The following is a 72089-nucleotide window of genomic DNA, read 5'->3' as shown; positions in this document are numbered from 1 at the left end:
GTGGTCTGATTCCACGCCCGGGAACTGAACCCAGGCTGTCGAAGGGGAGCACACTGAACTTTAACCACTAGACCATCAGGGCTGGCTCTCCTTCTTTCTTTCTTTGTTTTTTTCTTTCTTTCTTTTTTTTTTTTACAGTTGTCTCATCCACACCTCATTTATCTGAATATTTTTAGCTAGTTATCTTTCAGTTTTTCAAAAGCATTCCACAAAATTTTCACAGAAAAAACTGTTTACCTTCTTAGTTCATCAATTTACATAATTTTTTTCAGTTACATAATTGCAATAACAAGTACAACTAGAATTAACAGGCTTAAGAACAAACACATAATCTCTTAAAATATACAATTCCACTCACAGGAGCAAAAATGTATGTTGCACTAGAGTAGCTTGCCACCTGTAAGCAGTTAGAGATTCCGCATACCAACGACAGCAGTGTGTTTTAGAGATGGCATGGGGAGAGTCGGTCATTCATTCTAAGGAGTTATAGTGGATTTAAGATTAAATGGAGCTCAGTTGTGTTTACACTCAGAAAGGACAAGATTCTCCTCTCCTTCTCCCCAGCCCTTGTGTTTGTATGTGTGTACTGGGGCGGGGGGGGCGGCGATGGTAGAGAAATGTATTTTTGCTCTTTTGTTCTTGTCAACGTTAGACAGATCTGATCTTATCATTTCCCTGCTCCCAAACCACCATCAGTCCCCACTGCCTTCAAGACAAATAAAAACTCCTTAAAAGTGGTGTATAAGGCCCTTCACCACCTCAGACTCCCTATCTTTTCAGTCATATATCTACCTCGTGCCATTTCCCCCACCAACCCTCCTGTCATGCCGAACCAGAGGAGATCATGCTCTTTCACTTACCCATGACCTTGCCTCTCAGACTAGAATGAATTTTTCCTTCTTTTTAGGGTGACTACATAATTTGCTATCCAAACTGGTACACATTTGAGAATGAAAGGGGACACTAACCAGATGGGACAATGGGAAAACAGATACAAACTGGGGTAGTTCTGTGTAAACAGGCCTATGGTCACCGTGCTCATTGTAGGCCCATTGATTTCCTCATTTCTGTGATCTCAGTGCCTAACACTCAGTGGGTGCTCCAAAAATCTTAGTTGAAATTGATCACATATTCTACGACCTTCCCCTATTGTTGTTGTTATTTTCCTCTCCAACCTTGGTCACCACTAATACATATAGAAACTTTGTGTGAATTACAATATGTGCCCTTTCTTCCTAGCAGACTACACAGCCAGTGGACACAAGCTGGGTTTCAGCCACCACTTTTCCTCACATGGGCATTTTTGTGTAGTGAGAAAAGTACTCAATGTGTCTCCAACTATTTATCCTGTATAAAAATTAAGTGGTTGTGGAAGATACTGAAGCACTCTACTAAAATATATGTCAGATGACATTTGAAATCTGGATGAGAAAAGATGCCAAACGAATTTGTAGTAAGAAGAGCAAAGTATCAAACATTTATCTGGAATTTTATGCAGAGTGAACATAAGAGGACTGTGAAAATCTATTCGGGAGTAATAAATTTGCTTCACATTGAAACAGGGAAATATTTTACAAGTGGAACACAGGGCCATAATATTATTCAGAGAAAGCGTACTATCAATATCAATCTAAGAAAAAGAAAAAATGATATTCTTATCACTTGGAAATGGGCTATGATAACCTTATGTATAAAATGTCTATTTTATTTTAAGAAACCTATCTTAAAAAACAAGCATCCAGTACTTTTTTGGTTGTTCAATACTTTCATAGTACCTACATTTAAAGATACTAGCCATTAGGCACTTAAAACAACAAAAACAACTTCAAACGTCTTGTCCTTTAAGAACCTGCCTTTCCTTTTAAATCTATCTATGTATCCCACTCCTCTATTACCATTCTTTACATCTAGAACACCACATATTTTAATTTTTAAGTTGCTTGTATTAAAACAGTAATTAAAGAAATAATTTTTTAAAATGGACTCAATTTAAAATTCTAATCTCCATTAGGTTCGTTTTGAAAAAGTCTAAATAATTAAAGTTCATTAAGAAATCAAATAGTTTTGAAAGGCTAACAGTTAAAAAGTCCTGTGCCTTGTCTCTCTTCTCGCCATCTCTCTTCTCTCCATCTCTGGTCCCTGTTTCCCAGAGGCAAACACTTTTCAGCTATGAAAGCTGTTTCTTCTGTCAGCAAGCTCCATCTTTCTAAATAATATATATTTACAGCTATTTCCTCATTTACATATTTTAGATAATATTTCTTGACTTGCTAAGAGAGAGTAGGATTTTGTCAGGATGTCTCAACTTCTAGTAATCCCAGTCCCACCTGGTTTAAGAAGGATGAACTGCACTGATTTCCACAATCAGAAGCCTCGAGTTTCTGATGAACTTGAGTCAGCTTCATTCAGTGGCTCTAGCTTCATTTCTCTGTGGTTCCCTCAGTTCTAGTTTCCTCTGTGTGGTGTCCCCATCTTTAGACTGCTTCTCTCGTGGGGGCAAATGAGCTGTAATAGTTCCTGGTTTTACAATGACACACTCAACATCCAGAAGAAAGAAGTTCATTCTCCGCTCTTTCACATTAGAATAAGGGAATCTCTTTTTCTGAATTCCTAGACAAACCTCTTGTAGCTCGTTATTAGAAACTGGGTCACATGCTCATTCTTGGACCATCCCCTATGGCCTAGGGAATGCCATGAATTTATTGGCTTAGACCTGCCCATCCATAAATTTATTAGAGTGGTAAGGAGAATAGGATTACACTAATCAACTTAGATTAATCAGGCCAGCCTCTAAAGCTGGTCTGCATGGCCACTGCCCAACGGGGGAAAGGTGGAATGGATGTTGGATTGACGATGCCAGCTTCCACTAGGGGCATTTAGCACTCACATACCACCTCCACCTCTACCACTCCAATAGAATTACATCACCGTATCTATTTAAATCACTAACAGTGTAAACTACATGATGACCATGAAAAAGATGGCAATAGCGGGGCCGGCTCCGTGGCATAGCGGTTAAGTGCGCATGCTCTGCTGCTGGCGGCCCAGGTTCAGATCCCGGGTGCGCACTGATATACTGCTTGTCAGGCCATGCTGTGGCGGCGTCCCATATAAAGTGGAGGAGGATGGGCACGGATGCTCGCCCAGGGCCAGTCTTCCTCAACAAAAAGAGGAGGATTGGCATGGATGTTAACTCAGGGCTGATCTTCCTCACAAAAAGAAAAAAAAAAGGTGGCAATAGGGTATTATGATTTTACTTCCTTTCTGTAGAACGTTTATGCTTTACCTGTAATTTTTAATTGTTTAAAAAAAAATCCTGCAAAATTTACTTTTAACATATCCTTAACTTTTCCAAATGTTTCATCACATCAGTTTATTGGGGAGCTTACTTTCTAGTAGGGGAGAAGACAATAGATAGATAACACGAGTAAAATGAGGTAACAGTAAACCATGGTCATTACTATGAAGAACAAGGTAACTAGAAAAAGTAACTGAGGAAGGCCTCATTAGAGAATGTCGTTTAGAAGGCCTCTCTCAGGAAGTGACATCCGGCCTGAGACCTAAAGGATGACAAATAGCCTGCATGAGAAGAGCTGAGAGAAGCATTCCAGGCCTAGAAGCGACCAGAGCAAAAGCCTGTGAGTGGAAAAGAATTTGGCAGGCTTGAGGACAGAGATGAGGCCAAGTGGCTGGGACATAATGAGCAGGGGAGCCTGACGGGGATAAGACTTTGGAGAGCTGGACTGAAGTGAGGCCATACAGGCTCTTGGAAGACCATGGAAAGGAGGCTGGGTTTTTCTGAAAGGGTGTTAACAGTGGAGCAACATGATTTGTTTCATGTTTTTAAAGACCCCTTCTGGTTTCTACGTTGAGCATGGACTTGGGGTGGGGGAGATAGGGCAGAAATGGAGTTATGAAAAACAGGCAGGATGCTACTGCCACTCTCTTCCTTGTAGCAATTCTACTGGACTGTACTTTTTGTCCTATAAAGATAGTTTTTAAAAAGAAGTTCATTTGAACAGTTTTGAAAATGTCTAATCAGCTTTATCTATTAATGTATTATCACTTAAAATGAGGTGTTAATTTAGCTATGAAGACCCATAGGACATCAAACTTAGACAAAGTACTTGCATTTATTTTTCCTTCCCCTCAAGTATGTCTATTTGTCTTGGCTAATTATTTCAGAGGAATCATGTAGGCTCACCTCCATCTGCTGTGAAAGTTTTGTTCATGACACACATGGAATGATAGTTTCATGTAATGTTTACTTACATTTCTCTAACTAAAGTGATATTAACTAGTCAGAGGAAAAAATAGGTGATCCACAGTAACAAATAATATTAAGAAATCATAAAATCAAATTGATTTTTAATTTTTTTTTTAAATAAAGCATTTATGCCTCACAATCACTGCTATACCAAGTCTCCAAATACTTTACACATCAGATTGAAAAATTAAGATCTATGGAGAGTTTAAAATAGGAAAACAGATAGAGAAGCTTCTAGCTAAAGGAGCATTCTTACTTTCTCAAATTAGAGTTAATACAAAGATTAGGATAAATAAATAAATATTTAATTAAAAAAATTAGAACGCGAGTGCTCACTCTACTGAAGTCCCATTAGATTCCCTCCTGTTCCACAAACATAAGCACACTCTGGTCTTAGGGTTTTTGTCCTCACTCTTCCATCTAGTGGAATGCTCCTGCCCCTGCTAAATGTCTGCAAGTCTCTCTTCACTTTACTCAGGTGTTAGCTTGCATGTCTATTACCTTATCAGAGAAGCTTTATGTGACCTGGTTTCAAATGCCTTCCCCATCACCCTCCATCCTTCTCAGTATATATATTTTTTTCTTCATAGCACCTACCACTACCAGATACAACACATTTATTTTCTGGCTCCCCTCAGAGGAATATAAGTTCCAAAAAATGCAGGGACTTTCTTTTTTTGTTGATTACTTTCTCTCAAACACCTAAAACAAATGAGATGATACACAAATGCTCAACATATAGTTGTTGAATAAAATGTGTCCTTATCAAATTAAGAGCAATATTCTTAGCATTTACTGAGTCTAGGCTGTCTTTAATAATGATTCAACTATACCCTGTTCAAGTGAAGACTTTCTTTTCTCCTATATTATCAATCTCAGGGTCAGGATCTAGGGCCAGTATCCTCCTTGTCTCCAAGAACATAAATTCCTTTGAAGCTAATTTCATCGGCTCCACTAGTGGTCAGTCCTCTATAGCCGTCCAATTACAGTCACTCTCTTATTTACTGCCAACTTTGGTTTCTAGTTTAATATAATATTTTCCCTTTTCAAGACTATACATAGTCATTCTCAGCGACTTTCAAAATATATGTAGATGGCCCATACAGTTGCACAGTCTCAATTCTTTTCTGTTAGGGTGTTTTTTTCCCTCATCTCTCGCATTTCTTTTTGATTCTTTCTTAGGATTTCTCTCTCTCTGCTTTTGCTGCTCCTCTGTTCTTGCATGCTATCTATTTTATCCATTAGAGCCCTTAGTATATTAACCACAGTTGTTTTAAATTCCATCTGATCAGAATTCCAACATCTCTGCCATGTCTGGTTCTGATGCTTGTTTTGTCTCTTCAGGTTGTGCCTTTTTGCCTCTTGATATGCCTGGTGATTTTTTCTTGATAGCTGGACATGATGTACTGGGTAAAAGGAACTGCTGTAAACAGGCCTTTAGTGATGTAGTGGTGAGGTGTGGGGGAGGGGAAGCATTCTATAGTCCTATGATTAGGTCTTAGTGAGCCTATGCCTCTGGACTGTGAATTTCATGACTGTTTCTCAGTTTTTTTCCTGCCCCCTTAAGGCCGAACAGGATGGCAAGAATGGGCTGGAGTTGGGTATTTCCCTTCCCCTAGGTCAATCAGGCTCTGATAATACACCAACAGGTTAAACTCTGGTTACCTACATTCCCCTCAGGACAGGCCTTGTTTAGAACAGAGCACTCCGACATATTTCCAAATGGTCCCCCCACTCTTCACCCCCCCACCCTGGAAGCACAAGGGGATTTTTCTCAGATATTTACTGCGGAACCTAGTCAAGCTCCTGGAGGTAAATCTCACAATATTGTAGGGACTCCCCTCTGACTGGGTCTCCCCTCTGACTGGGTCTCCCGAAGTTTTCAACTCTCAGAGTTGTCCACTCTGAGCCTCCAGCAATCCGTCGATTACAGATCAGGACTTCCTACCCTGGCACTGGTTCTGGAGGTGGTTTCCTCTCATGAGGCGGTGTCCTCTCTAATCTTGGGGGCAGCAGTTTGCCCTGTGTCCTCCTCTCTTTTATGGATCCAAGAAGAGTTGTTGATTTTTCAGTCTGTTAGGATAGAGTGGTGACTTCCAAGCTCCTTACACTCAGAACTGGAAAAGACTTAATTCTTTAACTTCATCACCTCCAGAGACTATTACTCAGTCTCAATTCACACTCTGGACTAACTCTGGACCATGTAAGCACCGATAGCTGTACTACCTGTGAAATATCAACTCTGAACATCCTATTCAGCTCACCACCTCCGATCCATCAAGCTCACTTGAGCTTGGCAATAAGGCTTTAGCCTCTTAGAGACTACCAGTACATTGCCCACTCCCCCACCACACACACTACTTTTTAATTATCTGTATTTACTCCCACGTGTACCCAGCTTGGATTTCATGATTCATCATTATAGTCATTCCTTTTCAAGCACAATCAACCACCTTGGCTCCCATCTCTCTCTGTTAAATTCACTTAACAAAATCCCAAACCTGCTTGAACTCAATTATGGTTCTTTGTGCAGAGACCTAAGCAACTTAATAAAGAAATAATACAATTAGCTGACTGATTTCTCTTTAAATTCATGATCACAGACCACAAACGAATGTTCAAGCCAACCTGGCAATCCTACTATGCTTCCCTAGGAAGTTCATCTTTACATTCTCTGAGGTAAAAATGCCATATTTTTTCCCTGTGATCTCAAACTCCTCACTCTATCCATTTTCAGTGGAAGATCCTACTCTATAATTCACTGAGAATACAGAAACTATCAGAGAGGATTTACTTCATTTTCATTCCAACAAATATTCAAATCTCTCTGCATCTGCACTCACTTCTCAGCCTCCTCTGTTAAAACTGAAAGTGTCATTTTTCCTATTACGGGCAATTCTAATTTTTGACACCTATATTTTCGCTGCTTCTCAATATTTTGCTTCTTCAGTTATTCCATTTGTCCACTACGCATCATCAAATTTTTATTCTCTGCTTATTATTCATGCCAGTCTACCAACATACATTAGTATTTTCTACTTAAAAAAAAAATCCTTCTTTGACTTCCTCCATCTACCACCACACACCTCTCTAATCTTTTCACAGCAAACACTACATATACATACACACATTTACACATACACATACAATTTTTATAAGAAAATGGTATTGAATATTTATAACAAAAAACAGCATGGTCTTCTCCCACCCCTCTCCACTCCCAACTACCTTCAACATTTCTAGCTCTTTATTTTGATATTAATTTCCACACTTCCAAATAATATGCTTGTATTGCTATTTATCGATTAACATAATGTAATGGTAAATGTATGGTAATGTATGGTAAATGAGGACCTCAACTCAACTGTTGTTACTTTTACATCCCAAATTTATCCTGATTCCATCTTCTCTACATCTCCAAAGTTACTCTTCTAATCCTAACAGCCATTATGTACTAGAATAGCTTAGTGGAGAGCCACTTCCACTCTTGCTATTATTATCCATTTTCTACAGAGCAGCTAGAACAATCTTGTAGAAAGTAAATCAGATTACACTATTCTGTGATGCAAAAACCTTCAATGGCATTCTCTTGTGTTTAGAATTAAACCCCAAATGCTTTCCATAGTCCACAAGGCTCTGGCATCAAAGGAGGTTCCTCGATTGTCTCTTTGAACTAATATCAACTTAACTTATCACTCACTATGTTTCAGCTATACTTGCCTCCTTCAGTTCTTCACGTGTAGCAAACCCTTTCTTACCTTAGGATCTTTGCAATTGTTCTCCTTGCTGCTCTTCTCTTGCTGGTTCTTCTTACAATAGGCTCCACTTCAGCTCAAAGAAGCCTTCTCTAACCACCCTACTGCTCTTTCCATTTAAGTATGTTTCTCTTTACTCTCTCTGACATTATCCTATCTTTCCTTTACAGAACCCATCCCAAATTGTAACCTTATTTCTCTATTCATCTGTCTCTCTTCTCCCCCTCCCCTAAACTACAATGTCAACTCCAAGTGAGAAAAATCTTTGTCCATCTTTACAGTTTTCCATGTACCTAGCCTGACAGTAGGCATATAAAGAGCATCCAAGAAATAATTGAATTAATTCTGCAACCTGTGGACTAAATATAGATTTAACCAGCTCAACTACAAGTATATGTTGTATCCAGCAGGAGTGGGATAGTAAATAATAGGCTCTTGAAATCTTATAAGGCATGAGTTAACTGATCCACTTCCCAGTAAGTCACTAGAAAACTTGGCTGCACCCAATTTGGATTCATTTCTAGAGACCTCCAGGGCCACTCTTGACAGGGGATACTAAGGTTCTTCATTTGGGGCAAGGGTATCCCTTTCTGGCTGGTTCAGATTCTTCTGGACTGGAGAACAGGAGGTGCTCAAGGAATTGAGATAGTCTGTGGTCTGAGTCTACTGCAGACTTTAGGGTTTTATGGCATGCAACTGCTCCACTGTGGAGGATTGCCTGCCAATTTTCTTTTAGGGAGATTCCTTTTGTATTTAGCTAATGCTGAAGACCTTAGTGGGTCAGGTTTCTTCTTAAGTTGTCAATTCTTCTGGACTTCTGTTTCTTAGCAACAGCTGGGACTCTCTCCATCCTCATTGTTCTCTGCTTTAGCCTCAAAGCAAACAAGAGAAAAAGTGGGCATGGCAGCCTGCAGTTTGCCATTTAGTAATATTCCCAGACACATAGTGCATTCCAATCCTAGTGGATATTGACAGACAATGTGAAGGATCGTCACACTTTTGTGAGGCATGGAAGGGGATGGGCAGTGGAAAATTTTTTGGAGGGAGCTGAGGAATTAGAGTTCCTTAATATCATTTGCTCCTCCTTGTGAGTCCCATTCTTATGACTAAAATTTCACTTTCTGGCATTCAATGTAAAAACTCTGGTATTAGACACAAGGTGGCAAAAAAAAAATTATGTCGCAATGCAGTGGGCTTCCTCAGTAACTTCCTGATCTGGTTCTATATTCTCAGACCAAAGGCAAATTGGCTTCCAATAATTGTCAAATTTGCTCCAATCTACTTTCATCTGAGAACTTTGTTTAGAATTCCTCTCTTTTCTAATGTAGTTTCCAAAACTCCATGTACAGTAACTGCCACACTTGACATTTTTTATATTTCCCTACCAAGTTCTCTAAAGCCCTACCTCAGTGACTATATAGTTGGAGTTCTAAGACACTATTGGAGAAAGCCTGTGTAAATGATTTACTATTGCATAACACACACAAACAAGTTCCCATTTTAGGGCAGGAAAGTCTTTATTGCCTGCTACCCCACCTTGATTCAGCCAGTTTCACTTTCTCTGAGGTTTGTTATTTCCAACCCCATTCACAGTCAAACTGGAGCAGGACTCTTCCAGTTGTAATTGGCTGAAATTCACTTAAACCAGTTTAAGCAAAGACATGACATTGTATTATAAGGATAAATTATGATAAATAATTCAAAGATAGGGAGCAGACTCGACCTTCTCAAAGGACTGAGATCAGGAACGGTAAAACTATCAGGAACAAAGGCAGCTATTAGATCCGTGTCTGATACGTCAGCACTGCTCCATGAAAGCACAGACTCTGGAGTCACACTGCCTGAGTTTTATTTTAGCTTTAGCCCTTACTTAATTTAGTCAAGCTTCTCAGTTTCCTTACCTATAAAGTAGGGATAACAGTACCAACCTCGCACAGTTACAACACTTAGAACACGGAGTGACGAGGTAAGTGATCTGAGAGTATTCTTGTTCTACAACACACCTCTCAATCTCCACATGCTGCTACCAAACATGGCAGCCCTAGCCTAAATTGATAGGTTTCTTAGAACAGATCAGCTGTCTGATAAACTTTCTCAATCAAATTTAAATTCTCAGGACAATCTGACTGGTCCAGATAGGGTTCAGGGTTTCATCCTTGCTAAAGCCAGAGGCGTTAAGTCACCTAACACTTATACACCTGCTGAGGCCCACCCCTAAACGTCTGTGGATATTTCTCAGTGGTGGGGGATCACAAATCAAAGCTAAAATCCCCCCCTCCAAAAACAAAAGAAAAGGATTTTTCAGTACTTCTCTCAACTCACTGCTATTCTGTTCTTCCATAGTCACAAAAAGTCCTGATATGAGTAACCTGCTCAATATCATATAGCTAATAATGAAGCTGTGGTTCAAAACTAGGTCTGACTCCAAATCCAAAATTTATTTTCACTAAACAATGCATTAGAGTTGTTTATATTTATTGAGACCATACTACGTAGCTGACCCTGTATTTAACCAAACATTTGAGATGCAAGACTTCGAGTACTTCAAAATTAGGTTTCCTGGGTTTTTTTCCTAATTTTTAATTTTCAAAAATTGGGGTATAGCATATGCACAGTAAAGTTCACAAAATTAAAATGTTCGACTTGATGAGCTTTCTCATACATATACACTCATATCCACCCAGATCAAGATATGGAACATTCCCATCATTTTATAAGGCTTCCTTATGCCCCTTCCAAGTCAATACCCATGCCCAGAAAGGTAACTGCTATCCTGACTTCTATCATTATAAACTAGTTTTGTTTGTTCTTGATTTCATATAAATGGAATTATATAATATGAATGCTTTTGTGTCTATTTCACTCAACATAAATTATTGTTTGTAGCAATTTATTCTTTTTTATTGCTGGATAATATTCCATTGTATGAATATACTTCACTTTATTCCAGTTTGAGGCCAAAATGAATCAAACTGCTAGGAAGATTCTTATACAATGCTTTTAGGAGACACCTGCATTCATCTCTCTTGGATATACACTCAGGAGTGAAACTGCTGAATTATAGGATAGGCATAAGTTTAGCTACAATGTACACTGCCTGTGAATTTTCCAAAGTGGCTGTAACCAATTTACACCCCCACCAGCAATAATACTTTCAGTTGCACTACAGTCTTTTTTTAAACAAGGAAAATAATATAATCAGTCTATTGCGCTAGTCACATTTCTTAGTTCTGCAAACGTATTTTATTTGAGGCTCTTTTGTTGCTGGTTACAAGCAAGGCTTAGTTTTAGGCTAAGTTGTTACGTAGAATAGATCCTCCTCATTCATTAGCACCCTTACCAAACCACAACCCCCACCCACTGAGATTTCACTTAAAGATACTACCTAGTTTGCCATCCTTTATAGCCGGGTTTCTCAACAACGGCATTATTGTCATTTTGGGCCAGATAATTCTCTGTTGTGGGGGGCTGTCCAGTGCATTGTAGGATCTTTAGCAGTATCCCTGGCCTCTGCCCAATACATGTCAGTAGCAGCCCCCACCCAATTCATTGTGACAACCACAAATGTTTCCAGATTCTTGCCAAATATCCCCTGAGGTGCAAAATCTCCACCCACCACTGCCCTGTTAATAACCACTATTTTCTAAATAAATATTCTGGCCTCTCCACACTTCATCTAAACCAAATGTCATGAGTCAATGCAGTGTTAATACAATGATGTCCCTAGTTTTTCAATACTAATGGCACATTAGAATCATCTTTTTAAAAGGGGAGCTTTGAAAGAACGCATATGCCAAGGCCCCACCTTAGAACAATGGAATGAAATCTCTTAAGTAAGTCTTGAGCATTTTTCTTTTTCTTTTTTTTGGTGAAGAAGATTAGCTCTGAGCTAACATCTGCTGCCAATCTTCCTCTTTTTGCTAAGGAAGATTAGCCCTGAGCTAACAGCTGCGCCCATCTTCCCCTATTTTTGTACATGGTTTGCCACCACAGCATGACTTGATGAGCAGTGCATAGGTCCGCAGCCAGGACCTGAACCTGCGAACCCCAGGCCACCAAGGCAGACTGCGCGAACTTAACCATTACACCACCAGGCCGGCCCCTTGAGCATTTTTATTTTAAAGCTCCTTAGGTAATTCTAAACTTCGGCACAGCTGAGAACTACCTTCTTAACATATTACTCTTCCCAGGAATATATGCTTTCAAATAGATTTCTACCAAGACTTTTCAAACATTAGTAGAGCATGAGGCATGTATGTGGGGAGTAAAAGACTCACAGAAATTCTCAAACTACACCAATTAAGTGTCTACAGCCCATAATTAAAAACAGTGATATCTAGTGTTCAGTTCCCGATTGGGAAAAAAAAAGGTATATGTGTTAATTCTTACAGCTAACTCTAATATATTCAACCTCTCTTTCAAAGGGATATTTCCCATTGTCTTTGAAACACCTTAAATCTTTCACCTAAACAAACAAAAATCCACAAGCCCCCCAAAAAAAACAAACAGAAAAATTCATATTCACTCTCAAGTCAAAGTCAAACTGTCTGAGAGAGAAATTGAGACTCACTGATTCCATTTCTTCATTTATCACATCCCACTCCAATCTGGCTTCTGGTCCTATTATTCCAACAAAATAGTTCTTGCTAAGGTAAATGACCCTTATGTTACTAAATCTAATGGATATTATTCAGGCCTTATTTCACGTGACTTCTCAACAGCATTGGACACTACTCACCACTCCTTCCTTGAATCATTTATGCCTTTGTCTTCCATTGCACAACACCCATCTGATATCTGCAACTCCTTAGCCAGCTCATCTTCCTCTACCTAGCCAAAAATTAATTTAAATTCTTCATTGCACACTCCTAGGTTGTCTGCTAAGTCTATTTCATGTATACTCAAGACTTTCATTTCTCCCTACATACTTAACAGTTAGTTTTCAGTCTAGATCTTACTTCTCAGCTCTAGACTTCTATCCAAAAGCCTCTTGGATGACTCAAAGGCATCAGAAACTCAGTAAGTCCTACACCAATGATCTCCACACCTACTCATCTCCAAACATATTACCTTTCAAATGGATGTCATCAATCAGCTCCAGTCCATTCCATTGTATGTACAGCTTCCCTCCTCCTCCTAACCTTGAATCCAATTGCATCAACAAATCCTGTGGACTTTTCCTTCCAAAGCTACTCTCTCCTCCTCCATAACACTACCCTGGTTCATCAAGTTATTTCTAATCTTTTACCTGTTGTACCTGCCTAATTCATCTAAGAATATTGTATCTACTTTGACCTGCCTCTAATCCTTTTTTGGAATTTACAGCTAAGGTAAATTTTTCAATTTGCAAATCTCATCATTACCACCCAGTTCAAAATCCTTCAAAGGTTTCCCATTGCTCCAAGAGAAGAACCTGCTTCTTTTCCTGGCCTTTGGGCCCTGAATGGCCTGGCCCCTATGCAGCTTCATCTTCCTCAGTTCTGTCTGCTCCAGCAGCACTGAGCTTCTTGCAGTCCCTTATAGGTAGGATGGCAATGTAATTTATCACCCAAACCACTTCTTTTTGTGTGTGTGTGTGTGTGAGGAAGATCAGCCCTGTGCTAACATCCGCCAATCCTTCTCTTTTTCTGCTGAAGAAGACTGGCCCTGGGCTAATATCCGTGCCCATCTTCCTCCACTTTATATGGGATGCCGCCACAGCATGGCTTGCCAAGTGGTGCGCCAGTGCGCGCCCAGGATCCCAACTGGTGAACCCCGGGCCGCCACAGCGGAGCATGTGCACTTCATTCACCGCCTGCCCACCGGGCCGGCCCCCTAAACCACTTCTGAAAGTGCAAAAAGTCTATCCTTGGCAAACTGGGATGTTAAGTTGACACCATCTTTCTGGCCCTAGAATTTTTGCTCATGTTGTGTCTTTTACTGGGAAAGGAGCTCTCCATGTCCCTTTTGCCTATATAATTCTTCAGTTCTCTGACCAAGTCACTTCCTTCCAGGACTTTTCTGACTACGGTTCTCCATTGTGAATCCTCACAGCACTATATGCTTCTTCATACCATTTTTCTCAGTTATGATTTTGCAGTGTGATTGTTTTCTGCACTAGACTTGAACTCTTGAAAGTATGTTTTTGCTCTAATTCCCCTCCCCCACCCCAGCAGAGTGTCTGTATGCAATTTATTGAATGAATGTCAATATAATAAATAAGGAACACAGAGAGTCTGTATTCAAGGAGCTCACAATGTAGTATGGAAACAAATGGTTTATTACAATGACATGCTGCACTTACAGAATACACAATTTGATATCCAAAAAGGGAGGTAAGAGAGCTGCCTGATGTATCTCACATGGTGTCAGTACAATTGTGTCAGTTCTTGATGACTGACTTAAACAAACCTACAAGGTTTGTTCATAGGAGAGATGCACTATATCCACTAACAGTGAGAAAGATACCTTTCCAATGACCTGAAGAAATACGTGGCTAGAGTGTCGAGTGTCTGCTAGGAATGATGGGAGGCGATGCTGGGGTCAGACTGTGAACAGACTAAGTAATTAAAATATTATGCACGTATGCAAATGTATGTAGTATATTTAAATATACATATTTAGAGCAAGGGAGTGATTTCATTAGATTTCAGGTCTGAAAGGAGCCTACAGGGTGAGCTGGAGGGAAAGATATAGAGAAAATAGGGCCTAAGTAAACAAAGTAGTGAGGATTAAGAAGAAGGGCTGAAGACAACAGATATGAGGTAAAATGGACAGTAAATAAAGGACTTGGGGGAGAGGAAAGAGTGACATAGCATCAACACACCAATTTCTTTTTTTTTTTGAGGAAGACCAGCCCTGAGCTAACATCCATGCTAATCCTCCTCTTTTTGCTGAGGAAGACCGGCTCTGAGCTAACATCTATTGCCAATCCTCCTCCTTTTCTTTTTTTTCCCCAAAGCCCCAGCAGATAGCCGTACATCATAGCCGCACATCCCTCTAGCCGCTGCATGTGGGATGCGGCCTCAGCATGGCTGGAGAAGCGGTGCGTCGGTGCGCGCCTGGGATCCGAACCCGGGCCACCAGTAGCGGAGCGCACGCACCCAACCGCCAAGCCACGGGGCCGGCCCCCAATTTCATATTTTGAGGTTAGCTACTTAACTTTTTTCTTACTCTGTGTGCACACTTAATTTTGTCTGTAGAGGAAGTAAAATCTTTGTATCCACTTCAATGCCTATTAGATTTTATACATAGTTGCCTCTTAGCAATATCTTTAAGAGCTTTCCATTTAAAATTTATTATGATTCAAGCATTTATCAGTAAAAATCTCCAAACACAGTGGCCATAAACAAGCTGGATGAGCTATTGGTAGATATCAGAACAATCTAGGCCATTTTTCCAAGCACTACCTAGAACATAGAAATTCTGCATATCAGAAGAGGGGAGGAATGAGAATGTCAGGCATGTGTAATTAGGAAAAAATATCCTAGGTGACTGACTCCTGCTCCCTGCCCAACACTGGGAACCACAGCTCCTCTCTTATAATTTTTATGATTAAGAAAACAGAAAATGTACAATAAATTTTCAGTGTAGGTTACTTAGGATTTCATGTGTTCTATTTATAGGGGACTTTGTAAATTTAAGTATATTTGGAAAGCTCTTCCTGTTTGGCAAGGACCTGGGGGATGACGTCATAGGTTGAGATTCTAGGGTATTTTAATACTGTCCTGATTGTTTTAGCAGCTTCTAATATGCAAATCCTCTAATTAACAAGAACATAATTATGAAATTAAAACCCCAACTTGGCATCCAAAACATTAACAGAAAGCAAGAGTTATCATTGTTTTTATGGTACAAATCTCACAATTCTGGATAAGTGGTTCTCAATCTATCCCCACCTAAGGAAACTCATGGGTTTCCAGCCCTAGAAGAGCATATCAGAAGTAAGGACTCACAAAGAGCTGTCCTAGATTTTGTAAAAGTAATATTGTTTGCAAAGAATATGAAATGTCCCAAATGGGAAATTAGATAGGAATAAAAACTTCTGGTTGATGTTATTTTTCAAGGATTTTTGCTAGTCATGTGTTGAGATTATCAACTGTTTGTCTATTGTTTTTAGTACCCATAGGTAGAGATAAAGACCGAGTTTATTCAAACAAAGTGAAACTGAGAATTTATGCAGATAACAAATGGTCAAACAAATACTTTTGCCTTATTTATCAAGTGACTTTTTAAAAGCTGAACTGGCAAGATTGTTCCAATTTTCTACTTACTTGCATTTCTCGACATTGTCAACAGTCATTCTAAAATTTTGTGGAGTCTTAAAGTACACAATGATTTTACAAGAAATATAACTCTCCAAGATTCAACAGGAAACATAAATCTCCAAGATTCAACAAGAAATATAAATCTCCAAGATGCAATATTTTATTACAATTTTGGCAAGATTTTTTTCCCGCAAAAAAAGGATCTAGTTTATATGTAGCATATCACATCCAAATGGCAAGTCAGTAGTTAAAAAAGGTTTGACGTGGGCTTTCAGAAAACATACAAAATAGATTAAGAACACACGGTAATTCTTTTTTGTAAGACAATTATAAAGTGTAGTATAATTGAGGACTTTATTATCTGAATTATATTTCTGATCACAACATTCTTTCTCTGGCGTGGCTACTGTTTTCCAGGGGCTTTTATTTTTCACTTACCACTCCAGTAATCCAAGAAAGAAATCAGAGGCACGGGAAGGTCCTATCATTAAGGCACTTTTATCATATTTTTAATATTAAAAATTAGCACTTGGTTCCTACTTTTAGGGCCTTCAGAGATGGAGATTTGTATGATCTTGTTATTCCTCACAACCCAGCGTTACAGCTATTTAATAACTAGGAAAAAAGGAAAGAAAAAAAGAGGTGGAGCACAGACCATTTTGCAAACTGTGGTAGTATTCCATTTTGTTTCACTATTCATTGGTCACAGACAGACTTTTTTTGGAGTAGACCAAGTGTACCTGTTTGCCGCCTCCTCCTTCCCAAGGGTGAATATACTCTTCCATAAAATGAACACATACCTGGAGTCATGTTTTGAGATCTTTTTGAAGGCTTTGACCCAAACTGTTTAAACAGCTGGTAGACTAAAACTTGAAATCCCCACATGCGAAAAGAACTATTTTGGGAACGCAGCTACCCCGTTGAAAGTCATTTGACTTGGAAGGTTGGCCTTTACACCAAATCAAATAACTGAGGAATGGGATTAGAAAGTTTCAAAAAGCATCATTAACCTCGAGCGATTCAAGACTGATCTGTGGACGGGGGAAAAAAAATGAAGTGTAAAAGAAATGATTAAAAAAATGCTTTCAAAAAGAATGAAGCGGGACATCCCCAGGCTTGAAAAGACAGTGTTTCCATCGCCACATCTCCAGGGTTGTAACTGAGGCCCGCAGTCACAGTTCAGGAAGAAACCGTCCACTAAGTGGCAGCACGCTACGCTAAGCCAGTTATCAACGTCCTCCGAGCAGCTTTTTTGTCGCCATTCGGCAGCGCACCCTCCTCCCGTCCTCCAGGGAGGGACCTAGAAAGGTTGTAAGAGTTTTCTCCTGAACCCACAAAGGAATCAAGAAGTGTCACAGGATGTCAGCAACTCCGTCTCTGTTTTCCCTCCGTCTCCTCAGGTGCCCCGCCCGCACGGGCCATCGGGCCCCCGAGGCAGCCTCTGTCGCAGGTCGCCTAGGCGTAGGAGGCGGCCGGAGGTGACCACAGCTGCCCAACAGTTGGGGTCCCAGGCTGCCCGGTGTGACGCAGCGGGCCCCTCTCCACCCCTCCCCACAGGCGCTCCGACGGGGCCGGGGCCGGAGAGAGATGCGGACCGAAGCCTGGGCGACCGGACCCCACGCACGACCCGGCCCCCTGGGCTTATCCAGCGCAGCGCTTCTGCGGCTCCCCGAGCCCCAACATAGTCTTCAGCATCTCGCCATGCCTCTGCTTCCCCGGTTCCTCTCAGTCTCTCCCCCGCGAAGTCCTTGCGCAACTGTCCCGAGCGACAGCAGCGTCCACACCCGCACGCAGCGAGCCTCTAGCTCCCACTTCCCGGAACTCAACTCGCGGCGGGTGAGGGAGGGCACCAGAGCAAGCATCAGCGGCCCGCGGCTGCCGCCAGAGTCCGGCGGCCTCCGCGCGGCTGGCGTACGGCTCCCATCGGCGCGCGTGCGCGCACTCGCTCTCCGCCCCACCTCAGCACCAATCGCTTTCTTCCTACGGCCCACGACTCCACAACGTAGCCCCTCCCACCGCCCGCGCGCCGGCAGGAGCGGTTTGGCGTGCTCGCGCCTGCGCCCTAGTCAGTCCTCCTCGCGCCCAGTGGGGAAGGGGAGTGAGCAGGGGGCTTACGTCGTGCAGGAGGCGGCGGCTACGACGGAGACGGCTGCGCTGGCTGCGCTTGCTCTCTCGGCGTTACGGCGGCTGCCGGGAGCCGATAAGTGGCGGGAGCGGGAGCGCGCGCGTGGCTGCGGCGACGACGACGGCTCCTTCCTTCTCGCTCTAGCTGCCCTCGCCGTTGGTGCTTCCATCATGAATGGATTGTTGGATCCGCTCCGCAGGGGGTCGCGCGTGGGAGCCGCAGGCCGGGGCTTCCCCCTCCCCCTCACGGACTCCTGCTTACCCCCAGACGCCCGGAGCCCGAGGACTCACCCGGCGGCGGAGACCTGAGTGGGCTCCCTCTGCCCCCGCGAAGCCTGCACGGCCGCCGGTAAGAAAGGGGGCGGCTTGCGGGTCAGGATGTGGCGGGGAGGCCGGGAGCCGGCCGGGCGGAGGGCGGGGGCGCCGGGCGAAGGCCGGGGCGGCTCTGCGAGGGCCGGCGGCGGCGGCGGCCGGGCTCGGCGCGCGGGGGGCGCGTGAGTGGCGCGCGCCGGCGGGCGGCGGAGCCCGGGCCTCCTCGGCGTGGGCGCGGCGGGGCCGCGAGGGCAGAGCCGCGGAGCGCGAGCGGCGAGCGCTTGGCCGGCGCGTCGCCCCCGCCGCGACCCGGCCTCCCGGCACGTGGGGGGCGGCGGCGAGGGGGAGGGGCGGCGGCCCAGGCGAGCCCGGGAGGGCGCGGAGCGGGGCGGCGGGAAGTGTGAGGCGGGAAGAGAGACTCGGGGACCGGGAGGGAGGCCCTGGGAGGGACGGGGGTGGGAGTGTGCGTCCGGCCGGGAGACTGACTGGAGCGAAGCTGCGGTGGACGGAGGCGGGAGGAGGAAGGCTTCCAGCCTCCTTTCGAGCCCCGCTTGGGAAACTCAGCAGGAGCAGAGCAGCTGTTGAAGGACCGGGCACAGGGGAGGAGGGTTGGGGAGGTTTGACTTCATTGTTGAGACGCGGGAAAGGCTGGAGAGAGCTGCGTGCGCCTGGAGCTGCAGAACTCAGGGCTGTGAGCAGGGCCTCAGAAAGAGGACTGACTCGGGGAAGGCAGATGAGGGGGAAAAAGGAAGTTAGAATGTCCAGAGAAAGCCGTTTTGAGGAGCGAAAGGAAAGTGGAAAGGAAAGAACGAAAAGAGGAGTGAACTTTCTCAACGCAGAGAGACTTTCGGGAAAGAGGCGGTTTGTTAGAGTCCCTAGATTTTTAAGACTTGTTGAACAGTAAAGCTCTTTGACGGGTTGGAATTAATATTTAACATGAGGAATAAATGTTGCGTGCAGGAGTTACTTTTTGGATAACCAGTTCTTGCAAAGAGTCTATTGGACCTTAGTCTCTGGAGAATTAAAATCTCGATCTAGATGTAGAGTTTGCTGTGATGAAGTTGGCAACAGCCTGTTTTCCTCCTGTTTTTTTTGTGGAATGGAAATCATCGTAGGACTGAATTCTCTTTGCTGAGGTCGGAGGACAGCTCTGCTCTCAGTTGGCTATCTGGGTCCTTTCTGGCTGGGGAAGGATCTGACGTCTCCTTCCCCCGCTTCTTCCTCTCCCTCCCCTGCCAGAGATCTCTTTGTTTATTCGTGGATGGCTTGTAGGTGACTCTCCAGTATTGTGCTGAAATCTTGAAAGGTGGGAATGCTGTGTCTTGGTCCGTGATTTCTGCCCCAAACCCGTTACTTAAAAAATCATAGTGTATATTCCATTACCTTTTTTTTTTTTTTTTTAATGGAATCTCGGCAAGTCCAACCTGAATAAATATTATTTAAATTTTATCATTCCACTGTCGGCTTTGCTGTGAAAGTACACATTTATTTTGACCTGTACAGTTTTTGCGAAGATTGTATGATACTCTTTTATTCTTCTGTTCTTATGTGAGCATTTTCAAAACTTTGCCTCATTCAAGTGTATGAAGTTCTTGGTGATATGAATTAGTGTTTGATTAAAGGTAACCTTTTCCCCCCTTACTTGGTTTGACAAAGTATCTAATAAGACTCCGTTTTCTATTCTTGGAAGGTATATATATGTTATATATTACCATTTTTCTTTAGTTAGCTAGTTATCCATAATGTGTATATATGTATCGCTACACAGCTGCAGTTAGTCTAAAAGTTTTATCACTCAGCAGATATTCTGATTTCTTCTGTCAAAAATAAGCACTGGTGTGCTGTAAATTCTAGTAAGTAGTCAGGAATGTAGTTAATGGAAGCCTAGGTATTTCTGATTGGCCTAGGTAGATTTGTATAAGTTCTAAATAGACTTATCTTTTTCTCTACAGGAAGTTTTCTTATTTTCTTAATATGTTTTCTTTAGGTGAATCAAAAAGGGTCCCAGGAAACCTGTGAATGTTGAAGAAAATTCGTCTGTGAATTTTTGGTATTCAAGGAGGAGTCAGTATTTATATTCATCTTTTAAACTGGGAAGATTTATATTTTATTTTAAAACGTCTTGATATTTACAATGAATGGACACAGTGATGAAGAAAGTGTTAGAAACAGTAGTGGAGAATCAAGGTAAGCACTTTATTATCAAGTATTTATTATGAAGAGAATGGAAAACTTGTGTGACTCTTTTTAGTTTTCTTAGTAGATGGCAGTTTTCAGGTTCAAATTCTTCCTCTTAGGTATCCAAACAGTAAAAAGTTTCTACTATAAGGAGCTTTGTTGATAATACAGGTTTTAATTATTTTTTTCCTTTGAGATACACAAAGAAGAATTTAAGTATAGAAGTTTGGATTACTTAAATCTCCTTGGAGGTATATATTGTTTGGGTTAATAACTGAAGCTAGAACAAGTAGGAAAAGAGATTTAAATTGATTTGACTGTTAGTGCACTCTCTAAATAAAGGCAATAAGAATTTCTTTCCTCATCTTTTTCTGGCATTTTATCTTCTACCTGTGCTGTCCAATATAGTAGCCACTAGCCACATGTGGCTGTTTAAATGTAAATTAATTAAAATTACACAATATTCAAAATTCAGTTACTCAGTCACACTAGACACATTTCAAATGCTGAATAGTCCCATGTGGCTAGTGGCTACCATGATGGACGGTGCAAATAGAAAACATTATTGTCACTACAAAAAGTTCTTTTGGACAATGCTGATCTGGATATTTGTTAAAGTATTGTTGCAACTCTTTTTTCCTCCTATTTTCTTTAATTTGAGTTTTAATTATATATGAGTGAGTTAAGAGTTCTTACTTGGGCCATGTCTTTTTAAGGAAGATATAGTTTATGGGAATAAGCCATATTAAGCTATTTTAATGTGAAAGAAGCCTCTTCAAATACAAAGACTCTTTAAATTCTTCTGTAGCCCCAAATTTTGAGTTATCTGCATATTAATAATAAAGTCCATGTAGTTATATATACTTATCATATGTAGAGATCAGGAATATGGACATTGGAGTGAGACTGCCTGCTTACTTATCCCGGTTCTACTTCTGGTTAGCTCTGTGAATTAGGACAAATTATTTAACCTCTGGGGCCAGCCCCATGGCCTAGTGGTTAAGTTTGGTGTGCTCTGCTTCAGTGGCCCGGGTTCAGTTCCTGGGCACCAACCTACATCACTCATTGGTGGCCATGCTGTGGCGGCGACCCACATACAAAATAGAGGAAGACTGGCACAGATGTTAGCTCAGGGTGAATCTTCCTCAAGCCAAAAGAGGAAGATTGGCAACACATCTTAGCTCAGGGCCAATCTTCCTCAGCAAAAAAAAAAAAGAGAGAGAGAAAAAGAAAAAATTAACTTCTGAGGCTTTGATTTTTGCAGTTTTGAAATGGGGATTACGGTATTATTTATCTTATTTGAAGTTGAGGATTAAGTGAGATGCTACATCTAAAGGTCTTAATATAGTTCCTGATATAATGAGCACTCAATATTTGCTTATTATGATTAGCATTATGTTTTATGTAACATAGGGTACTAGATAATTAAAACATTAATTATAGTGATAGAGAAATGTGATGGACAAGAAACAGGAAAGTTTTGGCAGTTAGGAGGGTTTCAGAAAAAATGTTGGGGTAGAAAATGAAGCAGTGGTATATGTATTTGACCTGAGACTTGGGATTTTCTGGTCATTCTAGGAATACTTGAGTTTATCAGCTTTCACAGGTGCACTGTTTGGATAACAAGAACATCATAGAGAAGAAGGAGTAGTTACGGAAAGCAGCATGATTTAGCAGAACAAGTGTTGGTCGGGAGTTACAAAACCTGAGTTGACACCATCTAACTAGTTCTCTGAATGATTTCTCAACTGTAAAGTAATTAAGAGTTGAACTAAATGATTTTGAAGTTTCATCCTATCACTTTTACAATGTGTAATAAAATTTTAGATAACAGAGTTTCTGGTGATTCTAGTCAAACTCTGTTATCTAAAACTTTTTGAATCACCAGAGTTGAGAGGTAAATTAGAAGACTTTTGAATCTCAGTTTTGATTCAGATCTCTACAGGTATATTGACTATAGTAAGTGAATAGGAGAGTCACATTGTCCCGCATTGTCTTATTCATTAGTGAGCAATGAAATGGTTGATAGGTAGAAATACCTAGAGGAGACACAGGAACAAAACTACCTGGAAAATAGGAAGTAAGCCTCTTGAGAGTAAATCCTCTTGTTGAGTATGCGGAGAGATCGCGTGTTGTTATGTTCTGACCGCTTACCTGTTTGAGTAATCTTTTATATATTTTACTGCCATAGGTAAAGCAAAGGTGAGTAGTAAGTCAAATTAGATGGTATAGTTGAAAAAAGTTAAACCCTGTGAAAGCAGATTTACTTACAGGAGTCTTTTATAATGCATACTCATTTAAAATAATTGCAAAGCATATTCTGTAATTATTCTGAGTCACCATTTCTACCATACAAGGTATGTGCTTCTGAGAAGTATGGTTGTCGAGTTATCTAATTCTTTCAACTGCCTTGGTGTTTGTTTATCAGGAGGAGGAAGACCTGCTTCTATTTTGCTTTCATTTTCTTCCTTACGGCTGTTATGCTATCCTTTTCCTTTGCTCTACTGTCATTGTTACGAACCCTGAGACCCCCTCCCCAAAGCTTTTATAACAAGGCAGTACAGAGAAGGGAGATTGTGCCTAGTTAGTTAAAAGAGTGAGGAGGTGAACTTTGCAGACATAGGGATTTTGTTGCAAACAACAAAAGTTTCAGTAACTATGAATGTTAATATAGAGTGATGAGAGGAGAAATATGCTCTCCTTTTAAAATTAAGATACACTGTAAATAGTTTTTAAAGTAAAATTTGATTTTTATTGGCTAGAATTTTTAAATGTATTTTTGCTTTAGCGTTTCATTTTTCCTTTATGAAAATGAAGTTTATGAAATGAAATAGACTTAAGAAGTCATTTAGACTTTTTGGTTGGTATAATTAGCTTTCTACTAAAAAAATGGTTTTTTGATTCTTTCCATGTAGAAAGCTCTCTATAACCATTGACTGAAGGGAAGAAGAATACGTAGGAAAATGTCTCTTGGGCTGTGCTATAACGGACAGTTTTGAAACTTATTTACTAAGAAATCTGGGTCAGGATGCACCTGTACATCAGTTTCAGCTCAGCACAAAGTTTATTATGTAACTGAAGTTAAGCTTTCTGAAGATACTATGGGAAGATTTCAGAGCATCACTTCCTCACTGTGTGGATGTGTTATTTGCAACCAAATTTTTCAAATCCTGGGTAGATATTTTTTATTTTAAAATTATCTTGAATGATGATTTACTCCAGGACTAGATTTATGGGTAAAGACCAGAAATATATTATCATATTTTGCTCATTTTTGGATGATTGATACATGCTTAATGCTCAGAAGAATTTCTCTGCTTGCCTGTAGATTAAATTTCTAATAATATGTTTGTCCATGTAAATTTGAGAATTTCTTTGAATCACTTTAATTAGTCTCTATCTATTATGCTCTTGAAAAATTCTTACAGGGTGAGGCAGGTGGTTAGTGATGTGCTGTAATGGTCTCAACCATTTAGAATTAATCTCTAGCTGGCAATTGAGCTTTGTGGACCTGTAACACTTCAATTTCCTTGGCTTATAGAAAATATTTTAATTATCATTTTATGGTTCAAGAATCTTTGGATCTCAGCTTGTAAAGTGTTCTGGGTACGCAGTGAATAGGGAATATGATCACTGGAAATGTTCTCAATGAAAACCTCCTTTTTAGAAATTCAGAGTTTAAAAGGCTTTTTAGAGGCTTTGAGAAGCCCTGGAGCCTCAGTGACCTGTGACATTTAAGGAAAACCAGTTCAGAGTTAATTTGAACACAGGGCGCAGTTTGCACCATGGATCTGTTAGTGTCCTGTTGAATTCTACTATGGTATACTGTGTTTGGAAACATTGTATTTATGTATACACATACCAGAAAGATTTCTTGCCATCAAAATCAGTTAGTTTCTTTCACTAAATAAATTTGAACAATTTTTAAAGTCAATACCAGTTAAAATGGTGTTTGCTGAGCTTATTTTGCAGTTATCTCAGAGTTTTAAAAAAAATGTCATTTTTTAAATTTCCAAAGTTTGTGTTAAGAAACATTTTAAGGAGGATGGGAAAGTGTGAAATCACAAAGCCAGAATGGTTAGAAATCATTGAGTTAAGGAAACTGGTTTTTAAAATTTTCTGTGATGTCATTAATTGCAGGAAAGTATGACTCTTTTACATCTCATTTTTTGTTATTCCCTATTTCTCAGTTCAGCATGTGCTTTCTTCATCTTTTCCTCTTTTTCTCTCAAATATCCTGTATATGCTACTAAATCTAAGATCATCTAAGATCGCTTCTTATCCTTTGAAAACTCAATAAATCGTTAAGCAGGAGCCTTAGTAATAGGATACTCTGTTTCCAAACAGAATTTACCAAATTAAAATTTTCACACAATTTCCTAGGATTGTGGTTAATCTAGGTTACTGTAAAGTATTTAGGCTTTTTTAACTGATAAGGCTAAGAGAATTGTATATGACTTGACTTTGCAAGACATTACTTTTATCTACATAGGTATGAGATCATGTGGGGGCAAACATTAATGTGTAGTTACCCCTTTTTTATACAGTAGCCTCCCCTTATCCACGGCGCATGTGTTACAAGACCCCAAGTGGATGTCTGAAACTGTGGATAATACAGAACCCTGTATATACTATATTCTTTCCTATGCATTCATACCTGTGATAAAGTCTAATTTATAAATTAGGCACAGTAAGCGATTAACAACAACAATAATAAAATAGACCAGTTATAACCATATACTGTAAAAATAGTTCTGTGAATGTGGTCTCTCTCTCTCAAGATACCTTATTGTACTGTACTCACCCTTCCTCTTGTGAGGATGTGAGATGATACAATGCCTACATGTTGAGATGAAGTGAGGTGAACTAGGCATTGTGATGTAGCGCTAGGTTAATATTGACCTTCTGACAATACATGAGGAGGATGATTGAGCCATGATGATGTTGATGGTTGGATGTCATAAGCAGATGATGTCCATGGTTGTTAGAACACAAGCACTGTGATACTGCGATAGTCAATCTGATAACTGACATAGCTACTAAGTGACTAATGGGCAGGTAGCTTATGCAGCGTGGATACGCTGGACAAAGGGATGATTCACGTCCCAGGTGGGATGGAGCGAGATTTCATCACGCTACTCAGAACAGCACGAAATTTAAAACTTACCAAGTTGGGAATTTTCTATTTAATATTTTCAGACCACAGTTGACTGCAGGTACCTGAAACTGTAGAAGGCAAAACTGCGTATAAGCGGGGAAGACTATACTGTTGAAATAGTTGCTTATTTGAGATCTTGACAACTGGTGGGTTACATATGATATAGTTGGGTTTAAAAATAAGAGTATTTTTTGTGGTGAAGAGATAAAGAATAGATGGAGAAAACTTTTTTGTATTTTTTTAAGGAAAATTTAAAAACATGCAGAAATAGAAAAGTTGCAGCCCCAATTTTGGTCCTTGGACCAGCAGCATTGGCGTCACTTGGGAGCTTGTTCAAAATGTAAAACCTTGGCCCCTAGCCCAGACCTTCTGAATCAGAATCTTCATTTTAACAAGATTCTCCAGTAATTCGTATTCATATTAAATTCATACGCATATATATGAAGCGGTTCATTCAGCACCTTGCCGCTTTTTTTGTTACTGATGTTGATATACATCGTTTTTATTTTCTGGGAACTCCCAAAGAACGGTGTCATAGGCCCTGCCATCAAGAGGCTGGGTACATTTCATTGCTCTAGAAACAATAATGCAACCAATAATCATTGAGCCCTTAACTCTGACTGAGCCAGGCATGGTGCACAGTACATGGTGCATTATGTGAATTTATCACAGTTCATCCTCACAAAACTCCTGTGGTGTTCACAGTATTATGAGTCCCATTCTCTAGAAGGAGAAACCAGATTTATAACCATTAAAAAAAAAAAAAAGCTATTGGGGCCAGCCTGGTGGTGTAGTGGTTAAGTTCACATGCTGTCCTTCCGCGGCCCAGGGTTCGCAGGTTCGGATCCTGGGCGCAGACGTATGCACCACTTATCAAGCCATGCTGTGGCAAGTGTCCCACAGAAAATGGAGGAAGATGGGCACAGATGTTAGCCCAGGGCCAGTCTTCCTCAGCAAAAAGAGGAGGATTGGCAGCAGATGTTAGCTCAGGGCTAATCTTTCTCACCAAAAAAAAAAATAAATTTCAAACTTCACTTGGATTTCATTGACTTTTCCATTAATGCTCTCTTTCTATTCCAGGATTCAACCCAGGGTACCATGTTATGTTTAATTGTCAGCTCTCTCCAGTGTCCTCTGTTCTGTGAGAGTTTCTTAGCCTTTGTTTGATTTCCTTAACAGTCATCAGAAGTACTGGCTAGGTGTCCTGTAGAATGTCCCCCAGTTTGGATTAGTCTGATATTTTTGTTAGGATAAACTAGGGTTATCAGTTTTTAGCACGAATATCACAGAGATGAAGTGTTCTTCCAGTCACATCGTATGGGGAGCATAATATCCACGTGACATTACTGTTGATGATAATGTCCATCACTTGGCCAAGGTAGTATTTGCCAGGTTTCTCCACTGTAAAGTTACTGTTTGTTTTTCCCTTTCCATGCTGTATTCTTTGGAAGCAAGTGACTGTGTCTGGCTCACTCTCAAGGGGGTGGAGGGAGTGGGAATTAAGTTCCGTCTCCTGCTGGGAGGGAGTGTCTACATATATTATAATGGAATTCTTCTGTAGAGAAGTCACTGCTCCCCCGTTTAGTCACTCATTCATTTATATAAGCATGGACTTATGTATATGTATTTTATACTTTGGGCTATAATCCAATAAATTTATTTTGTTGCTCAAATTGTTCTAGCCTTGCCCGTTGTGAGCTTTCTTTCGAGTTGGCTTCTGTGTCCTTTTTACACATTCCCATTCTCTTGCCTTCGAGTCACTCATTTCTCCAAAGAGCTCTGGTCCCTTTTATTGGAGAAAAGGGTATTAGAAAGCAGATTTGGGTGCGGGGTATGCTCATTGCTACTCAGGTGTCACTACTTCTAGGCCCTCTCAGCAGACAAAGCAGACAGAGCTAGTAACATATGTATATATAGTAAACCACGTATGTCGGCATATCTATAGTTTTTTCTATATCTGTCCATCTGTATACATATTAAGGTAAACTTGAGTTTGTACTGATGTCTCCAGCTATAATCCTGAACTACAGGATTCATCCTAACCTTCCTTTCTTGCTCCTTTATAATTTCTATCTCCAACAGAGAAACCTGGTTCCCACCATCCTCTACCTGCCATCCATACTCTTCACCCTCAGCATATGGGTAAAGCAGTTGCAGAATTTCTAGGCTATTCTCACAGAAGAAACAAATTTACCAACTAGAATACAGTGTTTACATACAGTGTACAGTTCCTATTATATTTAGCCTTACAGTTTCTAGTCAAAACACCCGTTTTCCAAAGTTACTCAAGTTAGCTTCTGCCCCCCAACCCCCTTCAGTATGGTGATATCATAAATTTATAATAATGTTAGATTCATTTGTCACAGTTTGCATTCCATCCTGGGATACTCAGTCACATGGGTTGATTTTTTTTAAACTTGCACATATTACATACACTCTGTGCTACACAGTTTTGTGGCCTTTGACAAATGCATAGAATCATTTATTCTCCGCCACAGTACTGTCAGAATGATTCCTTCATCTAAAAGTTCCCCTGTGTGTCCCAGATTTATGGAATCAAAATTTTCATTTTAACAATATTCCCAGGAGATTTGTATGCATATTAAATTCATATGCATGTATATGAAGCTATTCACCTGTAGTCATTCAGTATCTTGCCATGTTTTAAAATTATAAATTAACTTGGAGAAAGATATTATGACCTAGAGGTGATAATGGAATAGCCAGGTTTAAATACACAGTCAAAGAAGTGAGTATATTCAAATTCATGGGGCATGTAGGTATGCAAGTGAGGTGAAAGAAAATAGAATTGGGCAAATTATTGGACTAAAGTAGTGGGCTGTATGGCAGGTTTTCACAGAGCTCTTTAAGTTTTGTCCTCTTGATAATGATGAGAAATGATGTAGTTCTGAAAGAAGGAAGAACAAATGGTATCCAGAGGCATGATGGAGAGGAAGGTTTTTTACAGAGGTCATAGTCCCCAACAAAGATGTGCAAGTTCCCTAATAAAGAGAATGTTGGACATCCTAGCTTTGCAGTTCTTTACCCTGAGGTTTATTCAGTGTTCTGCTGAAGTTTTTGTGTGGTTTAGTCCCAGGTGGAGGAAGGAGAAAAAAGGAAGCATAGCTGAATAAATGCTACCTGTATTGAGGGATACCCCTGGGAGTGTAATACAGTCCATGTGAATGGACTGGTCAGAACCACAGATTTTAAGGAGGTACTCTAGGAATCTCTTGTACCAGAATCACGTTCTTATGTATGAATGACTGAGAAAATTGCTTTTCATAATTAAGAGTATATTATCTGTCCCTGTGATATGAGGTGACTGCTTAGTCAAAAGTCAACTTTAAGTAAATGTTAAACTGCGTTCAAAAGTTTCCTTGGTGTGGATAGATTAAGTGAGATCTAAGTTATCTTTGGGATTAAAGTACACAGACGTGAAAAGTTCTGGGTAATTACGCGCTACTGGCTTTTGGGATCTAATGTCTACAGTATCTCTCAGAGCTGAGGCATAAGGCACAAAAATAGTAGGGGGCTCTTTTCTTAATGAAAACCTTCTGTTAGCTATTTCACATCTCTCTTGTTGCTGCTTTCAGAACTAGAGTTCTGTGTCCTCAGATAGTTATTTAATTTAGATGATTGAGCAAGTACTGTGTGGTAGATACCATCAAATACTAAAATTTGAGATTCTTCTCTGAAGCTTGTAATCAAGAAAGAGACCTTAGCCTTAAATATTTGTAGCATCAGGTGGATATGGTAAATAGAGATACAGTCTGCACCACTTCAAAGGTAGGAGACAGAGAAGTGATACGTGCTATTGAGATGAATATCTCCCAGTAATGATAAGAAATGTGGGAATTGGAGACTTGCTCATTTATCTAGAGTGAGAATGAAAGCCTCTCTGTTCAGGGCACACTTGAGCAGAGACCTAAGTGAACTGAGAGTGAGCCATGTGGCTACATTGGGGGATATCAATCTAGGTAGTACAGAGACCCTGACAGTGAACTGTGCTGGGGTGAGGGAGCTGCAGCAAGACCAGTATGGCTACAGTGGATGGAGCAAATAGGAGAGTGGTGGAAGGTGAGGTCAGTGATGTGATGAATCCTGATTATTTGGGGCCCCTGTAGGAAATGGTACAGACTTTTCATTATGCTCTCCGTGCACTGATGTGTCACTAGGCCAGAATGATTCATGTTAACAGGACTAGGGTGTAGGGAAACCAAAGAGGGATACTGCATATTCAGTCACTGGAAGAGAAAGGAAGAAAAGGGGAGGGGAGGGAGTGAGTCTGGGGTCATAGTGGGCAAAGGGGAGACAGCTGCACCACAGGGGCTGAGAAGAGCTCAAGGGTAACACCCGGACCCCAGTTCTCCTGCAGGGATATAGTCATGGCATGGAGTCACTCTTCTCCAACCCTCTGATCTCCTAACTGGGCTCCCCACTGACCAACCCAAACAGAAGCCTAAGGCAAATGAGCTCTTTGATATAGTCCATCAACCTGCACAGAGCAGCGTAGACTAGAGGGGAGAGTGCCAGTGTTTGCCATTCCACATTCCTTATATACAGGGTGTTCCTCTGCAGTGTGTTTCTCATGTGTGTCTTAAGGGATGAGGGTCCTCTGAAGGGTTTTCCATTTTGATGATATTCATAGAGTTTTCCCTTAGTGTAAATTGTGACGTGACTCCCTAGGGCTATCACCAAAGGCTTTCCTATAGCCATTGCATTCTTTAGGTTTCTCCCCAGTAGGTCATCTTCTGGCACACAGTAGGGTCAGAGTTTGTGTTGAAGGTTTTACCACATACAGTGCACTTAGAAGGCTTCTCTCCAGAGTGAGTTAACGTGTGGGTTATTGAATGCTACTCCATATTGATCAGATTAGAAGGATGAGGGTGTGCTGAAGGCTTTTCTTCACTGAAGGCCAGACTCCAAGAGGATTCCCAGTGATCTCTGTCTCCTGGTATTCATATCCTGTGTAGTTCCCTCCCACTCTGTGGCAGGATCAGTCTGGGTGACCAACACAATCCAGATGAAGAGAGAATATGGCCTTCTGAGGCTAGGTCATAAAAGACTTACGGCTTCTGCATGGGCTCCTTTGGATCACTTCCTTTGGAGGGTACCTGCTGCCATATTGTGACGATACTCAGCACCATGGAGAGACCTACATAAGGAGAAACTGAAGGACCCCTGCCAACAACTGGCACTAATTTGCCAGGGATGTGAGTAAGCTATCTTGGAAGTGGACCCTTCAGTCCCAAAGACTTTAGATGACTGCATTTCTGGTTGACATCTTGCTTCTCATGAGAGATCCTGAGCTAGAACTACATAGCTAATCCATTCCTTAACTCTTGACCTACAGAAATTGTGAGATAATAAATGCTTGTTGTTTTGAACCGCTAAATTTTAGGGATAATTTATTACACAACAAATAATTTATACATCCGATGTTAGTCCCGAAGATGCCCCAGAGATGGCAGATCAATGAATGCTTTCCCACAGTTACTATATTCATATCTACCTATTATGAATTCTCTTATGCACAGAAAGGTAAGAGTTAGTGGTGAAAGATTTCCCAAAATGATTGCATTCATAGGGTTTTTCTGCAGTGTGAGTTCTCACATGTTTCTTAACAGATGAGAGATTATTTAAAGCTTTCCCACAGTCACTGCACTCATAGGGTTTCTCTCTGTAATGTATTCTCTTGTGCACAGTAAGAGAAAAACTACTGGTGAAGGATTTCCCACACTCATTAGACTCACAGTTTTTCTCCAGTATGAGTTCTCACATGCTGTGTCAGATGTGAGCTCTTCCTAAAGGCTCTACAACAATCATGACATTCATAAGGTTTCTCCCCTGTATGCATTCTATTGTGGACAGTAAGGGAGGAGCTCATGCTGAAGCCTTTCCACAGTGATTACATTCATAACGATTCTCCCCAGTATGAACTGTCCTGTGCCTTTTGAGGATACATCTAGTGCGGAAGACGTGAAAACACTGGTTACATTCATAAGGCTTTTCTCCAGTGTGAATTCTCACATGCAGTCTAAGGGATGAGGGATTACTGAAGGCTTTCGCACAGTCACTGCATTCATAGGGTTTCTCCCCATTATGTATTCTCTTATGAACAGTGAGGTAAGAACTGCTGCTGAAGGATTTGCCACATTGATTGCAATCATAGGGTTTTTCTCCAGTATGAATTCTCTTGTGCTGAATAAGATTAGATTTTGTGCTGAAGACTTTAAAACACTGATTACACTCGTTGAGTTTCACTCCAAGATGACTTCTCTCCTGTTGATTAAGAAATGAATGCTAACTATAATTTATAATATTTTTAATATTCAATGCTATCATAGGAATTTTTCTTCCAGGAATTCTGCTATGTATAACATCATTATAATTGGTGTTTTTGCCACTTTGAGTGCCTGTATATGATTTCTGCTGGTTTGAGTTCTCAGAAGTTAAAAAAGATGGATGCTTTGCCATAAGTCCTTATCAGATTCACAGAGCATCTTCTGATAAGTTTAAGACAAATTTATGTTTGAAACACTCAATATCTGAGTCACATTTATGGAAACATTTACTTTTGTGAACACTCAGGGAAGAAAACATTTTGGAGATAACTTATGCTTCTCTCCAAATTCACAAGAGTTTCAGGGTATCTCTCCAGAGGGACAACTTTTTCTTGGGAAAATGAATCCCTTGGTAACTTTGTGGCTTTTCTAATTTATGGTATTTTCCTACTGTGGAAAATCAGAAATCTTACCATTTTTAAACCTTTAGATTGTTCTTCTCTAAAAACATGCTGCTTAGAAGTTAACCCTTGGACTTTAAGTAAGAGTCTCCAAATCCGAAACAAATTGAAAAGAAATTTAAGTTGATAAAGGAAAGAAAAGGTAAAATGCACTTGTTAGTGAAGGTAGACCCGAAGGGGTTAGAGATTTTCAGGAGGTTTGCAATGAAAGGGACACGAGTGTGAAAATTTTAGGTTTGTATTAAAGAAGACTCTAGAAATATTGAAATTGATGCTGATGGAAAGAAGGAATTGTCAGGAATGTAAAGTGAGAAGGAACTAGACAAAGAGCTCATATGAGACTTAAATTTAAGAAGGAAGAGAGAGATCTTTTTCCCCCCTCTGAGGCCAAAGTAAAGTATGAGATAATGAACAGAAAGTTAAAGAAAAAGCAAAGGAGGTCCACGAGGAGGCTCATACTAAACGTTTTTGGCCTTCTTGTCGGAAAAAAAGAGCATTTTACAAATGTGTCTGATGGACATTTCCTAATGTAATACTCCAAACTGTCAAGCCACAGGACAGAGAGGTTCCTGACAAAGACTCATATATACCTAGTGCTCACCTGGCCCCGGTGCCTGGGAGAATTCCTCTTTCCTCTGTCCTCACTTTATCTTCTTGCTCCAATTCGGAGAGCAGACTAGGTTTATCAACTTGATTCCCTATACATGGAGAAAAGACATATGATGTAGGGGACTCTGCATGGGACAAGAAGCCTCACCGTGGAACTGAGGCCCACACTTCTATAGATGAGCAAGTGTGACTTTAGGAGCAGCAGTACAATTATCCTTAAATTCTAACAAATATAGTAAAACTATCTTTCACCAAGAAAAAAAAAATGTAAGCATCCTCAGTCAATATCCAGGGTGATGGGGGATAACTGGTCCCAGAAGTTCATGCCTAGTTTCAAATACAGACTTAAAAGCCCCAAAGCTTTTATCCATGGAGAACATGAAGTCAGGCCAAGGAGTAGATCTTCAGTTGATAGGGAAGGCATTAGACCACAAGCTCCAGGATGGTAGGGACCTAATTCCCTAATTCCTAATTCCCAGCACAGACCTCATTCACCACCATATTCCTAATTCCTAGCACAGACCCAGGAACATAAAGGTGCTTAAGAAAGACTTGTGAGAAGTGATGTCAGTGACAATGGTGGAGTAGGTAACTCTCAAAGTCCAACACTCTACAAAACACCAGCAAATAAACTGGTAAAAACTGTCAGAATCAACTTGATTGGAACACTGGAGAGTTATAAGAAGTTTACAGCAACCAGAACAATGCTTAATCAAAACAAAGAAGTGAATTTGGTAAGAGAGCTCTGTGACACTTTAACTGACCCTGGCCCATCACCTGTTCCCCACCATGGCAGTCACCTTGAAGACAGCAGCCTGTGTTCCTACTACTGGAGGGAGCAGAATGGATTTTCTTCTCAAAGAGCTGTGGTTGCTTGTTTTGACCTGTCTGGTGGCTCCCTGAATGACTGGCTCAAAGGGCTTGCTTTTATTTTGTCTAACTCCAAACTCTCTCAGTGCTGAGGTGGCTATGAAGGGTGGAGGGCTGGGGCATGTGCCAAACACATTTAAATGTATTAGCCACTGCTGCCTGGGGCAAGGGAAAACCATTGAACCAAACAAAAGACTAACCAAAAAGTCTAAGAGGAAAGCAGGGAATAAGATGTTTCGGACAAAAAAGGCTTCGAAAACCTCCCACATATTCCTAGGTATACGTAAGACCACGCACATACCCATTCCTAGGTATACGTAAGACCACACACATACCCAGGGCTGGGTGCATGCTCCGAAAAGACCTGAGAAGGCACTAAGTCCTCACCTTTGATTGACCTTCCTGCTCTGCACAAGCAGGAAGTGAAGGCTAAGACAGAGTTGTCAATCGCCTGATTGAGTTTTGAAAGCCTGCTCCAAAATATACACAGAGACCATTTGCAAAGACTCTGCGTTTTTGGGTTCTAGGTATTTAAGGAAATCTCTGACAAATCACTAGCTGGCCATTAAGCTAACAAAACAGAGACTTCAGTGGCCACACATGACTAATACAGACATTGCAAAATTAGTTCAGAAATGTCACCAAACAAACAACACCAACTACAACAAGCAACAACAACAAAACTTAGGGATAGGGGGAAATCTGATTTACAGAATTGCCAGACGTCCAGTTTTCAACAACAAAAAAAATGAGTCATGCAAAGAAACAAAAGTGCTTGGCCCATTACAGGAAAAGGAAATTAACAGAAATTGTCCCCAAAGAAGGGACTTTCCAGACAAAGACTTCAAATCAACTATTTTAAGTATGCTCAAAGAGATAAAGGAAACCATGTACAAAGAACTAAAGGAAATGGAACTCTTACCAAATAGAGAGCATCAAAAAGATAGAAATTATTGGGGCTTGCCCAGTGGTGTAGCAGTTAAGTGTGCGTGCTCCATTTTGGTTGCCCAGGGTTCGCAAGTTCGGATCCCGGGCACTGTTATGAGAGGTTCGGGGATTCGATCGGAGACGTAAAAGACACTTTCCACTCCAAACAAATGGACTGAAGGTATATTTTATTATATAGAGGATAGTGAAGGCGATAGTCTGCAAACAGATCCAAATAGGTCAAATATTAAGAGGGAAAAAACATCAGCCCGACTGGAAAGGGAAAACACCCACATCGGCTGAAGAGAAATGACACAAATCAACCAGAAAGAGAAACACCAGGTTGACCAAAAAGAGAACACATCAGATCAATTACTTTATATCAAATCAATTGCTTTACATCAAATCAGTTACTCATAACATCCACGCCCCACTGTCGGGAGAGCTCTGTCAATCGACGCGGCTGGGCAAGGATCACACGTCCTGGGCAAGGTGTCCCTTCCACAGGTGGAACTCTCACTAGGGCTCAGTTTCGAGCAGTTTTTATACCATCAGTAATTTTTAGAGTAAGCAATTACAGAGTTTGCAGAGCAAGCATTTAGTGTTTCCATGTACAAATGGTTATCAGCGGCGTACGTGCACTGAGCCCCCTGGCTAACGTCCCAGCCCAGTAGTTGTGTACGTGCATTGTTCTCTTTGGTTATCATCTCAGCCCGGCACAGATGGCCAGTCCATTCTGGGCTACGATGCTCCAAGAGCCTTGAAATGTTACAACTTGTAACTCTCTCCGTGGGAGAAGGGCCAGTTCCCACCACGCAGAAAGCAGCTTTGTATTTCTTTTTGTGCTGGTGGCTGTAGGTCAATGGAGCGGCCAAACATGGCTGTACTCATGTCAAGACACGCCCTTAATAATTTTTCTTTGTCATTGGATTTTGCCAGCTTTACTAATGGAGAAGGTCTTTTTACATAGATGTAATTAGGTGTTCTATTAGCTTCTTTTACTTGTAATTCCAGCTCCTCCCCCAGGTTTAGGAAGTTCTCAGCTAGTATTTCTTTGAACAAGCTCTCTGGTCCTTTCTCCCTCACTTCTCCCTCTGCAATATCTATAATCCTTATGTTGCATTTCCTAATTGAGTTGGATATTTCCCAGAGAATTTCTTCCTTTCTTTTTAGTCTTAGTTCTCTTTCCTCCTCCATCTGAAGATTTCTATATTCCTGTCCTATAGATTGCTAATTCTATCCTCCAAAATATCAGCTCTGTTATTTAAGAACTCCAGATTTTTCTGTATCTCATTCACTGTGTTTTTGATCTCCAACATTTCTGATTGATTTTTGTTTATAGTTTCATTCTCTTTTGTGAAGAATTCCCGCTGTTCATTAATTTTGTTCCTGATTTCATTGAACTGTCATTCTGAGTTCTCTTGTAACTTGAGTTTTTTTTTTTTTTTTTGGTAGCTATTTTGAATTCTCTGTCATTTTGATTGTAGATGTCTGTGCCTTCAGGATTGATTTGCGGGTGTTTGTCTTTTTCCTTCTGGTCTGGAGTATTAATATATTTCTTCACACCCTTTGATGGGGTGGATTTGTGCCTTCGCATAGTGATAGTGTCTGGTCACAGATTCCACCTGCCGCCCCTGGGGGAAGCTATGTATTCTGAGCTTGCTGTAACCCCTGGAACTTGTGCCTGTCCGAGTCTGGGCCACTCCTTGAGATTGTAGCAGCCATGTGGGCTCTCCCACCAAATGGCAAAGTGATCTCATGGGGGCTCAGAGCTGCTGCTGGCTGCTCCTGCAGTCCTGCCAAGATGAGCTCCCCACTTCAGGGCTGCAGCAGTACTATGGGCATTTGTGGCAGCTGGGAGCTCATTCACCCAGGTGCACAGATCTGCCGCCATCTCCTCCTAGGTTGCACCAGCTGTTGGGGTTGGCAGGCAGGGCCTCCCCACTGGGTCTGAGCCTGGGCTACTCCCTGGGACCACGGCAGCACTCTGGGCTCTCCCACAGGATGGGAAAGCAGCAATCACTTGGGGGCTCACGGATGCTGTCAGGTGTTCCTGCAGTCACGCTGAGGTGTGAGCCCACCCATAGCAGTGCTATGAGTGCTCCAGCTGGGAGAGTAGTTGCATGCATGTACAGGGATCCTGGGGGGGCATAGAGTGCTCACCTATCTCCACCACCTCCCGGGGGCTAGTCCATCCCTCTTCTGATGTATAGCTGTGTAGGTCTCTCAGGCATCCTGATGTGCTGTGTGCATATCCTCCTCCACTGATCAATGAATGTGCGTTTAATTGCAGTTTGCAGGGAGAGAGACAAAGGGAACAGCTTACTCTGTCACGTTGCTGATGTCACTCTCCAGGTGTTTTTAAAGAAGAAATTTGGAGGATATACACTGCCAGATATCAAGACTTACCATAAAGCTACAGTAATTAAGACTGTTTGGCATTGTGCAAAGATAGAAATGTGGAACAGAATATAGAGTCCATAAAGAGACATGCTGACATATGGAACTCTGATTTATGTTAAAGATGCCACTGCAGAGAAGTAGACAGAGGACAGTCTTTTTAATCAGTAGTGTTCCACCAACTAGATGTTTGTATTAAAAATGAAGCTTAATTCCTACTTCACAAGGTAGATAAAATCATTTTGCACTGGATTTTAGATCTAAGAGTAGAAGGTAAAACAACAAAACTTCAGAAGATAGCAAATATCTTCATTGTTTGAGGCATATTAAAAAATATTCTTAAACAGAAAACAAAAGAAGATCCATGAAAGAAAAGAACCAAGCATTTAAAGGTGAATAAAGTAAAGAGAGTACCATACAGGAGATCAAGTGAGAGATACACACAAAGTAGGAACAACAGAGAGAAATTAGAAAAAGTAAAACACTTAGAAATGAGTGTCCTAAGGATCGAGCCATCAGCTGGGTCAAATTCTGCTGTGTGGTGAAATAAAATAAGGATAAAAAATGACAATTGTATTGGGCTTCATGTAAGTTGCTGATTGTCCTTAACGAGAACAGATTGAGTGACATAGTGGGCAAAACCTGATTGAAGTGAGTTGAGAAAAGAACGTGATTTGAAGGAGAGGAATATTTAAATACTAAGAACCCTTGCAAATGTTTGCCTTAATGATTAGCAGAGAAATAGGAAAACAGTGCCAGAGTCCACTGAGTAATAAACTGGTCATTGAGTGTGGCACAGGACATAGGTCTAAGGAATAGGTTGGGGTAAATTTATGTGAATTTAGACTTTATTTTATCACTTGCCAAACTGATATGAACTGGGATAATGGATATCCATTTCCTGGACTGTGAGTGAGACCAGTTCTTCAGACAATGGTCAAATAGACCTAAGGGTGAGGCTGGAGATGTGTGCCATAAAGTACCCTTAAGGGTTACCCAAGGGCTGGTCAGTGACCTCCTCCCTGGGCATCACAGGAATCCTGCTGGGCTGTTTTTGCTGATCGCAGTACTGACTCTTTCTGATGCTGTGTTCTGATGGATGCAACATCTCTCAGTTAATTGCAAGAAACAGAATGTTTGCCTGGGGAAGAAAGAATCCAGTCTCAGGATGGGGTAGTTCCCAGAGCCTTGCTGACTCCCAGCCCTGATGAAATCACTGGCAACTGTGATGGAAGATGTTGCTCAAACATGCTTTTAACTTTTGTTTTTACCAGGACACAAGGTGCCAGATGCAGAGCCCCAGGGCAGGGAAGACCCCTGAGCTCCTTACTGAGAGCAGTGACCAGGTGGGCTTGGACTCAGAGTGACAGGCAGAGGAGACCAGAAGCAACTCTGATCCATAACAACTCTGAGGGGAGATCTGAGCCAACATATATTGCTTCTGACAATGCCCTAGTTTTTGGGCATTTGTTATTTCTGATGAATAGCAAATATTTCTATGGGCTTGAATGGCAGAGCAATTTTAGATGCAACATGTACCCTGCACAGGGGTAAACTTTCCCTGCAGAGGGCTACACTGTAGGTCTCCTTCCAGCTCTGCTCCTCTGCCCACCACTGACTAGGGGTTTTGCCTCAAACTGGTGAGTCACAGCTGGGATGTTCTTTCTGCTTCTTCAGCCCCTCCTCAGGCAATTTCTGTATTCCATGTGCGCAATGAGTTATTCTGACTGTTTTGAGTACATAAAGCCTGGTGTCTACAAGGAAGCGGACTTGGTGATCAGTGGGTTTTTCCCCTCTATATATTGACCCAGGATTCAGAAATGCAATGGAAAGTTTTTGTGGTCCGTCTAAGCAAAGAAGTGACATTTTGTATGTAAGTTCGTGTGTGTATGTGGGAATATCTCTAACAGTTATGAAAGTTGAGTATGCAAGCTGCATTGAGATTCTCTCATGAACTATGAATCATCAGCTCCTTTCTTTTCCTTTATTTATTTTTTTTATTGTGGTAAAATTGGTTTATAACATTGTATAAACCCCTCTTGGCTCCTCCATATTCCCCACAACCTGAAGCCCCGACAGTCTCAGGTTCCCCTTTTCTGCTTAATCCTCTGAAGTTCAGATTCACCCGGGACTTCCAGATCAATCTCCCTCGTTGGCTCCTCTCACACTCATGGGTCCTCCATGATGGGAAACAGGCCAAGATGGGAGGAGTGGGTCAGACATGACTCTGCAGTCACCTTGGGACTTGGGAGCTGAAATGACTAGCTGTCTGGGAAGCCTGAATCCTAGAGTAACACCAAGGCTCTGGAAAGAGAGTGTCTGCTCTGGATGTGAAACTGAATAAAACTCGGGGGGAGAAATCCGAGGGAAAAGAAAGAGTCCTTTTTCATCTTTCTCTGCACAGAGTTCAAGTAGACTCACAGCAGAGGCTCCCCAACAAGCAGCCCAGAGCATCCCAGGCGTGAGGCAGGCTGTCCTGTCCTGCAGTGGGTCTGTGGGAACAGATTATGTTGTCTGTGCACACTGTGCAGACGACCACAGCTGAAGATACCCAAGGGCTAAGAATTAAAATCACAGTCATGCCGCTCACTCAGACTTCCTGGCTGTGAGCTTCACATTCTCTGTCATAAGTAGTCCTTTGCCTAGAATGCACTCTCTGAGGATTATAATAATGATAATAATAGCTATCATTATTGACTACTTAATATCTGCTAAGGAACATGATTGGCAGGCTCTGCGTGCATTATCTCAGTTACACTCACCATTTTAGGGTTTTATTCCCATTTTATAGCTAAAGATATGGAGACTCAGAAATATTAAATAATAAGGAAGGAAAAAAATTACTAAAACTGAATTAAACACCTAGCCAGACTATCTCTCAAAGAAAGAAATAAAGACATTTTCTGACAGACAGAGAGACTCAGAGTTGACCTCCCACACGCCTGCAGTGAAAGAACCGGTAAAGAACGTTCACCAGGAGGAAGAAATGTGAACCCAGAAAAACGTAACAGGAGTCGTGAGTAAAGGAAAAGAATAGTCTGTCTAATTTGGTATTAGTTTTAAAACAAGACATTAAAAACACATTTAACTAAAACGCCAGATGATTACTACATCGAAGAATAGAGGAGAGAAGATTCATTTAAAAAATAACTCATTTTTTAGGGAAGATATAAATAGTAACATACTCCATTATTGTTGAACACGTTGCTCTCAGTAGCTGGTAAGTTTGTCGGCCAGGAGACAGTGACGATGAAGAGGATTTGAATAACCCAACAGGCTTGATCAGCAAATAGACAAATCCCAGCACACAGTGGCTCACTGTTAGACTCATGACGCTGAGAACAGTCTTTCTCCTGATAGCAAGATGCCCGAATGGCGTGTCAGATTTCCAGCCATACAGATCTAAACAATGAGGGAAAGGCTGCTATTTCATTATATGCAATTGTCAATCAACATGCAACAGAAAACAGAAAAATAGAGATCTAGAAGTGAATATCTTACTTGAGAAGACAGATACAACAGCTCTTTAGTGAAATGTTATGTCAGGGTCTATTGGAATATTACACAAAAAGCACAGTCCATTCAGACTAGGTAGGTTTTCTCTGTGACTGTGAGGGCAAAACTCTAAAGACCCCCATGACTTTCATAACTCTCTGCTGACCTTAAAATACAAATAAATAACACACTTAGGAAAGAAAAATGAGAGAACAACACGAAAAGGAAAGATCTCCTTTCTCTCCTCACCTGAAACTTAATCTCTCACCTCAGAAGGATCACTGTCTGCATCTTCTCTGTCATGCAAAGGAATTGAAGAAAAGAAAAGTATTGGTATATATTAAAGTTTCAAGAGCTCAAAGCAAGAAGACATCAGGACCCCTGCAGAGGCATAATGTAGTGTGAGCTCCATGTCATTTGCACCGTCTTCTTTTTTCTTCATCGTGTTTGTCGGGACGTCCTTGTTGGCCCCTCACTCTCCCTGCCTCTCTAGCGAGTCTGTCTGCATCAGTGCTACCTACCGCCAGTCTCTCTCTTGCCGTCTTCACTTTCCCTTCCTGTTTCCTGATATCCTCCTCAGTCACCAGAAGTTGTTTGCAAAGGAGCTGTGGGATGTACAGACCAGCTCCTGGGATCATCTCTGCCGAATCTGAAGACCGGGCAGGGGTGGGCATGGGACTGGAGTTCAGACCACCTGTGGGCACAGCTGGCAGGGATGCACCTGTGCAACTAGGTGCAAGATTCGGCAGGGCTTTGGCAAGGTCCAAAGGAATTAACAGTTCTCCTGCACTCTGCAGGCCTGCAGACCTTGCAGTCTCTTCTGCCAGCAGAGTTGTTGGGGCTGCTCCAAGGCATCTGACTTCATTGCCAGGATGGGGTGTGATTCTAGTAACTGGCCTCTTGAATATGTAACTGGACATCCTCAAAGGGATGGAGATGCTCAAACCAGGCTTTGGGTTGGATTGGTTTCCACAATCATGTCGCTTCCTCTGTGATGATTTGACCATCATACTTCTTTTCCTCTTACCTTATAAAAATAAATTGTGAAAGTGGATCAGAGTGATGATTGAAGTCTGCCTTCTCAGGACAGTTATCTCAGATGTCTTGTACTTCTACCCTCCCTCTCTCCCTGTGGGGATTTATCTGACCTGTGCCCTGGGACATCATCAAAGACATTTGGGTCAAGAACAGAAAGCTCGAGGTCAAAACTCAGGACTACTGCAGGTCATTTCTCCTCCATCTTGTAGACATTCTCCTTTATGAGTATGACTTGATTCTCTTTTTGTCCTTGTCACTCTCAACCACAAAAGCCCTGGTGTTCCCTGTCAGGACACATGGTCGCCAGTCTTTTTCTAAATCCCAAATCCTACCATTCCTCTGTACTATATGACTATTCATTTGATTAACCCATTGACCAGTTGGTGTTCATAGCTCCGTTAGACCTTAAATCAGTAGTGAAATGATCATTCACCCCACTCCTAGTGACTCACTCTCATATCCCAGATGTTTCCATCAACCCAGATGATCTTGTTCAATAATAAATAACTGAGAAAACATATTCACCCACCAGAAATTCCTGATTTCCAGTTTTTACTCAAACACTCATACAACAGGTACCTGTTCCTCAAGATGGAAATGATGCCAGGTCTCCATATCCTTACCTCAATTTCTCGTCTCCTTTTTCTGTCATTCCTGGATTCCATGGTCAGTAATCTCAATAATTCCCTTGGAATGATCCACAATTCCTGACTGCTCATAATATCTGCCTTGTAAAACCTGAAACTCAAAAGATCCCTATTATCTGCGATACCTTAACTACTGCTGGTCTTCTGATAACTGCTAAGAAAAGCATACAATGTGATTATGTTGGTACCACTGTAAATCCAAAATCATCTGCATCGACTGGGAAGCTTCCATAATGCCTGGAAATTTTTTTTTTTTTAATTTTTATTTATTTATTTTTCCCCCCAAAGCCCCAATAGATAGTTGTATGTCATAGTTGCACAGCCTTCCAGTTGCTGTATGTGGGACGCGACCCCAGCATGGCCCGAGAAGCGGTGCGCTGGTGCGCACCCGGGATCCGAACCCGGGCCGCCAGCAGCCGAGCGTGTGCGCTTAACCGCTAAGCCACGAAGTCGGCCCTGGAAATTTTACTTCCTTTTCATGTGTTGGCATATTTGCTCCTTGATTTTTCACAAAGTTTCTTTCAAATAGTCCCCACTTTTCTTTTTCCTTCATACATATTCGAGGTCCCTTAACTTGCCTGATGTTTCACAGAGAAATTGCTCTCTCTACTCCTTCCCCTCAGGTGTGAACCACTGAGCAAAGGTCATCTACATCATGTATCTCTGTGGCCTCACCTCCAACCACCTCCTCAGACCACTCCACACTCCATCTGCCCTCACCATTCTCTGGGTATTTCCCTTGTAACGTCACAATGACTCCTTTGTTACCCATCTCAATAGGAACTTCTCATGATTCATCTAACATGATCTTCAAGTGTAAAACTCTTAAATATGTTTGGGTCAACTTAGACATGTGACTCTTATTTGACAACTGTGAACATTAAATCTCAGTACAGAGAATCTATGTCTGAAAAAACTCAACTTAAAAATGGAGATTGTGCTGTAAGTAGGAAGTATACACTGGATTTATGAAACCCAGGGAAAAAATGTAAACTATCTTATTATTAATGTTATATAGACTGCACCCACAAATGATAATATCTTGGTTATAGTGGGTTATAATATACTATTAAAGTTAGTTTTACCTGTTTGTTTTCATTTTTTGAAATCTGGCTACTAAAAAAATATTAAATTCCATAATATAGAGTGCTTAATGTTACTGTTGGACAGCACCAGTGAAGCCATCAGCGAAAATAAAGCCCAGAGAAAGTGGTTAGGGAAATTTTTTCCCTAGAAAAGGAGTCTACACTGGCCCACACTGCAAGATGCAACAAAAACTGTCATACGCACATGCACACACACACACAACACTGACAGAATGAAACACACATCCTCCTAGAGTCCCACCACTACTTCTCAAATGCCATGAGGTTGCACTCTTACTTAGTCCTAAGTGGACTAACCTCAAGAAAGAAGTAAGAAGTCAAGGTAATTTACCAGTTAGGAAGATCTAAAACCAGAGACTAAAGATCCAGATATATGGTGAATTTCCTGTCATGGCTTCTGTTATTAATTCAATATGTTATGGAGACTTTTCCAAGGAGGGTTGTTTTAAAACTCCTTTTTTCTTTACTATGTAAAAATACACCGGCTATGTAAAGAATAATTACTCCAGCCAATCAATGAAAAGGAGATGACAGAACATGAACAACCCTTAAAATAAGTCACTACTGGATTAGAGAGCCAGTCAGGGAACAGCTGACATTGGGTTAATTTGGACTTAATTAGGCTGATTCTGATTTCATGACCGTCATATTGATTGTATTATACTAGAACCTACAAAACTTCCCAGCCCCCCTACTATTTAACCACCAAGGCCCACCAACCAGACCAGTCCTTGCTGACACATGCCCTGCCTCCATCCCTTCTGACAACACCTGGACAATTTTCCCCAAATCCCACTCTGTCCCTGCGCTCCTCTACCTGCCCCAGGCCATGGAAGCATTTTCTCCAAAGTTCAGGCCCAGCTCTGGGGATGGCACGTCTCCCTCGAGTGAAGAAAAGGATCAGAGTGCAGACCCTGTGAGCTGCAGCAATTGGACAAAGACTGGGCTTTGCTGACAGAAAAGAACCTTTAGTGGGCACGGTTACCAGGTCCAAGAAGCCCCAGTGATTCCTCCAGGGAATGTGATGCAGGACAGAGCAGGAATGTCTACATGTGATTTGGCTTGGGAATGCCTGTAGGGTGACATAGGTGACATTGGTAATGCATTCGCCAATGTTGTTCACTCATTTATTCATCGTATGTCATGGAGTGCTTTCTACATACATCCAGGCAACACTCTCACCCTCTGGGGCTCACAGGCAGTGTCAGAAGAATTTCTAAATTTTATTTATAATATATAGCTACAGTACTGGTAATACACTAGGTGTTCCAAGCATTTTTCAAACATTAACTCCTTTAATACTCTCCATAAACCTACAAAGTAGGTATGCTGATCATTATTGCCAACTGAGAGATGAAGAAACTGAGGCACCAATCAGGTAAATAACTCGGTCAATACAAATATCTAGGAAGGGATTGAGCTGGAATTTGGACATGAGGAGTTAGCTCCATAGTCTGTGCTCTTAACTACGACATTTACTCTCTAAAGACTTCACATCATGAAAAAATTTGAACAGTTATCCATTTTCTTGGTGCATTGAGTAGTCACACTATTTTATCTGTGTCTGAAAAATAAATACCTGCGTAGAAACTACTGCACATACACACTCAAATTACATCTACCAATGTCCCCAGTCCCTGAAAATTAATACAGAGAACATTTCAGAATTTTTCTTGCCCAGATTGGGAGGAATCTGGGGAAATCTCAGTGTTACTGCAAGAAGCTGAGAACAGGCTGGGAGTGGATCTCAGGGGAAAGGTGTCCTCAGGAGTCACCATTGAATGACAACATTGATGGGAGGGTTTCAGCAGTGACTGAATTCAGGATCTGGTGGTATTTTAACCTGGTGCTTATCTTCTGGCTGTGGGTTTATGGTGATGCAGCAGAGGGAGAAGGGATGGTTCACTGTGTTCTTGGGGAAACCAGACCCATGAAAGAGAGGGAATGACGGTTTCCTTAAACAGTGGACTCGTGGTGGGAAAAATTCGGCCTGGAAGAGACAGTCGTGTGCCTGGTATAACCAGAAGGAGTTGCCTCTGCTTCAGCCGAAGCAGACAGCCCTTCCTCAAGCACTCATTTTATCTCAATGGGAGGAAGGAGGAGGAAATCATGTAATGCTCTTCTGGATGTGAGACCTGTGATGGTAGAGACTGTGCTAGGAGGTTCTGAAAGGCTGCCCTGAGGCATTTCAGACCTTTGCTGTGACCAGAATGACAAGTGTAAGCACCCTCCCTAGGTCTGGGAACAGTTAGTGTGTCAAGGAGAAGGCTCCCTGGTGCAGAGACTTACAGGAAGAAGCGAGTTTGACCAGGGAAGGTCAGAAATGTGGCCAGTGTGGCTTGAGGGAGCCTGAGAAGAGAAAGGAGTGAAGAGAGGAGGGTGATCAGGCTGGATCCTGGGACATGGTAGACTGTTACTTTCTGTTCCTCTGTGACAACATTACTCCAAAACCTGCCACCTATAAAGTACAAATATATAACATCTCACAATTTCTGTTAGCCAAGCATCAGGCATGGCTTAGCCCGGTGTCTCTGCCTCAAAGTCTCTGTGAAGCAGGGGCTGTGGTCTCAACAGGTCTCAAATGGGGGAGGATTCCCACCCAAGATCACTCACATGGGTTTTGTCAGGATCCATTTGGACTGAGAGTGTGAGCTCCTGTCTGTCTGTTGGCTGGACACTCCCTCAGTTCTCTCCTATGGAGCCTCTACATAGTGCAACTGAAAACATCAGCACTTGCTCTCCCAGTTCTGGTGATTTGATAGAGAGCGAGAGCGAGAGCGATAGTAAGAGCGAGAGAGAGCGAGAGAGAGAGAGAGAGAGAGAGAGAGAGAGATGGAAACAGAATGAGGGAGGTAAGTAGGGAACCTAATTAAGCCAGTAATTGGGAGGTGACAGACGTTTTGTAATTAAAACTTGGAAGTGACATCCCATCACCTTGGTTGTGTTCTGTTGTTCAGAAGCCAGATACTGACCACTTAGTGGTGACACAAGGATGTGCACTCCAGGAGGCAGGGAGCATTGGGAACATTGTGGAGGCTCCCACCACATAGAACAACATGAGGCTCTTGGGACTGATTCTGAGTAAAACAGGGGACTGTGGAAGGTTTAATGCCAGTGGATCACAATGTCTGAATTTCCTCTAATTTCAGCCCCTTCAGGATGCAGACCTGAAAATGAGGCTCAGAGCGGCAGTGACTTACCAAATATCACACATCTGGGACCTAGAGAAGTTCTGACTGGTATTCTATGTGATGTCCTACTCCTTGTACTTCATCCATCTCTAAGTGTGTGCATTAGACACATGTGACACCAGCCCACAGGTGTTGTACGTATTATTACATATACACCTGATGAGGCCCCTAGGAAGCTGTTTTTAGCCCAATCCTCATTGTGCAGCTTGGGAGACTGGGGAGATCTTGAGAGGCACAGCAGCTTTTCCAGGACACAGAACTGGTAGGAAAAAAGAGGTCTGACCTCAGCTCACACCCAGAAATAATGCTTCACAGTCTATCTGGGCACCCCTGAGTCTAGTCAAGTTGACACCTAAAGTTAACCATCACATCATGCCTCTATCCCACCAAGACCAACAGGGATATCACAACGTGACCTATGTCATTTAAATTTTCCAGCACACATATTACAGAAAGTAAATACAAACAGATGAAACTCCATTTTATAACATTTTTATTTAACCCAAGAAATATAATTATTATCATTTCAAAATGTAGTCCACATCAGTACAAAGAACAAGATACTCAGGTTTTCCACCCACTGGGTCTTACTGGTGAATTTTAATGAATACTGGCTCCTCATATATCTTAATATGATCCAATATATAATTTTCTCCTATCTGTTTGAGTTTTATTGTATCAAATGGAAATCATTTTCTCCTTATTGTCAAACTGCTCTGCTATCTATTTTTTAAAAAAATTCTAGTTATATTGTGTTTATGTTAGAAGTGAAATTAAGAATTTAAGGAGTTAAGAAGGCATTGATTCCAGCAAAAGGCTGGTTAACTAAAATGGAAGATGGTTCAAGAGCAAATCTCCCAAGAAAACCATAGGGTCAATGACATTGGAAAATTCAGGGTAGAATTAGAAGACACATGGACTGTGATTACAAGGGGAGTACACAGAACGTGGGGAGGAATAGATATCAGAAGTGAAAATACACAAGCATGTTCCAAGTTGATGAAAGACATCAATCCACAGATTCAATTGATTCAAGATTCCCTAAGCAGAGTGACTACACAGGGAATATTAATGAACCAAACCTTGGTCTAAAAACCAAAGTTAATGTAAAGGATTTTAGGGACTATAGAGGCCAAATAAGCAATAAAACGTCCAATTGGTGATTTCTAACCATAAAGAAAATAAGATAGACATCAACAGAGCAGCATTTTTAAAATGCTAAAAGAAATCTCACATCAAACCAGAATTCTACACCCAGCAGCAATAGTGCTCCAAATAAAGATGTTCTAGAAAAACTTAAAGTGAAACTTTTCATTGTTAGTAGCCTTGAATTAGACAAAATACTGCAGTGAGTTATCACATCCAAAGGAATATGATCCCAGGTTAAAAACCAGGAATGCAAGAAGGACTGAAGAGGAAAGGAAAGGATAATTTATAAATAAATATAAATGAATTTTATTTTGTGAAGTAATTCTAGAAATCTCTCATAGGGATTAAAATATATATAGAATAAAATGCATGAAAACAGTAATACAAATGTCAGGAAGCTTAAAAATAGAATTGAAAGTGTTGAAGGTATTAGCATTTGGGGGAGGAGGTAAAAGTAATTATTCATATTAGACTGTATTAAGGATTCAGAATTTAAACATTAGTGCAATTAAACAAAGATTTTTATGTGATTTCAACGAGTAAGTTTATAGAGGAAATAGTGGAATAATAAATAAGTTAAATCAACATCAGTGAAGTAAAGAGAGTAAAGGAACATTAATTATTCAGGTCAAAGGGAAGGGAAAGAGTAAGACAGTTGAAATAATAACAAGTTTACTGGAAATTACCTGAGATGTAAATGCACAAAATACTAAATTCTTTTTAATGGCTGTGTGATGTTCTAGAGACTTGTTAATAAATATTGTGGACATTCTTTATTGATAAACGTTTACACAGTCTCTAATTTTTCCTATTAAACCATAAGTTGTATGGATATTTTTGTACATATAAACTTCCATTCCTATTTTTACAGAAGGTATCCAGTGGAAGAAAAAGGAAATATTAAAATGTTGATAGAAACTGCAAATACCACCTCCCCACACAATTGTATTAAATGTTTTTATCTACCAACAGTATCTGACAGTGTCAATAACCCAACATTTTTGTGTTTAGATATAAAGCTTTAGGAATCTCTCAAATCCCATTGATAAGAGACAGGATGTCTCCCCTGGATTATCCACTGATTGGATTATCCACTCCCTTCCTCCATAAAAGGAGAATCAGAGGCAGAACTCACTGCATTTTCCAGCAATCCACTGGCTGTCTGCACATCAGGAGTGGGGTCAGCAGGACAACTCTGCAGCCATGGAGGAACCTGCATCGGCCTGTTTTCCAAGCCAGCCTATTCTGGTGAGTGTGGAATCCATATGGACGGCAAGAGTGTCCATTTGTACACTTTGTCCTTCTGTGAAACCTCTTTAATTGAGCAGGCAGTAGCTCTTAAAACAAGAAGAGACCTTACTGAAAGTTGTTTCCTAGGTGTTAATGTTTGTTAAGTAATGATCAAGGTGTTGTACTTTTCTGCATAGGGAGCTTTCTTGGGATAATAGGCCAGACATTTGTTTTGTTTTGTTTTTAACCAACAACATCACTGGGAAGTGGAAGTAATATTCAGCTCTGCACTGTGTACATTGCTCCCGTCTCTGGAAAATTTTTTACCCACAATGTGATTGGTCTTTTTTAAAAAATATTCAGTTCTGTGCTCAAATATCACCTCATCAGTTAGTCCTTCCCTAATCTCTTCATCATCAATAATTGTAGGTGGGCGGCCCCATGCCATAGCCGTTAAGAGCACACGCTCCTCTGCTGGTGGCCTGGGTTCAGATCCTGGGCAGGCACTGAGGCACCACTTGTCAGGCAAAGCTGTGGTGGCATCCCATATAAAGTTGAGGAAGATGGGAACAGATGATAGCACAGGGCCAGTCTTCCTCAGGAAAAAAAAAAATGAGGAGGATTGGCATAGATGTTAGCTCAGGGCTGATCTTCCTCACAAAATAAATAAATAAATGAAACAATTGTAGGTAATTTCTTTCCCTTTATCCCTCCTTGCTCTTCTTCCTCCATCACTCCCTGTGTCTCTGTATCTCTGTGTAGCCCTTACTGTTTATTACAGGATCTAATTATACCTAACACTATATTACACATTGATTAGTCCCTTTATTAACTCATTCCTTTCTCCAAGGTTAAAAAAAACAGGGGCAGTGACTTTTAAGTTAAATTCTGGATCATGGGTTTTAGTACATAACTTGGCTTATAATAGGTGCTCTATAAATGGGAGGATCAACTAATTTTCCCTCCAAACTGGGACATGTTGGAGAATGAAAGGGATGGTATTAATGATTATGGCAGGACAACAGGGATGAAGTGAGATTTATGACTTCACTTGTAAAAAGCATCTGACGGGGCCGGCCCGGTGGCGCAAGGGATTAAGTGCACACGCTCTGCTGAGGTGGCCGAGGGTCCGCTGGTTCGGATCCCGGGCTTGCACCAAGGCACCGCTTGTCAAGCCATGCTGTGGCGGCGTCCCATATAAAGGAGAGCAAGATGTGCATGGATGGTAGCCCAGGTCCAGTCTTCCTCAGCAAAAAAAAAAGAGAGGATTGGCAGATGTTAGCTCAGGGCCGCTCTTCCTCACACACACACACACACACACACACACGCACACACAAAAAGTATCTGAAGACAGAAATGAGAGATTGTAAAGGAAGGGTGCACTGATTAGGTTTACATTTTAAATAGATTATTGTGGCCAGAGTCTTATAATGGATTACAGACAGAAAGGATTTGCAATATTAGTGATAACTTATTGCAGTACACCACAAAACAGATTCTATCCTTGTATTACTGCAGTCAAGTGAATTTGTTTGAAAATTTTAGAGAGTATTTTTTGGAGTTCGAAAAATTTCTTTCAATAAATATATTGTGCACTCTCTAAGGGCAAAGCAATGAGTGAATACGGCAGTGTAAAACATTACAGTCCACATCAGTCTTCACTTCATGGAGTATCCAATTTAGTGAGAAAAACACTATGAGAGAAATAGATGATAATACACTTACAATTAAAAATTTTAAAAATTAACAGAGAAAATGTGACATTACTTTAGATGGCTGGATCAGGAAAGGTCACTCTGTGGAAATGGTATTTTGTAGGAATCTGAAAGGTGCTCAAGAATTATTCAAAAGTGCAGAATCTTTGGGTGGATTCAGGAGGGTGGACGGATGGTTCATTGATGTACCAGTGTGGGGTGGCAGGGTGTCCAAAATGACACTCAGGTGTAGACAGGATATCAGTACCAACAAGTGAGATTAGGGGACCCTGAGATATGGGTGATTATTTGGAGAACTGGTTGGTTCATCTTGGGACCTGCTCACTGTGAGCTGAGTCATCGAGTTATCACTGATGTGGTGAGTGGGCAGATGAGTATTTTGGTCTCAGGGTTGAAGCCAGATCTGTGCTAATTCTATGGGCATTTCTAGTTCACTAATGGTATTTGAAGCCAGGGAAATGGATGGGATGACCTAGAAGAGGGTGTGGATGTGGAACAAATGTGAGAGCAGGATTGACTTCTAAGAAGCATCAATTGTTGTGTTAAATCAGATGGTGGAGCCCAGATTAACAGGGAGGAGTAGGAGGAGAGAGGAAGAGTCAGGGGAGGAAAAATGGTTATTTACAGTGGGTAGAACTGTGTGATGGGAATATGGCGTGTGTGAGTTATTTACTTATGAACAGGAGAATATTTGAGTGATGATGGGACGTGGGTGTGCAAGTGAAGTGAGCATCAAATTGCTGAGAGGAACGTGATTTCATTAGAGATGAGGCACTAAATTACTATGCTCTGGGCACACAAGCATCTAGTTTTCATAGTCCTTTCTGCCCTTGACTCATATCAGCTTGATGTCCCAGGATCTAGTTCTCAGTGTGTGGTGCCTGTGCCAGCAGCATCAGCAGCATCCGGGAACACTTAGAAGTGCAAATTCTTAGCCCTCCCCAGGCCTCCTTGGGTGGAGGTCCAGCAATCTGTGTTTTAAAAACCCTCCAAATGATTGTGATGCACAGGGCAGTTTGAGAGATATTTCTCCAGGATATAGGAGGGTGGAAGATCCAAATGAGGTGAGAACATTCTCCATGGCTGGCAGTCTGCATCCCCCATTTTATTCAAATTTCACATTTCATTTTGTTTTCACAGGGGAAGCTCAAAAGAAATATGATGCCACAGACTTCAGAGAAGAAAAGACAGGTCCATTTAGCCAAGACCAAGCAGAGACATCGTGAAAGGTCTGCACTTCCTATAATACTCACCAGCTGCATTTTTAAGAGGCCAGCTACAAGGAAGACTTCCTACCCTGGCACTGAGGTCAGGTACAGTCAACGGGAGAAGACCTTGCAGAAGTCCCAGTAAGTCTGCGCACACAGGAGACTGCAGGGACTCCAGGCCTGCAACAGTTAAGGAGAACTTTTAAGTACTTTTGATATCACAAATACCTTAAATATAATTGCACCAGGTGGTCCAGGTGAATCCCTGGGCTGTGCTTGTGCTGGGTCTCGAAACCCCAGCCTCAATCCCACGGCCACACAGTCTTCAGACTGGGCAGAGACGATCCCAGGAGTGGGTCTCGGTCTCCTCCAGCAACTCTACAGACAGCCCGTAACTTATGGGGACATCTGCAGACAGAGTCAGAAAGTGAAAAAAGCAAGGGAGAGAGGGGCTGAGGCCCTGAGGGCAGCCAGGTTTGCCAGGGAGGCAGAGAGAGCAAGGAGCCAAGAACGATGTTCTGATACCTGATGGAAAATACGAGAAGGTCATGCTGAAGAAGCCAAGAAGTGTGGCCCTGGGGAAGTGGTTCCCCATGAACAGCTCCCAGTTTCACTCGCCTCATTTAATGTCAACCCCACTTCTTGCTCTGGACTGTGATGCTTTGTCATTTTATAATTGTACTTCATTAAACTCTTTTGAGAGACATAAATGTGAAGAGTAGACAGTTGTGTGAGTGAAAGATCGGGTTTCATGTGACAGGAAAGAAGATCTTTACTTGTCATTGTATACTGCAATTTCTGCTTACCATGATACTTATTCACTTTTATATTAAAGGTAATTTGGCTAAGGGTTCACTTAGTGTTTTTAGTTATATATTTTTTTAGAATAAGTGCACTCACGAAAAGATGATACTTAATGTAAAGAGATTATTTTTTAACTTTAAACTAATTTGATTCTATAAAGTCTTACTTTACCTAAGCTTGCTTTTATAGCTCATTATAACATAAGTTGTATCCTTTTTTTTTTTCCAAATACTAACTCAAATACAAGACGTTTTTATATAATTTAATTAGCCCTTAGACTACCAGTTACAGCCTTATCTGATACCTAAAATTACCTCAGTGATTTTTTAAAATAAAGTTCACCTTCGATTCTTAACAAGGAAAATGTTGTCTGGGAGCATTTTGTCTTTGAGATGCTTGTCTTCCTACATATCGAGATGATGGGTGCATTGCAACAGAATGCTTTGGAAATCAACGCGATTGTTCAAACCTAGTAGGAAGTAACTCTGTTCTCCTGTTATCGGGTCGCTTCTCGAAAAACTATGGATGAATACAGCTCTGCCTTCCTGTCCCACATTCTGTCCTTTCTGTCATTATTTTTCACGTATGTGTTGCTTTTCTTGTTCACGGTCTCCCTCTTCTGCTGTCTGCTATTCTCTTACCGTAAATATTCATTGTTAACCAATTGAGTAAAACAACAACTATATTAAAAAATAGTAAAATGAATGGAGTTAATCAATATGGTAAAAGAATCTGGTGAACTATCAGTGACTTCATGTATTGGGCCAGAAAAGAACATGTGTTTTCACCTGTTTACCTACTGAATTAAGCCAAATACATATACGTCTGTGGGTTTCTAGACTGAGGAACTTTTAGGGGGTGGGTGAAACGAGAGAGAAGCATAGTATCCTCAGTGCAGACTCACAGGCCCTCTTTTGGAAACAGTTTTAACTATTAAAAACTCTCCGAACCTCCCGTTCTCCTAGTAATTTGGATACTTATTCTGTATGTGCTCCCTTTTCCTTCAAAAATGAACTAGGATTCCAGTGATCTGGCCTGCTAGCCAGATGATTGAGAGGAAACCCTGGGAGCCATTTGTGATGGTTCTCAACCACCCTTGTATATTAGAATCATTTGACAAGTTAAACTATATAGACAATAGGGCTCTAACCTCAGAGATTCTGATTCATCAGAGACCCAGGTATAAGTACATTTTGTACAGCCTTCCAAGTGTTTCTAATGTATGGTCAAGTTTGAGAATCACCAAGCATGAAAAGATATTAAAATATTAGAAAGGATTTCAAACCTTTAAAGAGAGTGTTGCATTCCCATTTCCACACCTATTTGAGAGCCTCACTAAGTCAGAGCAAATCCATTTACTGTTATTCCGATAATTTGTGAAATTCAGCTAGTAAAACACACTAGAATGGCGATTTGGACATTTTCTTTATACCACAGAGATCTGGGCTTCATAGAAATATGTGTATTTAACTTGGGCAGCCAAGACTTTGAGTGGCTGATAGTTCATGTGACCATGATGTTGACTTAAAGCTAATTATGCATTTATAGATGGTTAGTACAATTTGTCAGTAGTTTTCTCAGGACAAGTCAATATGTAAAAATCAAAATCAGTTATAAGAGATTTAGTATCTGAATTGACCACTTGAGGGATATTTTCTGACATTCAACACATTTAGTATTAAAGAAAGGCATGCTCAACTGAGATTCAGAAAAAAAGGAAATTTTTTACTGCCATGACATATGAGTTAATAAAACATATAAAGCTGCATTAATTAAAAATGTTGTTCCTGTTAGGGAAATAAGAAAATAGGTGAATTGAAGAGTGCAGAGAGTGTAAGAACTAAATTCATGTGTGTGTGGGATGCCCAGCTCCAGGGCTGCAATAGGGCTAATGGTCACTTCCCCAGCCAATTCACAAAAAAATTGCAAAATAGTACACAGAATTCCTATACACACCTCACCAGGTTTTACTTATCACATTGCATTTTGAAAAGGAGCATTTTAAATTAGCGGGTATCTAACAAATAAATAGAGCTGGTACATTTAGGTTCGTATTTGGAAAAAATATCTACCACACAACATATTCAAAAATGTTGCGAGAGTGTTAGGTATATTCTATGTCTGCCCCTTCTCATGCCCAGTCCACAAGATGATGACGGTATGAAACTCACCTGGACTTCATCGTCTCTGGAAAATTTATTTTTGCCAAGTTGAGAAGAATTAGGGTTGATTTCTAAGAATGAAAAAAAGAAGAGAAGCTGGAGAGAGTTACTTCTTCAAGATCAGGAACTATTTGACCTTACAAGATGAAAAAACGTCTCCCCATTTTTCTTCTCAGATTCCTGTCCCATCAAGTATCTAAACGTGAGACAGCATCAAGTTTCCTAAAAAAGAAAAAAACAAACAAATGTTTTGGAGACCCAGGGAAACAGAGTAGCATTAATGAAGAATGTTTACCTTCAAAAGTTCCTGAATATTTCTCTCAAACTCCTTATACCATCTCTATAGACTATTCCCTATACTAGCCACGGTCCCTGTTTTATTATATAAAACAATGTAACCTATCACCAGCATTGGTGGGCAAGAATTCTTGACATGATTTTTATGGTGTGTCCCCTGCCACCTTTTTTGACTATTGTTGTAGGTTGGGCTAAGACACCGGTTCTCAAACTCTGGTGTGCATCAGCACTGCCTGGAGGGCTTGTTCAAACACGCTGCTGGGTCCCATCCACACAGATTTCAATTCAGTAGGTCTGGGTTGGGGCCTGAAAATTTGCATTCCTAACAAATTCCCAAACATTCCAATCTCCTGGCTGACACGGATGCTTCTGCTTCTGAAGCAAAGACAACTCTTACCCAGCTTCATTAGTCTCTTCTCCTACCTGAAAGTGAAAATATCCAGTTATCAACTTGCACTCATTTCCTGACAGGACCATTTACAGAAGAAACCCTTGCTTCCTTAGCTTTCCTCAAAGCCACGTGGCATAAGGCCAGACACTTCAATAAGCCCCTCCTAGCATCTTCTTACTGAGACACCGAAGCTTCCCAATGGGAGGTGCACTTTGCTGCAGCACATTAATAAACCTAACACTTTGGACGTCATATGCATTCCTGGTGGTCCGCAGGCACTGGGCTTTATCAATACTTACCCGTGCGTTCTTCCTCTTCACGTGTGAAGTTTGACTTTCCATTACTTGGAGCCAAACCAGGTTGAGGGGTACGAAGGTAGCTTCCAATTGGATAGGTCCAATAATTTTGGGGTGGTCAGTCAGTGGCATTCATCCTCATCTGTGGAATGGAGCAAACAGTTCATAATCAAACCAGCTGAATGTATACCCTCCACCTATCCATTGGCAGTGGTGCCCAAGACGTTTCTGTGGACTGACAGCATCAGAAATATTTAGAGATAATTGTTGAAAATATAAATCCCGAAGTAAATCTCAGACCCAGTAAAACGAATTTCAGAGAAGTTGGGACTCAGAATCTGATGTTTTCAGAAAAACCCTGGGTGATTTCATTCAGCATACAGGTTTGGGAGCCACTGATAAGGACAGCTGGACTGAAGAGATAAGAGATTTTCCTAAGATATTAAGAGCTTAAAAATGTATGTTCTTTGGGAGAATTCTTAGCAGTAACAGCCTGCTGTGCACAGAGGTAATAATTCTCCAGTATCATAGAGATAATCAAAATGGGAATAGAAGTCTAACCTGTTCATACAATGTCCACATCTAGGACAGGGACTGGATAAATGGGAAAAGTCAACTGTTATGCTGTTACGATTCCCATTTGTTTCCTGGGTTTTAATTTGATAATGTGCGCAGGCTTCTCTAGCTGCTTAGTAACGTTTCCAACTATGGATGGCCTTGGGCCACCCAGGCCTTGAAAACCCTGGTCTATTAGGCTGTTATTGCAGAATGAGTTAAGACTCTAAGGTGTGGACTACTTTCAACATTCACTGTTATTTTTTTAAAGGAACCAATAAAAGAGAAAAATCAATTGTAGGCCTGGTGTCACATTTCGGTTCTATGACCTGTTTTCTTCCTGGCATCTTTGCTCACTTCAGTAGGTTTTCTCTAGAATTTCACGACATATCCTAAGAAACTGGTCCAATTTTGCTGCAACTAACTCTGTTCTGATTTTCGTACGGTGTTACATTATTTGGACTTACCGTTGCAATCTTCTGTGACATTTGTAAAATTCTCCCTTCCAGGACATGATAAAAATCCTGTGTCAGTGGTAGATCCATAACCCTTTGTGATGTTATTGCACGTTGCATTTGGGGGACAAGTAGTGGAGACATTTTCACAGTCACAATAACCATTAGAGTGGAGGAGAGGATAGGAACTCTGTTTAGACCCTGGGCTGACTCAAGTCAACTTGAGTCTTGGTTACTTGAATCCTTTTATGTGCTGAGTGTGACACTCGGCAAGTGGTACTCACTTTGTAAACATTTGTTCAATGGATGATCAATGAACATGATTGGTGTTGCCAGCTTATGTTATTAGAAAAAAAAGATTTTCTTTCAGCAGGGACTCAAACTCTTTTGGAAAACATTGGAGCAATCCTCTTGAAGTGTCCTAATCAAGGTGTGGTCTCTGGACCAGCAGCATCAGCATCACCTGGGAGCTTGTTAAAAATGCAAATTTCCTGGCTCCACCCAAGCCCTACTGAATCTAAGTCTGGGTCCTGGGCTGGAATCTTGTTGAACAAGCTCCCCAGGGGATGACGATGATGCTCAGGCTTGAGAACATCTGCATCTCGGCTGCTTCTAGGATAAAAGAGTTCTCTGATGAAAACCCTAAGAATTTTTAATAAGACTTGATTTAGAATTTCTTGACCTTTATTTCATTGTTTTACATCAACTCAGTGAGGTGTCGTGAGTCACCCTGTCACTATTTAAAGCCATGGTTTCCATCAGCCAGAATTCCCAGGTTTCTATTGGACTTCTTAAACCTCAGATTGTTTTCAACGCCAGTCCTATTTCTAGTTCTTCCTTCTTTATCACCTCACTAAACCTATGACTCATTTTCTCTCTCCTCATGAAGCTTTCTCTCTAATCCCCTCCATCTCCTCTCCTTTTCCCAAGATCCAAGTCCTTTTCATATCTTCTTATCCATTGTCCGATCTCACACCTTTTCTCCATCATCTCTGGAAGCAGATGGTTATGATTCAGGGGGCAGATTTATTTGTATAAGATTTAATTTTTAAATTACTTTTAATTTCATTAGTTGTGATATTGAAACTTTTGTATTTAAGCCAAATGAGATAAAAATTATAAATAAAGAGATTTATCCTCTAACATATGATAAAGTAAATAAAAAATTTTAAAATTGTGTCCCAAATCATGCGTCAAAATTGTTCACCTGGGAGATTATGTACTCCTTTCAATAAATACACTCCATATAATATATTTTAATTCATTTCTCTTCCTTTTTTTTTGGTCTTCTTCCTTTTTTGGCCCCTCATCACACCTATACATTTTGTCCTTAGACTCTATTACTGAGAAAGACAAGAAAATTCACCTCATTTTCACTTTTTCTTCCAAATGGTATTTTTGAAAAGAAATAAAAGACATACCATCTTCAACTGAAGAAGATACACCACTTTGAATACCATTTTGTATGATTTCTGACATTTCACTTAGAACAACCACTTGGGGAAAGGATGAAATGATCTGTGTCCATTGAGCCCCTGTGTAAGCCCTGGGTCCTGAACTCACTAATGCATTGCTTCTGCCGGCCTCTGAAGAAGTGTTCTTCATTGCTGGTGTGCAATAGAGAAGTCCTCTGATTTCCAACATTATGATCAGTGTTTGAGTTGGAGGAAATAGGAACAACAATTATTGTGCACTTATTCTGACGAGTACTGAAATAGGCAGTTTACTGGAGTTATCTTACTTAATCATTGAAGCAGGCCTCTTCGTACAGTAAATCTTTTTTTTTTTTTTTTTGAGGAAGATCAACCCTGAGCTAACATCCATGCTAATCGTCCTCTTTTTGCTGAGGAAGACCGGCTCTGAGCTAACATGTATTTCCAATCCTTCCTCCTTTTTTTCTCCCAAAGCCCCAGTAGATAGTTGTATGTCATAGTAGCATATCCTTCTAGTTGCTGTATGTGGGTCACGGCCTCAGCATGGCCGGACAAGCGGTGCATTGGTGCGCCGGGATCTGAACCCGGGCCGCCAGTAGTAGAGCACACACACTCAACCGCTAAGCCACAGGGCCGGCCCTCATACAGTAACTCTTAAGGCCATTTTACTGACCAGGAAAATGAGGTTCAAAGAAGGGAAGTCACTTGCCCCTGGTCTCCCAGCTGGTAGATTGCAGGACGGATAGAGTCTGGCATACTAGGGAAAAACCTTCATGGAGGCTATTACAGCACCATGTTTCAATGTGCACGCGCATGATTGTGGACACACAACAGCAGTTGTAATGGGGTCTCATTTTAGGTTTCCCGGGAGAAACTACTGATGAATAATTCTGGTCTTTAGATTCCATGTAATTTTCAAATTATGTGCAAATATTTTGCACCCTCTTATCTTCCTTAACAGCTATAAATCCATATCCTTTCTGAATCTAAATCAGCTTCCATTTTAGCGAGTAATGGAATACTCAAATGCAAATATCGTAGATTTACTTTCCAATGAAAACCTATACATGCTCATTTGATTAAGGTGTTATTTTTAGGGAAAAAAAAGAAGTATATTCAAGTAGACAAAAGAGCCATATATATTCTGCAAAATATTGCAAAAATGTTACCTATTGTAGCTGCCCCTCTATGGCCGCAGGAAGTGAGGAAACAGTGAGATTCCTCTCTTCTGGTTATAAAGAGTGAGTATCAGAAGCATTTGAAGGGTCATGATTTTTACATAATGGAAACAATGGACAAAATGCCATTTTGCATTATTTTGTAATAAAGTTATTTATTAATAAAGGAGTGAAGCATTCTGCCTTATCTCATTTTGCCATTAAGAATCTAGTTAAATGAAGCTTTGATTAAAATAATGCCTATCACTACTAAGCATTTATCACACATAAGGCATCCCACAAAATGTCATTCAGATGTTCTATTTATTTTATTGCATTTCCTCAAAATAGCCATATCATGTAAATATTATCATTCACATTTCAAGTTGAGGAAGAAGCAACCTAGAGAGGTTCTATATTCTCCCAAGGTCATCTCTTGGTATCTATGGGAGCAGAGGTTCAAACTCACCATTGTCTACCTGTAGATCAAATAGCATTGGCCTCCATTCTCTGTATGATATTCTCTTCATTACTTAAGAAGCTCACTTACCATCTCTATGCCACACTTTCTCCATCGGAAACAGGTTGAGGACAATGTTTGTCTTTCTTACCTCCAAATGGTTGTAGGATAATATAAAATCACACACAGGGACTGTGTTGAAAACCCAGTGCTGTAGAACTGCAAGAGGTACTAACCACTTCCTTCACCATCAACAAACCTTGGGTTGAACACTTTTGAATCTCAATGAAAGCAAGAAAGCAGTAGAGTCCTGAGAGAGAACAAAGATAATTTAGGTTAATAGCTGGCATCCACAAATGCCTTCTGGGTCTTGGAGTCAGCCTGGGGTTGACCTTTTTTGCCATCCTGCACATTGCAGAGTTCAGTACTGTCTCTTAGTTTCCGCCAAACCAGGCGCAGAAGTTCAAGTAGGGAAATACAGTGTGCCACTGGCATAACTCCAAGATTTCCACTCTAGCCAATGGCCTTTCACATTTTTGATCGTGGAGAGACCATTATAAGAGTGGATAATTGGCCCTTGGGAATCAGATTCGATGTTTATTAAGGGACTGTTTCCTAGGAGTTTCATTATTTAGAAAATAAAGTATTGCCAAAAAAAAAAACAAAACACGAAAGTCGGACAGAAACTCAAGAGTGAAACAGAGTCAACAATTAGAGGTGTATTCTTATTTAGTTGGGATTGTCACCAATGTCACATTTTAATGACACAGGATTTTAAGGTGCATGTAAGATTAAGTCTGGTGGCTAGTACTTGTGAAGTCTCAATTTTATGATGCCATCTTTGCCATTATTATTTCCTTGACCTTTTCCCTCCCCTCACCTTTACCTCGACACAAACACATACACACACACGCAACCACCACCACCATGAACAACAGGGGCGCATGGATGACACAGGATGGATAAGGCGATGCTGCAGCTTAGCAGACTAAAAGATGAGATGATAACAGTGATCTGAAGACAACTGTCTTTTAGGTTCAGCAGTTTATCTGCAGGCTTGAACTGCACGTTAGATCATTTTCTCCTTGGAGAGGGAATAAGCTGTTTAAGCCCTTACCCCAGAAAAGCAGCACTCCTCTTGTAGCCAGAGATTTGAGCGCTGTTTCCTGACAAAAGTCAGAGACACACCTGATCCCTTATTTCTCCCACCTGTTTCATAGAATCTTCAGCGATGATGGTCTAGTCATGTAAAACAATACACAATTTTCCTTATTACCAAAATTGCATTATCATTTTAGCAGAAAATCAGGTAAGCAAAGAGAAAAAAAATGAAAACTGAGTCAACTGTAAGTTCATCTTTCAAAAATATTCCCTATTAATATTTTGGTGCTTTGTCTTCCAGCCAATTTTCCTCTTATGTAGATAAACATAAAAATTTCATTTCACAACGTTGGTATCCTATAATAGCTAAACTTAGTTTTTGCTCAAAAAGTAGACTCCGATTTGATTTTTAATGTCTAGAGTACTTAACTTGAATTTATTATAATAGCTTTAACCAGCATCCTATCAACAGACACTTAAGAGTTTGGAAAATTTTCAATATGATAAATCAGCTTACATGGAAGGTCTTCTTTGGTTCATCATGAATTGGACAAGGTCCCATTTTTCTCAGACATCAGTGGGGAAGGGCAAGTCGGACCTGATTCCAATAACCTTGTGACGGCCTTTTCCCCAGTTAAGGACTCTTGAATCACAAATATCTCCAAAATTTCCAGCATAATAGTTAGAGCTCCACATACCACTATCTCTGTCTCCTCAAACAGCCAAACAGCTTCACCAGCTCCTGTGGCCCCAGAAAAACCACAGTGACACCAGGGACCTCTGCTACAGCAACCAGTTTTTCTGGAAACCACTCCAACCTGGAAGGAAGAGAATAAATCCCCCTTTTTCTGCCTCTGTTTTATGTTTCCTGTGTGACATGAGCTCTGCCATTTATACTTGTATGACTTTCCAGGGCTGCTGTAACAAAATAGCACAAAGTGGGTGACTTAAAACAAAAGAAATTCAATCTCTCCCAGTTCTGAGGCCTAGAAATCTGATATCAAAGTATCAGCAGGCCCTTCCTTGACTCCCCCAGCTTGCGGTGGTGGCCGCTAATCATTGGTGTTCATTGGCTGCAGCTGCAACAGTCCAATCTCTGCCTCTGTCATGAATGCTGTTTCCTCTCCAACCAGTCATATTGGATTAGAGTCCACACTAATGACCTCATCTTAACTTGATCACATCTGCAAAGACCCTCTTTCCAAATAAGGTCACATTCATAGCTTCCAGGGATTAGAACATCAACATATCTTTTGGGAGACACAATTCAACCCATAGCAATAGCCTTGCTCCAAGTCAGGAGAGGTGGGTTTGAGTGTGGGAGACCATAAGTTTATGAGGTGGTTGCAAAACCTAGAAGACTCTGCCTCAGCCAGAGTCTCGTGTGTGTGTGTAGTTGTGCATCTTGCAATTCCCAAGTCAGTAGCCATGTAAGCCTTTCATTTTTTTATCTTAATATATTTTATTTAACCCAACATCTCCCAAGAATTATCATCTCAACATGTAGTTAATATATAATTATCATTGAGGTGTTATACATTCATATTTTTATATAAAAGCTTTGAAACCCATTGTGTATTTTATACTTACAGCACATCTCAATTTGGACTAGCCCCATTTTAAATGCTCAATGGTGACATGCAGCTAGAGTCTACCAGATAGGAAAATATGGTTTTAAAAAATGTATTTTATTTCTTATAATGTTTTACAGTTATAGGTTTATCATTTTAGGTTTACAGAAAAATTAAGTGGAAATTATAGAGAGTTCCTATATATACCCTAATCCCCCCCAACATAGTTTCCCTATTATTAACATCTCATTAGTAATCTATATAACTTATATAACATTATTACTGTAACATTATTAACTACAAATTATTAACTTTAGTGTGGTACATTTGTTATAATTCCTGAACCAGTCCAGATACCTTATAATTAATGAAAGTCCATAGTTGGAATTAGGGTCACTCTTTGTGTTGTACATTCTCCGGGTTTTGACAAATGCATAGTAATATGTATCCGCCATTACAGAATCATATAGAACTATGGTTTCACTGCCCTAAAATCCCCTTTGCTCCAGGGCCATAGAGGTGTGTGTGACCTTTGTCACAGTCATAGATGTTTGGCGCGATGGCGAATACAGGGGCTCCTTCCAGCTAGTATCCTCTGCTTTAGGGTGAGGAAAGGGAGGAATTTCTCACAACAGCATTAATAATGGAGGAAACCAATGTTGAGGGTGCAGAAGTGGATCATCACAACATATTGATCCCGGAATTAACATGGTTAAAAGAACTGAGGAAAAGGAAAGGAGGTCAATTTTTAGAAAATCAAAATGCAACTTGATTTCTGCATTGATCTTGAGTTACTGATTTGGAATCTTATAAATTCAGCATGACTATTGATTCCCCAGGCAGGGACTCATGGGTTTGTGGTGTTTCTGCACTCATGATTGGTGTGCAGCCATGCATGGGTCACACACAGAATGTCCTGTGGCTGCCCTGGGCCCTGGGTGTGTGAGTCTGTCCCTCCCTATCTTGCACTTTGGAGGCCTTGACGCTGGATTGTTCTTGTCTGAGCCCTGAGTGGCATGGGCCCTGTCTGTCACCTTCACCTTACACCTGACATTGCCTCCTCTGATGCAGTTCATTTGCATCACTGCAGAGGTTGTTCATGCAAATGGCTTGTTGACTCAGGCTTGGGACCCAATCTGGCCAAGAGCAGATGGTCCCTGGAACCTTGTTATCAATGGACATGGATGAAATCATAGAGTTTAGGGATGCCACATAAAGGAAATGTGCATACCTCACTAAGACTCTATATACTCGTCCTTGGAGATTACATCCTGTGAGAGATGCATAAACACAGTCTCCTCCTTTCTTCCTTTTCAGGCACCTGAGAATGGCATCAAAGTAGACATGGTTTCATGTCTCCCCATCCCACACAGCCTTACCTGTGGAAATTTGTACAGTTCCAGCAGTGTTCCAATCTGGGCAGAAATTGCACATGTTGTTCCAGTAAGGGCTGCTAGAGACTTGCTCTCTCTCCTACAGGTGTAATTTGGGATGTCGTTGCCCAGCCCTGAGAGCCAAGTGAGTGAACTCTCCAGTGTCCTCTGTTCATAGTGCAGAACATTATAGAGATCAACTCCCAGAGATACGTTGGGTAAAAAATGGTGGTTTCTGTTGATTTCCTCAATGGCAAAAACCAAGGCCACAACATACTTATAGTTCTTGTACTGAAACCTGCTGAGACGGATGGGGCTCCTTAGGGAAAAGACTCAAACCACAATTATCTTCAAATCCAATGTAATCACTTAATTAAGGAAGAATGCCAAGCCAACTCATTCCATCTGTGGCAACAGCTCTCCTGAAGCCTTAGAATTTATAGCTAAATCAAGTAACATCACCTGGGCTCTGGAACATCCTTAGTGAATTCCACACACATGGAGAAAAGTGATGAAGTTTATGAGAAAAGTTTAATGAATGGAAAAGCAGATCACATTCAGAGTGCGTTTTGTAAATGGTTCTTTGGTTCAGGATCCAAAATGCTTGTTCATTTGAACATATCATCAAATGCTTCAGAGAACAGCAATAATATCAACATGAGATTGGAGATAGCCCTGGGGAGGAAGAGTAATTACAACTGAAGGCTCTGGGACAAGCAGAGAAGCACGGCATCTGTGGGTTGAGAATGGTGCAGCAGAAGGCTGGCAATCAAACTGCCTAACCTTCGGCCCCATGAAACTCGTGTATCTGTCCCTGTCAACAACCAGGCAGCTAGGATGAGCTTCAGAGCTCCGATGAAGGAGGAATCACCGTAAGGCAGTAACATCCGGGAGAAGTATGAAGGAGTTAAAACTGAAAACACTTAGGAGTCTAAGAGACATAGCCTTGTAAAGTTTAAAAATTGAAAATGTGATTAACAAAACTGACTCAAATAGAAAATAAAGAGAGAATATAATACAAATGTGGCCATGTGGTTTCAAGAGAACATTTGAGAAAAAAATTCCAAATATCCACCAGGCCTGGGAGAATTTACATGGGGTGTTGCATGCACGCCAACTTGCCCAGGAACAAGGTCTCCTGAGCTGGTGTGAATGGAGAGCAGAGGGTGAAAAGAAAAGCATTCAGCCTCTCGTCCTGCAATGAGAACAAGCTCTCCCTCCAACATCCAGGTGCCTGAAGCTGCGGGGACACATGAGCTGAGCTTGACTTCTGCCTCCAGGAGAGTCACCCCAGACCTTCCCTGACAACACACGTGTCATCATAAATAACATGTCAATACATTTGAACATTTAGATGAAATTCACAAATTGCCAGGAAAATGAAAGTTACCAAAACTGTCTCAAGAAGAAATGAGAAATCTGAATAGTCCCATATCTAAAGAAGAAACTGAATCCATAGTTTAAAACATTCCCACATTTCATCGTGGCTAACACCTTTGCTGGCAAATTCCACCAAACACTCAGGAAACAAAGAATACACATTGACTCTAGCTCTCCCAGAGAACAGGAAAAATGGGAAAAACTTTTTGATTCATTTTATGAGAATAGCTTAACGTTGTTACAAAAATCTTACAAGGTCATTACAGGAAAGGAAATTTACAAGCCTCTTTTTTTCTGGAACTAAACTCATGTATTCCTAAAAAAAATTAAACTTCCAAATCCAGCTATATTTTTGAAGGAAGCCACATCATGACCAAATTTGCTTTATGCATTGCCATTCAGTGTGCTACTTCCTGAAAAAGGAGAAATAATAATCTGGGTAACTGCGCTTATTATCTATTATATATATCATGTATAATCTACTATAAATAGAACTGGTCATGTTCTGTTTGTTGGCCTGGGTGTTGTTAACACATGTGTACACTTTTTGATAACTTATCAATCTTTACACTTGGATTTGTGCTCTATTCTGATTGTATGTCATATTTCAACAAATATGTTTATTAAAAAGAGAAAATGAAAGCACAACAACGAATGAAAAACACAACAGTTATCCAATTGAGAAGTGCCCAGAGGACTAACCAGAAAGTTTGGGGAAAACAAAGCGAAACAGACCTAACAAGTTAAAATGCAGAGTTATTTAGAGTCAGTACAAACCGGAAATTTACGTTATTGAAGGTGAAATTGTAGAGATATACACATGTGCATGTGAGTATTCTATCATGTATACATACATGTATATAATATACATAGGTACATGCATTATATATATGTATGAGTGTTTGTGGACACACACGCACATATGCTTCTCTCTCTATATAGAACTTATAGGGGGTATATATATGTGTGTGTGTGTGTATCTATACATATACATACGGCCGCTCTGGAGAGGGAGGGAGGGACAGATGTTTACTGACCACCTACAAGGTTTCTCAAACTTAATTTTTGCAACATTTGAAATGTCATTTGTTTAAACTTAATATATGTTTCAATAATACATTTGTATTTTAATGTGTTATACCAGTATAATCCCAGCATTTTTAATTTGTTCATTAATGGCAGAATTCTCCAGCTTGTATGCATTCTCTTGATGCTGTGATGTAATAGGCTGGGCGCTGGCAGCCTCCCTTTTGTATTCCACAAACCTCAAGTTTGTGGTCTCTCTCTGGCCTGCGGATTTGGACCAAGTTTCTGCACGTGCTCACTAGCTGTTCTCCAAAATTCACTCTAACCACCACTGTTGGGAGCATACACAAGGAAGAAGCCCTAGGGTGGAGGTGTGTGTATGTGAGGCACGCAGAGCACTGGGGGTGCCTAAGGGCCAGCTGGGGAGATGCATGGGTGAGGCATACCCCACAAGTCGTGGGAGACTTCTTGATGGAGTGCTCAGTGCAGTTACAGGATCCACATCTTTTAAAGCCCTCTGAGAGTACCTATCTGCCAATGCCCCCAAACTCTTCAACCCATCCAGACTCATATTTTTGTGCTCCAACAGAGGGCTGGAACTTCTCTTCTTGAAACCTGGACTTCCCCAAAGGCCCTCTCCTCTGTGTGTCATGATCTAAGACAGTGTTTTCAGGGGTTTCCATGCAGCAGCTGAAAGGAGCTTGAGCTGGTTCACGAGCCACTGTAGGGTCCAGAGCTGGGACCGAGGTCTGTCTGCCTATTACCAGAGGCATGGGTGGGTGAGACTCCCTCTGGGTCCCTTGGCATATGGTGCTGGATCCCACTTCTCCCACAAAGGCACTTTTGTCTATGGATGGATGCCAAAGCATTGTTAGTGCAGGAGTAGAAAAACAGGAGGTGTCTTCTTCCACCATGATGCTGATATCACTCTCCTTTGAATTATAGAGATTCCAATTTGACTCAGTTTTTCAGGAGCCTGCTATTTTCCTACAATTCTCTACAACCTCAGACTCTCCCAGACCCACTCTATGAAGGACATAGAAAGAATGTTCTCAGATCTACTTACAAGGGCCAGGCAAATAAAAGCCAACAAATTGGTTCTGGTCATTCTGCTGGGAACAGAGGGCAGTGGACTTCTCATACATTCTGGTTTGGAAGCAAGACTTCTTGTTCTCTGTGGATGAATAAACAACAAGAAAAGAGAGCCTGTGGTAGGTAAATACATGCTTGATTCATCTGAAAAGTTCATTTCCTTCCCTTCAACTTGAAGGTTAGTGTAGGGAGAGAGCACGGGTAGTTTCCACTGTTCACCTTCTCCCTTAATATTCGGAACAGAGAATCAGTTTTATTTTGGGTGGCAATTCAACAAACTAAAAGATAAAATTCCTAACCCTTCTTGCAGATAAGAGTGACCAGACCAAATTCAGGCCAATGATGTGTGACAAGAAGTATGGAGTGGGGGTTTGTGGAGGCTGCACAGGTGGAACTGACATAGATGGGAGGTTCAGCATTAGATACATGTGACACCAATCCAAAGGTGTTGTAGGTATTATCTCATATACACCTGACGATGTTCCTAGAAAGCTGTTTTTAGCACCATCCCCATTGTGCAGGTTGGGAGACTGGGGAGATCTTGAGAGGCACAGTGGCTTTTTCAGGACGCAGAACTGGTAGGATAAAAGAGGTGTGACTTCAGCTCTGGCTCCTCAAAGCTGGCCACTGGTTCCACTCCCAAGGAGCTGTGGGGAGGGTGGTGATGGATATTTGAGTACAGTGATGGAGATGACATGGGCAAGGAGGGAGAGCAGCCAACAGCCTAGCGGGGGCTTTGAGTGGGTCTGATGGAAGGAAGGGGCCAAGTAATAGAACCTTGAAGAAGTGACCTCACTTCCTTGGTGACAGCCCCCAACAGAACTTAGAACTCTGGTTACCAGGCACCCACATTGTAACCACAGCCTCCTGTCCAGTTCATCTGAGTGGAGACACTCGACACAGCAGGATGTTCTCGTGTTGTCCCGTGACTTTCCGAGGCTCTGGCCCCCGGAAAGCCAAGAATGAGAGCATATTAAGTCGCTTTAGACATTGGCTCAGCCCTCACCTCGAATGTCTGTGGCCTTTTGGCAGGAGGAACCATCAGGTAACAGCGTAGCCCAGGGCAGGCCACTCTAGGTCAGGCCACAACTGTGATCCCAAATGGACAGCCCCAAACCCCTTGACCCTCATTGTGTGTGTGTGTGTGTGTGTATGTGGGAGGTGGAGTTAGAGAAGGTAGTATGAGGAGGAACCACCCTGAGCAGGAGCAGGTAGCTAAATGGTGGAGATCTGGTTGTGTGTCATGTTCACACTGAAGATCTTGGCTGCAGGAGAGGATGGTGAGTGCTGGGGACCAAGCTCTTCTACCCACATGTGAATCCCAGGCCATCGAGGTGTTCACATTCCTTCCCTGATGGAGACTATGCAGATGCCCCTCTGTGCCTGAACTGTGGTGGGGTTTCCCTCTGTGGCGAAGTCCAGGCAGGCCCCTGATGCCTCCTGGCCTGACTTCTGGGCACTGTCACTGCAGAGCTGCACCCAAGTGATAGTTGAGGAGCTGGTAGATGGTTTCCAGTTCGCCATCTCCCTGGAGAGGACACAGGTGCACCAGTCCATCAATGAAGAGGGCTGGTCTGAGGTGAGTGTGGGTGCAGAGGGGTCTTCATACCCAGGACTCTGAGATGACCAAGGCACTACTAGAATGCAGACTCAAATCTGAGTCTCCCCTGGAACCCCCCGGGCTTTCTCATTAGAGTGCTCCACAGTCCCACTCCCAAAGGAATCTGGACCTCCACTCCTTCCCACCAGCTACACAGGAGGGTAGAAAGTCACCTCAATCCTCCCATTGGTTCACCATGATGTCATTGAGTGTATGTCCCTCCTCCTCTCCCTCAGTGTGAGGATGAGTCCACCGTGAATTTCAATGAGGCCTGCAGGATGCGGGCCCTCCAGACAGGCATGATGGAGAAGCTGACAGAGTCCATCGCACCAGCTTTCCTGAGGAGGAACATCTCTAGCTTCACCACCTTCGTGGTCAACTACTCGGCCTTAGACACATCCCACCAGGTCCTGGACCAGCTGTTTACTAGGTGAGTGGCCACTCCCTCCTCAGCACAGTGGTGACTCTGCCCCCTGCCAGCTGTGTGTCCTGGGAGTGTCACCAAAACTCTCTGAGCCTCAGTTTGCTCCTCTGAAAAGTAGGGTGGGAGAGGATAAATTTCATGGGGATCTTGTAGGAACTAATGGGATCAGCCATGGCAGGTGCTTACCTGGTGCCTGGCTCTGCAGAGAGGGCTGTGGACGTGCTGTGGTTGTTCATGGTGTTTATTTCTCTCTTCCCCGTGAAAAGTGCTCTGCCTCACCCATCTCTGAGATGCGGCCTTTCTGAATTTGGAAAACCACATGGAAACCACCCTGTCAAGGAGTTGGAGATTCCATCCAGCTGGTCCTGGTCCTTTTCCTTGGGGTAGCCAGTCAAGGATCTCTGGGGTAGCAGAGAGGCCCTAGGCCCACTCAGGTGTCTGGGATGGTTCTGGGTGGACTACATTCATTGAACCATGTAGATTAAGCACCTACTGCCTGCAGGACATTTGGAGACAGTAAACTCAGTGAATGAAGGAGACACAATGCGTGGCCTCAATTTCCGTCTGAGAGTCAGACATTGACATTAGACATCATTCGCAGGTCTTGTCATCCACCGTCCATCCCAAGGGATGCCCTCATAGCCTCCTTTACATCTGGAGGCATCTCCTCTTATTCCAGCCAGGAGGGCAGAGCGCAGGACCACCTAAAAAAGTGAGTGGTCTTTGGGTCCAGAAGGACGGCCTCCTGTCTCTAAAGAACAAGCTGTGGGGGGAGAGATGGAGGCTGTGGCTGAGGGGAGCCTGTCAGAAGCCGCATCTCACGCATCTTTTGATTCCCATGGGAAGGCAGAGGCCCGGTGGCTTCCACTCCAGGAGGACAGGAGTCAAAGAGCTATGGATGGGTGCCAGGACCCCTGGGAACCAGAGGGGTGGCTGGGCTGCGTTCTTCCCTAGAAACCCATTCCCACCACAGACCCATTTGAATCTGCCTCCCCTTCTCCACATCTACCTCTTCTGACCACCGCCTCCAGGCCCAGAACAGGAGGTGTGTGAGCAACCTGGTCACAAATCTGTCTCAGTGCTCAGTCCAGTTGCACAAGTGCATGGAGGGCTGGGGTGGGCTGTGTCCCAGACCTTCAGGAGAAGAGTGTCAGTGGGAAGAGAGTCACAACAGACTCTGTGTCAACCTGCTGGATAAGCAGGCCTGCCGCTGCCAGGACAGCCTCACAGGGGTCAGGGCTGCCATGTGGCTCTCACCTGGATGGAGAGGGGCAGGCATAGGGCCCAGTCACAAGCCAGGGTGCCTTGGGTGAGAAGCGTGGAGGGAAAGGCCAGGCCTCTGACTCTGTTGCCCAATTGCCTCCCCCAGTGCCATCTCTTCTTTGGTGGAAACCTGCCTTGACCCAGGGCAGGATTTCTGGGAGCTCCTGCACTATCCCTGCTTCAGCATGAAGCTGGCCTCTCTGCATCTCAGCTTGCCTGGCTCTGGGGTTCAGGGCCACGCCTGCCTTCTCCAGGTCCAGCTGGAGCATCCACGGCCCATTGAGGCAGAGCTGGAAGGTGAGGCGACTGCAGTCTGGGATGACAATTTGCAGAGTGTTCGGAGGCTTGGTTCACTTCAAGGCAGTGGGGTCTTTCCTGGCTTTGACAGGCACAGGGGAAGTCAGCTACTTGAGTGAAACTGTTTCTTTCTCCTGCTGCAGTACCATCTCCAGAGCTCCCTCCAGCTCCAGAGCCAGAGCAAGGGCCAGCTCCATGGCTAGATCCAGCTCCAGCTCTAGTTCCACCACCTGTGCTAGAGCTGGAGCCAGTGTCACCTCCATCAGTCCCTCCAGGGTCAGAGCCACCACCAACCTCAGCTCCAGCCCCAGTGCCAGCTCCTGAGCTGGAGCCAGCTGGACCACTGGCTCTAGAGAGAATCCTCCCTCCACCTGGAGAGATAACAGCAGAGCCAGATCCAGTCCCAGAGCCCACCTGCCCCTGGGACGTGACCACCAAGAACCTGCTGAGGGAGGAGAAGCCTGACTTCTTGGAGTTCCCTCCCCGGCTGGTGGCAGAGCAGTTGACACTGATGGATGTGGTGAGCAGCGGGGCTCTCAGGGCAGGTGGGGCCGGCCTTCCCTGTGCCATCAGCTGCCC

At 41.8% G+C, this 72089-nt stretch overlaps 1 long non-coding RNA gene across 3 annotated transcripts; it reads left to right on the top strand.

Annotated features, from left to right (window-relative positions):
* Positions 1-18451: 18451 nt before the first annotated feature.
* On the top strand, positions 18452-53337 carry LOC131401784 (uncharacterized). Of its 3 annotated transcripts, none has more exons than XR_009217961.1 (5): positions 18452-18741; positions 20692-20891; positions 47030-47200; positions 49232-49468; positions 52306-53337. It is a non-coding gene; the product is annotated as an uncharacterized LOC131401784 (long non-coding RNA). The 3 variants fall into 3 exon arrangements; XR_009217959.1 differs by having other exon boundaries at positions 47030-47205; XR_009217960.1 differs by having other exon boundaries at positions 47030-47119; positions 52306-53336.
* Positions 53338-72089: the final 18752 nt, after the last annotated feature.

This window comes from Diceros bicornis, assembly GCF_020826845.1.
Source record: "Diceros bicornis minor isolate mBicDic1 chromosome 16 unlocalized genomic scaffold, mDicBic1.mat.cur SUPER_16_unloc_1, whole genome shotgun sequence".
NCBI lineage: Eukaryota > Metazoa > Chordata > Mammalia > Perissodactyla > Rhinocerotidae > Diceros > Diceros bicornis.
The sequence above is the reverse complement of the archived record's forward strand: the minus strand, read 5'-3'. Positions and strand labels throughout refer to the sequence as shown.